Source organism: Rhea pennata, chromosome 8 (assembly GCF_028389875.1).
Source record: "Rhea pennata isolate bPtePen1 chromosome 8, bPtePen1.pri, whole genome shotgun sequence".
NCBI classification, from domain to species: domain Eukaryota; kingdom Metazoa; phylum Chordata; class Aves; order Rheiformes; family Rheidae; genus Rhea; species Rhea pennata.
In genome coordinates this window covers 1,965,806-2,036,209 of record NC_084670.1, presented here as the reverse complement: position 1 = coordinate 2,036,209, position 70,404 = coordinate 1,965,806, and the positions used below count along the sequence as shown (strand labels likewise).

The window sequence follows — 70,404 nt, the reverse complement described above, 5'->3', positions numbered from 1 at the left end:
AGAAGACTTCTGGGAAAATAGAGAGTTTTACAGCATTGCCTGAAGTCATTAATATCTTGGCTTCAGGGAGCTACTGATGTCTACAAGAGAGAAAATAGGCTTCAGTTGTTTTTCAGTTAACTTCAAGACAGATTTAGCTCTATGAACAATCACAGATGGAGTTCCACTGACAGACTGTCTGTGAGATATAATCTGATATCTTGCAATGAAGTCTGAGATTTTAGTTGCTAATAGAGATACAGCAAATTAACCGAACTTAATTCAGATGGTCAAACAATGGTTCCACCTGTTTTGCTGTGGTCTTGCCATCTGCCACCCCTCCACCTGATGCAAAAGAGGCTTTCCTCCTTTCTCTTGATGCAATACATTTTGTTAAGTCATGTCATGTCTCATCATTTCTGAAATGACAGGATGACAGGCAGTGAGAGCTGAACTCGGGAAACGTGCAAACTTTGGAAGCTTTCTTTGTACCCTCCAAAGCAACTGAATGTCTACTTACACCACCCTCTATGTTATGCTGTGGAAAACAGTTTCATATCCAGATCTTACTTTCCAAATGTTAAATTAAGAGATTCTATGACCAGCATGCCCAACAACTCTTTACATCACTCAGCTTTATGCTTTACAGTTAGTCCGTTCCACAAGCACACTGCAGTACAGTTAAACAAACATTATTTTGGAAAATTGATATTGCCGTTTACAAGCAGAAGAAAAATGCCAATGCAAACAAACCTTTGAAACACACTCTTGCCAAAATCTCTATAATGGACTACAACGGGTCACATCTTCAGGATATGTAAAACAGCAGTGGTCTGGTGAAGTCTGTGGGACTGTGCCAGTTTACACCTCAGATTGGGCAAGCGCTTTTGTAATTGCACAACGAATTCAGGCCTTCCAGAAGCAGGAGGGCTGCCTCCAGATACAACAGCTGACAAAGCATGATCTTTGACACAGCTCCGACTGTAAGAAGCGCTCCCCTGGAGGTCTTACAGGCTGAGATGGGCCATATGGCAGCAAAAGCAAGTTCAAAGAGAAACCCCAGTTAAATCCTGTGCTTGGAAATCCTGTTGAGGGTGGCTGCATCATGTGAAGATGCTGTCTGCCCCCTGAAAAAACAGCTCGCCTGGCTGTCCACAGGAGGGGATGGGTTTCTTCTGCGGGGCTCTGAAACACTGAAGTTTCATGTAACTCAGTGCTAGAGGACGAAGCCTGAGCACCTAGATGCAGCACAGTCTTACAGCACTGATACACATAAAATGTTGCTTCACCATAGCAGGAGAGGAGAGGAGTCTACTACAACTCCCCCCATCAGAGATAACTGCAACAGGAAGCAACCACAGGTGACTTTTACAGCAGGGCTGCCACCAGCAAGGCAACACACACACACTCTCGTACAGGAACCTCACTCCAGACAGTCTGACAAACCTTGCACAGCCTGGTGTGCTGGTGACTTTGATAAAATACCTTTGTCCCAGGCACTGCTGTCTATTATAGGCTTCAGACCACAGCCAAGAAAGGTATTTCTTACAAGTAATAACACAAGCTGTAATGCCTGTGACTCATGGGAAAATTACAGTGCGGCTTAACAAAAGCCGAACTGGAGAGAGGGAATCGCTTCTCCCACCAGAAAGATACATGAAGAGCTTTAGCTGTCAGGAAGCACCAGCCATGCTCCAGAGCTACACTGCTACACTATTTACATCTGAAAAGACTATCAGTCACTGAGCTGATACTACTGCACTTACCAACCAGAAAATGGTCCACAAACCTTCCACCCGTGTGGCCATGTATAGCCACCTTGGACTGTTCCCTACTCATCTGCAGGAGTTACCTGCCTATGACGAAGTGGCACCCAACAGCTGGGTGTAACTGTTACTGCATTCAAGACCCAACGTTGCTTCAAGCAACTGGACGCAGCACTGGTCTGAACGGCGGTGGAGCATGAAGCAGAGCACGTGCTGTGCTGGCCAGAGCTAATGAGACAGAGGCCCAAGCCATTCCGCCTGGCAGGGAACCCACCCCTTTCCGCATGGGCTCCACCACCCAAATGGAGCTTGAAGGACTGCAAAGCAGACGGATGAACGACTAGAGAGGAAAGGCTTTGATTCCACTCAACGTTTTCAGAGGTTGTTTGAAACCTCTTCTGTCTCCTCTCCACTCCTAGAGAGGATGGTGGTAGCTGAAGCACAGCCTGAGCTTCCCCTTCGCTCGCTATCGATGTTCCAGCATGTGGGGTGGATCATCCAGGCTTGCCTTAAATGAGCCAGCGTGGGCACTGCTAACAGCATGACTGCAGCACCTGCAGCCTCAGCCTGCACTGGCCCCCAGAACATTGACCTGGGTCCCTCACGGCTCTCCAGGCTGCCTTCCCTGTTGATAGCACTCGCCTCACCAGCTCAAGTGTGTCTGCAGGCAGGTAGAGCTCTGGCTTCAGAAAAAATACACTTGTGACCAATGGGGTTTTCCAGCCCCCAAAGCTACAGGTGCTTGGAACTACTGCAGCATAAGCAGAACAACACACCTGTCTGAAAAGCAGAGAAGTCGCTCATTTTGATCCGCCTTTTGCCTCTTGCTGCCCGGGGCAGAACCTCCGTGGTGTAGCCCTGGTGTAAGAGTTTGAGACGAGAGTTCCTGAAGCTCTCACTGAAGCCTGTGGTATTTCTCAATATGCCATGTCACCTTTCCTTAGCAGCAAGGCTAGAACTGAAACTACAGTGTCTACTAGAAACAAAGCACATATTTAAGATTCTGTTGCCTTATTTAACCTCCATTCGGTCTCACACTGATAACTAGCAAAATGTCCCAAATAGTACAATAAGCAGTAGTACATCCTGCAAGGTAGATGTCTAGGCATAGCCTCCATTTCAGGGCAGGAATCTGGCATGTACCCAGAATTTCTGGTAAAAAGGTCTCATCGAGCTTGTGACTTTTCTTATGCAGGAAAAGCAGGAGGTAATTCAAAACCAACAAAAGACGTCACAACACGTACAGATCAGAAAACATGTCCCAAGATACACTGCAGACGTGAAAGTTGGAGCTTGTTCTGAAAAAAAAAAAAACAAAACTGAAACCCGAAGGAAGACTCCCGAGTTCCTGGAAGGATGGTAACATGCACAGGACATTAACCTCAGCACTTGCGTACCCAAGATCTCAGACTGTTTCCAAGGTTGGGGGTTAGGTCATATTGTGCAACTCAAGACAGACGCTATCTGCAGTACATAGTTCCCACCCATCTTCCTCAATTTACTCTTGGCACTTTATAAATGCAGCTACAGCTATATTATTATACACTGTAAAATGCTCTTTTAATGAAATTAAGCCGAATGACTGCTTTATCACATTCTTACTGAAAACCACAAGTCAAAATATTGTTTGCTTTCACTATTGCCAATGCTAAAGACTGTCCTAGATATTGCACAATATTTGTGCTTAGGTTTTAAAGAGCTTGGGAGGTTATTTCCTGAGTGTCCTGGCTTTCATTTAAAGGGGAATCATAAGGATGCAATCTTTATGCTTAAAGGAAAAAAGAAAAAAAAACCCTTCACTTTAACTGTGAATTTGAAGCCCTTCGTGTGAGCTATCATGTCTAACACATGACAGTGCCTGAATGCTCCTAAAAATGTGCTGATCCAGAAAGCCAGGCAGTTTTCCTAGAACAAATTCTGCTTTCGAATACAGAATAGAAAGACAGAGCGAGACTCACGACTTGTGCAGTACGGGCGTACCCGACCACAAGTCAAACACTACCGGCATATTCCCACGACTTCTGTCCAAGGGAGCAGATCACGCTGGCAGCTGCTGCCTCCCAGCTATCGCTGCCGATCAGCCACGTCTGGAACGCCGACGCACGCAGCGGAAACGCTGGAAAACGAAGCACCTGGGCCGAAGGAGACGCAGGCAAACCCCGGGCCGCTCGGAGCTTTACTGGCCGCCAGCCTGCCTTTGCATCTCGGGTCCGTGCGCCCCCCGAGCCCGCGGCTGGGGGCCCAACCAGCGCCGACGAGCTCCACCTTGGGGCGCTCCCTGCCCGTCTCAGTCTAGGCACAGAGTTTTCTCGTTTCTGCTGCGTGAATCAGCATTTCCTACATCAATCATTTACTTTAGCGAACGGGAACTTTAGCAGGAGACTCGGTGTCTGGAAGAGGGCGAGCGAAGGGGCAGGTGCCGCTCGGGCCGTGAAGAACGCTCCGGGGCGATTTATCCGCGCGCGCTTTGTACTGTGGTTCTCAGCTGCCAGGTCGGAGCTACCGCTTCGCCTCCGGTCACCGCTCTTTTCCTCCGGAAAGCAGGTTTTTGAAGTGCTGGGTGGCGCACGGGGAGACCGGTGCTCCGGCCAGGCGCCCTGCCTCCAGGCGAGAGAGCAGCCGTCGCGCTCCCCCGGCCCAGCCGCGGCGAGCCGTGCCGGCAGCCCGAGGTTTCGCGGACGGCGCTGCGCCCGCCGCACCCGCTTTGGCAGGATTTCTCCCATTTTTAGCTGCGTTTCCCCGTGCTCTGTCGCCCGGAAGCGGCAGCGCCCCGGTAACACAGGCGTTACCGTTCGACGCCGCCCGACCGCAGGGCCGCGCGCCGCTCTCCCGCTCTCCCCGGGGTCGGCGCCACAGGCCCGCGGGGGTCGGCGCCACGGCCCCCTCAGGGACCGGTGTCACGGCCCCCACGGGGACCGGTGTCATGGCCCCCACGGGGCTCAGCGTCACGGGCCCACAGGGACTGGTGTCACGGCCCCCACGGGGCTCGGTGCCACGGCCCCCACGGGGCTCGGCGTCTCGGCCCCCACAGGGGGTCGGCGTCACGGGCCCACGGGGACTGGTGTCACGGTCCCCACGGGGGTCGGCGTCACGGGCCCCCACTGTCCCCACACGCCGCCCGCTCGCGCCCCCCCCCCGCCGCGCGCAGCAACAGGCAGCCCCGCCCCGCGCTCGCCGTGACGCGCCGCAGCGGCTGACGGCGCGCGCGGCGGGGGCGGGGCGGAGGCTATTTGCATGGGCCAATGGGGGCCGAGCATGCTAATGTGCCCGCCGCGGATTGGCCGGGCGCGGGCAGAGTGCGGCGCGCGGGGCAGAGGCAGAGGCGCGGGGCGGCCGCGCGCACCATGACGCTGGAGGAGCTGCCGGGGGAGCGCGGCGCCGCCGGCAGGTAGGGCCGGGCCGGGCCGGGCCGGGCCGGGCCGGGCGGCGGGGCCGGGCCGGGCCGGGCCTGAGCGCGGCTGTCTCGGCAGGATGGAGGCGGTGGGCGACGCGCTGGAGGAGGTGCTCAGCAAGGCGCTGAGCCAGCGCAGCATCACCATCGGCGTCTACGAGGCGGCCAAGCTGCTCAACGTGTGAGTGCGGCGGGGCGGGAGGGCGGCGGGGAGGGGGCGGCGGGGCGGGGGGCGGCCGGGCCGGGCCGGGCCGCGGCGGGCCCGCGGCGCGTCGCCTCCCGCCCCGTCCCGTCCCGTCCCCGCAGGGCGGCCGACAGCGTGGTGCTGTGCCTGCTGGCGGCCGACGAGGAGGACGGCCGCGACGTGGCCCTGCAGATCCACTTCACGCTGCTCCAGGCCTTCTGCTGCGAGAACGACATCAACATCCTGCGCGTGAGCAACCCGGCGCGCCTGGCGCAGCTGCTGCGCGCCGCCGGGCCGCCCGCCGACCTCCACTGCGTCCTGGTCACGGTGAGCGGCCCCGGAGGCCCCGCGCCCTCGGCCGAGCCGGCGGGCGCGCCGCGGGTCCTGCGCGCGCCGTCCTCGGCGCTTGCCCGATCGGCCGCCCGAGGCGCGCCCGGCTAACGCGGCGCGGTCTCCCCTGCCCCTGCCCCGCAGCACCCCCATGCCTCGCAGTGCAAGGACCCGGCGCTGAGCCAGCTGATGTGCTTCTGCCGCGAGAGCCGCTACATGGACCAGTGGGTCCCCGTGATCCACCTTCCCGAGCGGTGATAGCAGCCCGGCGGAGACTCGCGGAACACAATTGCACTGAAGTTTTGAAATGCTTTAGCGGTTGCTCAGGAAGTAACTTCCTACCCTGACACAAGGATTACCGGAGGAAAAATAAATAAATAAATAAATTGAAGTCAAGTGGGGTAGACTGAAGTCAACTACATGTTGTGTGGGTCTGAAGAAAAGTGACTCCGCAGCTGGGAATGAACACAGAAGCGAAGCTAAACAAGCAGCCTCTGTGCCGCGAAAGGAATTAAAACCTGCCGGAAGAGCTGAGACACACTGTGGCTGAGTTACTTAAAACACCCAACACCCTTAACAGTTTTTAAAGTGCAACTTACAGTTTCTGGTTTAAGTACCTTAAATATGAAAGTGCAAAGAGGTTAATCAAAACATTTTTACACACAATTTTATTGTATTTTGGGATGTTAATTCTCAAGTTTATATTCTAAGATATATAATAAGTTATTTTATGATATTGATGCAAAACTTATTTATGCTACAAGCTTTTGGAACCAGAATACCCTTAAGCAGTTGGTCTACAACCACACCACTTGGTTTAATACTCAGATGTTTAAAGACATCTACATTAATACAATTGTTTGAAATTGGATAGTGTTTTTGGATCTTTTTTTTTTTTTTTTTTTTGAAATAAAAAGTTTAACCTCAATTCTGCTGTATTAAGTTTTAATTTCTTGCCACATTCAGTAGTGTGCATTTGAAAAGGCTCAGCTGGTGACTGTGGTTTCTCATCAGGGATGAGTGCTGCATGTTGAGAGCTTGTTGTGTAGGACCTGAAATGGCATGTGGATTTTATTCTTGGCCCCTCCCTCATAATTAAAGAGCAGCTGGTATTACTTTACAGGAACTGTTATTTAAAATTTTTCTTGACTACTGCCACTTACAGCAGATTAAAAGAATAAGAGGAAACTATTTTAGAGGCTCCAGCACTACTATACTGCCTGAATCCTATTGAACGTTGGGGAAACCTGACTCCCTTTTACTAGCAAAATTTTCCTCACTGTCTCCCTTTTGGAAAAGCTGTTAATCTGGTTGTCTGACACGTATTACACCATATACCCAGTGCGAACCCTTCTGCCCTTTCCTGAATTTGATCTCTGTGTAGTTTCTGCTTACTCTTCAAAGCAAAGCATGGGAGGAAGGAATGCTGGCTCGGGAGGGTGCAACGATTGCAGTCGGTGTGGGCACCCAGTTCATCCCAGGAAAAGCTGCTTTGTTCCCCTTGCCCCAGGTCTCTCGCTGCTTCTCCAGATGCGGTTGCCTTTGGCCTATTCCCTTTTTCAGAGACTCTGGCCCTCTCGGTGGGACTGCCACTGCTTCTGTGGAGCCCCTGTCTCCCACACAGCTGCTCTCCCTTCCCAAGCTGCTTTCCAGCAGCAGTAGAACAAGTCTGCAGTCACTTTTCTCTCCAGGAGCTTTGAAACTGCTGTCACATGTACCAGCGTGGCTATTAGTTTGCTCAGCCTTGTGCTTCAGCTGGCTTTAAGGGCTTCAGTGCTACTTTCCTCTGTAACACTGTGCCTGCTCCCCTGCAGCCACCGGGGTTATGAGGCTTCTGTGCTAGGAGTTAGATCCTGCCTCGAGCTAGGCGGGTGGGAGAGTTCAGGGACAACCGCCAACTCGTTGCCTCTTTTATTGTACATGTACATGCGCACACCATAATCCCTGCGGCAGAAATCTCTCTCTTGTCCCCCCAAAAGAGAAGGAAAATAGGCTCCATCGCACCCACACCACTTGCTGAGTGCAAGACAGCCGCCTCCCACGCGCCCCGGAGCCTCACCGCAGAAGGAAGGGCGAGTCGGGGAGGCTCCATGGACGCAGGTGACCTACATAGTGGCTCAGGTAATGCCATGTTTTCCGTGTCCCGCGTGCACGCTGCCTCGTGGCGCTCCTCACCTGCAGGGTGGCCGCCGCTCCGCCGAGCCCAGCCTGCATGGGAGCTACGCTCCTCCTGAAGCCGTGCATTTCCACGGCACACGCTTAGTACGAGACCATAGCTGAAATTCATTTCAGAAAGTTTTGTTTATCTTAGGGCGGAAGGATCTTGTGAATTACCTGCTTTAGCTGACTGCAAAGCTGGGCTCTGTTCACCTGCGGTTAAGGTTGACGCGACTCCTGGGAGCAGGATTATGCAGGAGCAACGTGCACTGGGACAGAGGTGCAGCACTGGGCCGCGGAGGCTGTCGCCTCTGACTGACGCCTTCCGCAGGAGCGTCCCTCAGGTCCCCTGCAGCACGCAACAAGGACGGCGCGATCAAAGAAAACATCCTGCAACGCCCTTGTTTAAAACCCGTCCACATCGGGACCCAGCCACCGACCCCGAATGCAGCTGGACTGCTGCACCGCAGGGAGACTGCAGCTGCTTCTTCCTGCACCCCAGCTCTCCTCCCCAAAACTATTAGAAATGCCAGAAATTTCTCCTGGACTCAGGTTTGAACATCCTCTTAGACTGTTGCCAGTCACATACTTTACAGTGAAAAACAAGTGGGCCGGAGGAGCTGCACAAGCCAGCAGGCGGGCTGAGCAACTAGATCAGCTCAAACTTTGGACGCTGTAGCTACACAAAAAGGGAATTTTTGGAACGTATTTTTAACTTGCCATTAGCCCTCTGAATTTTGATCAGCTTCATTATTCTGGCATGTAAGTTTGGTATCAGCACTGCAAAAGCCAATACTCCTCAACAGAGTTAATTCGCTGGCTATTACCTCAGTTCACACTTACTTAAAAATCCTTCCTCTTGTGTGGTCAGTATTTTAGAGGCAAAAATGTCAGCCCTTACAGAAAAAACTCAAACAAGTCAGAATGTAAATACATGCAAACATAACTCTGTAGATCTTTTATCTTCTTTTGCCCTTATACACCAGACTTGGCCTCCACTGTTGCTCACTCCAAAGTCTATAAAGGAGACAGATTAATTACTTTTTGGAATTAAAGTTGACTGCAAGCATTGGCTAGTTTGTGCTGGAAACACACCCGAAACTTTTGGAACGGCTGGATGCTCACGGCCTTTCCTGTGGCCTATGGCAGGGAAGCAGCGACCACAGCAGCCCCCGACATTACACCCACAGAGACACGTATACATGTAATTAAAAGTTTTTGGCTTGGGGGAAAAAAAAACTCCTTTTCTGGGCTTGTAACAAACACCAGACCATTAACTCAGAACCAAAAAATGATCATAAAAAGAATTGTAAATTTTCAAGTGAAATAGGATTATTTTTGGCAAGGTCGCAAGAAAGTAGAGCGCAGGGAGAGAAGCAACACTGAGGATTAACCACCCTACTAACTGCGGCGCTAACGTGCAGCGCTAGATCAGCCTTAAACAAACAAACAAACCACCTGTAATTTAACTTAATTGAAACCTTTTACGTCTCAATATTCAATATCCCTTTCCTGTGTCAGTTGGAGCTTTTTACGGGGTCTCTGTATAGGAACAAACCCTTCCCGAGCTTCCCCTGGAGAGGGAGGCGAGCAGCTCTGCGCACAGGTGCAGGCGGACTGTTTTACAACAGGAAGGATCCAAAAAGTAATACAAAAGGGGAGAAAACAAGCAAAAAACCTTCCCCTGCCCGATTAAGGCTTTACCAAGGATTTTTAAAGTAAAACATGTAACAGCAGCAAAATCAGGACACTTCAAGATTGTGCCACCGGTGCGGGGCTGATGCAACCTGGGGATTTCGCTTGTGCTGCCACGCTCTCTCCGAATAAAACCTCCACAACGTATAGCCCAGACCTACGAGGGGACGGCAGACCTCCCTCCTCCCGGCAGAGGAGTGTGCCATTGGGAATAAAGGCAATAGCCCCATCTGTCTGAAAGAAACCGGTCTTAAGTGAAAGGCCCTGGTGGGCAGAGATAAAATTTAAACATAATTAGCAAATATATGCAAGGATATGCATTGGGGTTTCCTTGCAGTCATGTCTGTGACCTGCAGAAGACACAACCAGCGCTATGGGCAACTATATCCAGACTACAGCAGAATTCTTCACGCTGAGATGAAAAAAACCAAGACATGTAAAGACATGAGCTGACACCGGAGGCAGAGCCCCGGCTGGATGCACCCCCTACATGACCAAAATTTTCTTTAATGCAACACAGTCAGAGTTTTCTTTCCTTTTCCCGGATTTTGCCTTCCTAGGCGTGCAGCACACCACACCAGTCAGGTACTGCCGTAGGTTCCCACTCCTCCCTCTCCCAGATCTGCACCTTGGAGATGGATAATCTGGCCTACAAAACCTGCAGAAATTTTTACTATGTACTCTCCTCAGAATTACTTGCATCCTTGCCAGGATTGGACCCCACCGTGCTGGGCGGTGACATACTACTTGGCTGGCTGACACAGATGGCGCAGACTTGGGCAGTCGGATCAGAGAGGCTCCGCACACCAGCGTGAGGAAAGCAAAGTAAAATAAACTGCAATGATAAGCTGAAACAATAGAAAAAGCAGTAATACTTTAATGAAGAGTTTCAGAGACCCGAGGCGGTGACAATGCCAGCTGTGAGGGCCAAGCAGACAGCCTTTTCTTTCATTGCCACAAGACGCATTTCCAACAACCAAAACGTGTAGGTTCAAGAAGAGGCCTGCTCCCAACTGGTAGAAAGTGCATTAGGTAAAAACACAAGTTGTTCACAAAGCCTACTGTCAGTCGAAGGCGAATCACACCGATACAATTCAGGTGTACCTTAGGATACAAAGACAATATAATATAACATAGTATTAAAGAGTCAAATTAGAAAATCCAGAGAAAAACACAAACAGTAAGCTGGCTTCTTAGTTTATGGTGAAAAAAAAGTACAAATACACATTCTGGAGTAGTATCAGATTCACTTTACATAACACAAAGATTAGAGGCACCTGTCAGAAGAGCACCGGTTGCAGCACTGCAGTATAGCTATTCTGGGCATTTGGCCTGGCCGAGAACCACCTTGAAAACATGAATCCCTTAATTTCTGAAGCTTGCAACACCCATGAGTTTAAACGGTTTCACTTTTCTAATTAAAGAGTCTATATTTCTTCAAAATTTTTCCAATTCCTTTTCTTTCCTTCGATTATTTATACCAAAAGAGCAACGCTTATGTACAAACATAACTGCTTGAGCTTCCATGCACCCCTATAGATTGCATTTAAAAATACATTGTTTACCTGAAAATCTATGCAACAAAAGTCATGAGAAGTAGTCACTTCCATGTTATCATTTTAGCTGTTCTACCTAAAAGTGAGAAAGCATCTGAAAGAAAATTGGCACAATCTTTTTAAACCTATGTCTATGATTAAAGATGCAACCAAGTCCTTCTGTTGCTCAAATGTATGAGAACCAACAAAACAGATGCTGATAAAATTCTGCACGAAAAAGTAGAAAAATACACTTAACAGTAAATAGGTATAGGAGAATAATCATCAGGTTTTCCTTTAAAAATAGGCATACGTTGCAGCACAGCTCTAACGGATCATGAGCTCAGTACATTAACCATCTCGTGAGAGGTCTGGTGTCCGCTGAAGTCCTCGGCAGAAATAACGTGAGATTGCAAAGCTCCAATTTAGGGGAAAAGTGTCAGCCAGACCAGTGTTATATAGCTGGATCATAAATCAGCACCTATACCTCACTTTATTTAGGGGCAAACAATAGAGAAAAAAAATACATATTCCAATCATGTGTTTGTATCTACATAGGTTATCCTTTTTTTGGAGCTCTAAATAAATAAAAATGCTGATTACCTTGGAGATAACAGATTCATGGTAGAATGATATTAGGGCAACGATCTGAAGTTAATTAACCTTCCTCTGGCCCATAGACCCATTTTGATACTTTAGGAACCAGTGAGATTTCTCCAAATGGTTATTCTTTCATATCCAGATGAAGTTAATTACTATTTTTAACATGATGCATCATGAAATGAAAGATTCAAACACAGAAAATAAAATCAGTGTGAATCTACATTATTGTTTTGAAATTGTCACTAGAAAAATAGTCTAATTATAAAAATAATTTGAATGTCAGCACTGAATAAGCAGTACAATTTTCTTACTGTCAGTCTTGTATTTAGATTTTTGAGCTGTCTGTTAGTGGCTTGTTAAAGAAAATATATAATTTCTCAATATATTATCAACAGTGTGTATATAATTTAATATAGAATAGACAAATATGCAACATGAGACAGTAAATTAAAAGTGATTAATAAATTCTGTAAATACTATTACAGAAACACACAGTTATGGCAGATCACAATTTCAACTTTGAATCACTGGCTACAGAGAAAGATGAAATACATTTGTAGCCACCTGAAGTCAGTATTATTTTCTCTCCCCACAAAGTTTTCTGTTAATATGCAATGTTTGTATAAATATTCCATTGAAGTTTATATATATATACACACACATGCGCAAACTAAGACTTTTTAATATGCGTATGTATAAGATCACTTACTTGATGGAAAGGCCCGCCAATTATATCTGCATAACCACAATCTGGATACAATTTGGCATTTTTCACCTTTAAAAAGGAACTTAAAAGAGCCAAATTCTGAATTCCTGCACAAAATATAAATGGGACTTAGAGTGACAGAACCATACCTCTACGTTAGCCACAGAGCAAGCGAAACACTAGCTTGCAGCCTTTAATTCGTTCAGTATTTTTATATTAACACAGATTCCAATTAGAGAAGAAAATTTAAAGAAGAAAACTTGAAGTTGAAAATTTTGCTTTTTCAACCCCTCTTAAAAAAGAGAAATAAATAATCAGATATCTAATGCTTGACAACTTAGGTTTTACATTTAGAAAACCCCACCATGAGAAGCAAACAAATATAACCAAAGATGGAGGCATGAATCTCTGGAGTTTGCCCATAGTTGATACAACCATTTTCAAGGTAGCTTTTGCTAGATAATTCACTTCAAAATGTGCATGTGCATAAATACACGTAAGTGCACTAGCAATACAGGTACACACTCCCTTCGCCACATACAAGGATAATTAAAAACAAAACCAAAAGATGTTTAATCGGGATTCCAAACCTCTGACTTCCTGTCAGCAAAGCTCAGGCAACTTTGGTCTTGTTTGTGTAACTTAAAAACTTAAACTCAAACATATTCTTCCAGAAACACAGAGCCCATCTCGCCATACTCCTCCTCACCACGTAAGAGCCAGCACAGTAAAATCACTGGCTTTGTCCCAGACACCCCATTCCACTTGACAAGAAAGAAGTTAAATCAGTTTGAAATCTTGCTTCCTAATAAAGATATGGAACAGAAGAACTGCTTTAAAAAACTTAAGAAATCATTTATACACATGGTAAAAGAACAGCTGTTTTACACAGTTAATACCGGGTACCTTACAGATTATTTCTCTACACATCTGCCTGCAGCTTGTTTTGCTCAGCAGAGCCATGGAGGTGCTACTGCTCTCTTATAATATAATGCATGTTTTCTTGTCCTTGAAAGGATTTTCAGAAGCAGGGATGCCCATTAGCAAAGGATCCTTCTTGGCATGTTCTTCACAATAGAGCATTAGGTCTGCTGATGCTTTTGACACCTGCAGAAGATAGAGGGAAAAAAACAAAAAAGTAAAATAACCAAGTTTTTCCCCATAACTAGTACTACGATCAAATCAACTCAGGGCTATCTGCAGACACAAGGATTTTGTGCATGTAGGGAGAGATGCCAGGAAATCAACATGTTACTTGGGCCAGACTGGTTTTCCCACAAAAGACAAAATTTCAGAGGCTCTGTCCAAGAGCTGGCTTTATCCATGGAGAAGGGAAAAAAAAGGCGGGGGGAGGGGGAGAAAAGATGAATCCGAGTGCCCTGTTCTTTAAAGTACTCTGGGGTTAGTGTGCGACGCAAGGCGAGGGTAACGTTCACCTCTGTTATGGCTTTGACAGAAGACTAAAAATAAACAGGAGATTTCTAGTAAGAGCTTTTCAATCTCTAAAATTGGGGTTAATATACCTTATTCTCAGTATTCCCCAGTATTCTCAGCTGATTCAATTTCTAGCACACTAAATAAGCTCTTTCTGCTGCATGACACTGACCCTAATTGTAAGTACCTGCACCTAAGAAAAGGTGCCTTTGCTGTATGACTTTGTAACTTTGTTTTGATGGACTTCAGAAAGGGCTGGACAACAATTTAAGGAGCCAAACAAATATAATCTGAGCAAGCGATATTACCAACACACCCAATTTCTTAGCTCTACTAGATAGAAAAAAAAATTTGGCTTCTTTTCTGTCAGAAGTTAAAGGAATCCGGTTTCAACTATCTTCTTCTTCTATCTTCCTTTTTCAAAAAGCCCATAAATGTTCAAATTCCTTGCATATACAAATTTTAGCCATCCAAACACAATCATGTAAACAACGTAATATGCACAAATCTTGAAGCTCATACATGCTTTTCATTTCATACATTTGATTTGCACTTTGCATTTTACTTTGGTTCTGCAAGTCCAAAAGATACCTAACTACTTGAGGATACTTCTTTTAAGTAACCAAAAGAATTAGTTTCATCTAGACACACAGTCGTGCAACAGAACTGCCAAGTTCCAAGAAAACCCATCTGATGTGAAAATGTTTAAATGTGCATGCATGCACGTGCACATACACACTCCCCTACTGTAACGTGCCATAGCTGGGGGGAGGGAGGGAAAGGAAAGACGCAGAAGAGCATGTTCTCACCTTTATTCTCTCTATTGAGGCTTCTATTCTCAGCTGCTGAACAGTCCGTCGGGCCTGCGCTATATTATTGGTCGTGTTAGCCGTTTTGCCAGACATTTTCAATTAAATCTTGAAGCTCTGTTATGAAAGACAATTGGTTACTTTTCTAAAAGTGGCACAGCATGTTAAACTTTTTTACGTAAAGAGGCAACAGTAATACACTGTAAAAAGTGCTTTTTGTTATTTTACCTAACAAGAGTGGTTAGCTCAGAATCAGCTTGATAACTGAGAGCTTGCAATCCAAACACTCTCCAGAAAAACTGTATCAAGCTATTATGTATTTTTTTTCTCCTCAATCCTCCAAACATTAATATGCAATATACATTTATCTACTTGCAGGGTTCCCCAAGGGCGCTTTATGACTGTTTCTCTGACAGCTGCAGCGCGCTCACAGATTCGGGGCCGCTCGCCGCAGCACGGGAGGTCGGCACCGTGGCTCTGGCGCCCTGCAGGAACCACCCCGCTGGCACCCAGCGCGCTCCCGCTGGCTCCCCCATGCAGGCTGGGGAGCATTTTACAGCCTAATTACAGCAACCTTTGCCCAACCAGTTGTACCAAGAGGAGAAGGAAGGGCAGAGACGCAGGCCGCCCACTGTGGGAACTATCAGCTTCCCCTGCCCGCACCGGCGAGGTTACGCTCCACTTCTCCAGCGGCGGAGGAGCAGCTGTACAACATGTGGGAGGAGAAAAAAAGGGGAGGAAGAAAAAGAACAGCCAAAGTTCAGAGAGAGAGACTCTCAGCTGCTGTCTTCTCCCATATGGCCATATATGGTGGCATAGCAAAAAAACAAGCAACAGGGACTTTCCTTCTCAGGGTAAAAATTCAAAGCACAGCAGCGTTTTCGCAGCGCAGGATCTGGAGGCAGCGCAGCGAGGAGCAGTACACCCTCCCTCGCGCCCAGCCGACGGCCTTCTGCAAGGCGCCTGCAGCGCCTCCCGAGCGGCTGCGCCTCGGCCCCCCGGCTCGCAGCAAGCCCTGCAAGAGCGCGCACGCAATCCGGGGCCGCGCTCGCTCGCAGACGGCTGAAGGCTGCGGCTGAGCCCCTGCCAGGACACCACGGGTTCTGCTGGAAGTCAGGCGCACAGAGGCGCGTTCCCAGCCCCGAGAAACAAGCAGTGAACAAAGATCATCTGTGAGGGGCCATATCCAGACAAGCGAGACAGCCAAGCTGCCCCAAAGCCACGTCTGACTCAGTCATACGGCCAAGAGGACCTCTCCCCAAAGTCCGCAGCACACGTAAATAATTAAACGTCGCTTTTGCTCATACTGGCACTTTTATCCCTCAGCAGCTTTGCTGCCCTCTCTGCAGCAAAGTCCTGAATCCGGTGCCTCAGTCACGTCCACCAAAGCACGTGCAGCTGCACGCCTGTAACTCAGCGTTCATACACGCAAGCCTGGGAGGTCTGTCACCGAACGTGCACTGACAGCTATCCCGAAGTTCAAAGAGCAGCTGGCTGGGACCCTTCTGCTTTTTGAGACTGTTACCTCTGCGCCAGTCTCTGCCGCAGGATCCGCACAGGACTATGCACGGACTCTGCTGTTTATTTTCACGCAGGTCCTTGGCAGCACCTGGCTACGCTCTGCTGTGCTTAAACCATTCGCTGCACTACAGCGACTCAAGTCAAACACAGCCAAACGCCACCTCTCCAGGCCCTGCCGACAGCAGCTCCTGGCAGGCTTTGCAATTCCCACGCCGTGGCGCGGGGAGCGGCGCAGCTCCCCCAGCGGCTCCCGGGCTGCCCAGGCAGCGGAGCGCAGCAGGGCTTCGCACGGGGCCTGCCTCCGCGCACGCTGCAGGGCGGCGGGCTCGGTCCCCGGCCCGGGCTCCATCGTGTCGCCACCGGCTCTGCACAGCTCTCCTCAGACAGCAACGCGAGTAACCAGCGATCTCTGTTAACTGAGAACGTTATCTAATCAGCACCAAGCACCCTCCACACCAGCATCCTGCAGCACTTAATTATAAATAATCCCTTGCATCACCCTTCAGCCACGCATGGTGTCTGCGCTGCTTTCTTTGCGCCCGAGCTGCTGCTCATCACCAGCTCGAGTCAGCAACGCCCCGAGCACGGAGGGATCGGGGGCCCAGGCGGCTACCTGACTGCTCCCTCCGATTTCACAGAGCCCGCTGCCCGTCGCAGGCTGCGGGACCCACTCCAGCAGCCGGCACGTTGCCCACAAAGCGGCTGCAAACCCCAGCGACTCACGGAAATCGGGACACTCTGCCGTGGAGCTCGCGGCCGCGCAGGGGTTCAGTAGTCGCGCTGCTCTCTTGGGGGGATTCGGTGCCTCTGAAGCCCCCGTGCTCCTTTCAGCTGAACTCAGAAAACTTTTCAGATTGGGAGCAGGCTGTTGCCTGAGCAAACAGTCTTGGCAGGCACCAATTACCCTACAGTATATCTAAACAGATGAAAAAGAGAGTTTATACTCAGAAAAAGAGTTTGTATTGCTTCTGTGACAATACTGGCTTATTTGAAGAAAATACTATTTCAATCTCATAGTCATTAAAATCATCTTTAAATGAGAATTTGATCTAATACAGCCTCTCAAACAGTAAAATGCTTCACCTATTATGAACTTTGCACAGAGACACTGCAAGAGGGTTACAGTTCCCGAGCGCCCTTGGTGCCCTGATTCTTTAATCATACTGTAATCCCTGATTCTGGTATAACTGCAGTGTCCTGTAATTATCTAAACCATTCATATTTATTCTTCTCAGAGTGACCTGTCTTAGTGCCATTTACAATGTTACATAAAATACAGGCTGCTTCCTGGTGCAGGTTTTAACCCCTAAGCCGCCGTGAGCCTCCGGGGACGGACGACTTGCATTCGGTTCACTTACAGAAGCTCCGCAGCAGCCTTTGCTCCAGGAAAGCTGCAGCATGTTCCCCACCGGAGGCAGAGCACAGACTTGAGGGACCAGAAGCCTACTCACTTCTGACATGGAAAAGCTGGGCAGATCGCTTCGCCGCCCGCTGCCTCAATTTCCTCATCTATAAAGTGGGGACAACAACAAACACCTTTTTGTTCATCACCTTGTGAGAGCTGTTACCAGCAATGCCACATGCAGTGCAAGTATTTCATGCCTTTACGACTCATAGCTAATGTCCATTACTCTTACAAAGTCACCGTGGTGAATCACCACCAGTGGAAGCTGCTGTCTTTCCCCATCAGAGTAGCAGCGATCCCGCGCTGCAGCGAGAGCGGGGCGAGGCTGCCGACGCGGCCCGCGCAGCGAGGAGCGGGGCGCCGGGACGACCGCAGCCGGGAAACGAGCCACGAAACGCTGGGAAAGAGCCGCCGCAGAGCAGGGGAGCGCTCCCGGTACGCTGCCCCTCACAAGGAGCTGGGTCAGGGCGACCGGAAAGCGCCAAGCAATGCCTCCTGCTCAGGAGCAGGTAGGAGGGACATTAATAATTGATATTAGGCATCGTTTGAAACTCATTTCCTGGAACAGATTTTAAAAACAGACTCATGAATCTCTCTAATCTTGATGGATCTGAGTGGCCGTTTAACAGTCACCCCGGTGACTGCTGAGCATTTAGCTCGGTGTCCTACTTTTCCAGGGTGCTTGTAATCGCATCCGAGAGGAGGAGGAGAAAAGAACGACACACGGAGCTCATTTTAATGCAACGATGCAACAGCCCAAACAACCGATTTCTGCACAAAAGACAGAAGTTCTTTTATAATTTTTGAATCTTAAAGCTTGTGTTGGTCAGAAGATTACAACCCTGAGCGAGCGTCCTGCAGCAGACGATGCATTTTGGGCATTTCAGGAATATGCTGTATTTAAAGCAAGTACTGTCCACTCCACCAACCGTTTCTGCCAAAGGCTTCTGCCTGCAGTTGCCACGAACAAAGCTGAAGCAAAGCAAGTGAAATCGGAACAGAAAGGAGCTCTGCAGCACCGAGGTCTAGAAGACGGGGCTGACTAATAACACTGCTATGTTAGAGAGCAAAACTTGGCCCGACGGACAACGTCTGGCAGCAATGTTTGCTCTGAGCCCAGACACGTGGTCCATGAAAAGTCCAGGCTGCAACATGCAGTGCGCTGCTACAAGAGAACGAGAGGGAACAGAAACCAATTTCAGGGCACAGCATAGTAAGACTGTGAAAAAGATTTATGTGCTTGTTTCAATCCTGCTGTCGGCGCGAGCTTGGGTCCTGTCCAGGCTGCTCCTGAAAGGCCGGCACCCGGGGCTGCTGCCTCCGCCAGGCCCGCCTGCACGCTCGCAGTGCGGCAAGCGCACCCCTCCCACACAAACAGGTTTCCAGAAAATCCCCACTCTGGCCCAGCGCGGTCAGCTACGGCCTGCCGGGCACACTATTCAGTGTTTAGATCCCGTGGAAGGGAGCCAACACAAAAGCAAAAAGGGGGAAAAAAAACGAGTCAACAGGATTTTTGCCCTGCAAAGCAGTTTCCACTGTTCCCTGTGTGACGCCACCTCAAACGAGCACCCAGTGATTCCCCTCCGCTTGATAAATGTTGACCCTTTCCCTGCCGCTCGGGATAAAGAGAGCTGAAAATCAGTGCAGCCTGCCGACCAGGAGGAAGGGAGCCAGGAAGGACTAGCTGCACGAACGTGGCTCATCCTCCAGCACTGCGAGCCTGCGCTCCAGCCGGAAGCCAAGCCACGCACGAGAAAGCCGCAGGGAACAGCGCCAAGCCGTGAGTCACCGCAGCACCGCTGGCGCTGCCGGCCGGCACTGCAACGCGCCCGCAGAAACGCGCAGAGAAGCCCGCGCCGCCTGGCGAGCCGAGCCGAGCCGCCGCTCTCGGACACGGGCACGAGCTGCGCCGGCTGCCCCGGGCCGGCACGGCGACGGCTGACGTGTCCCGGGAGCAGCAGCTGCTCTGGGAGCTGCGAAGTCCGCGCGCACTTCGGCTGCGGAGAGGAGAGGCGAAGACGCACGAGGGCCTGACACATCACGGGCACCGACATCATGAGACGGTGGCTCATTAGCAAACTGCCTAATGTCATTTGCTCATGCAGAGTTACATTATTCATATTTTGGGGAATTTAACCTGATAATTTGGTGAACTTAATTATTGCAGAGCTAACTTAATTCTCAAATACTAATCTACTATCCAGCATGTGTAATTTAGTCATGTGATTGCAAATCATGGAGATATAACATCCCATAGCAAGCACACAGGGCACACACCCCATTTGCTAGCATTTGTATTACCCAGATATGAAAATGCATTTTGATGGGATGTTTAGCGATTCAATCTGCAAACTACTCAAGAGAAGCAGGAAAGCTGACTGACATAGAACAAACACATTTATCTGGAAATAGCCATAAACCTGTTTATAAAGAACAAATATACGGACATTCAGCTTTATCGCTGGGGCAGGGTAAGTTGAAGCACATTGCTCGTTGTAAGCGTTGATGGGAGGTATACAGGAAATGCATTTTGTAGTATTTGTAAAATACAATCAAAGTGAAAGCACTCCATGGAATTCAAGTCAAAAGATGTAAACTAGCCATCTCTTAGGCAAGCCCCTAAGTAGCGTGAGCCAGCGAAGCAGGCCTGTGTGAAGGCACGGCCGCGACAGGCAGCTCTGCGCACAGGGAGGCTCACACGACCTCGGGCAATCTAGGGACACATCACGCGCTTCCCCACTAACAGGAGAATTTTATGAAACGAGGAGACTTAGCCCACATCGCGAGACAGCAGGTGGGCAGGGTCCCACAGTAGGCGACCTGAATTTGCAAGGCCAGACCTACACGAGAGCATCGCGCACCGGCTGGTGGCAGGAGCCGAAGCTTCCTCGTGCGGCGGCGCGCGCCAGTGCTCCGCAGCGGCCACAGGAGCCCCGGCCTTCGAGTGCCTGTGCGCCGGCACCGAGCGGCTCAGCCTCTCCCGCACGATTCGCTGACGCTGCTGCCTGGTGACTGAGCCGAGAGACCTGCACATCCAAAACACGAGCTCAGCGCACAGAGGCAAGGACTAGCGACAAGCAGGCTGCGCTCCACAGCACTGCTGGCTTACTTAAAACAGCAGTTAGAGGCACAGTAGGAGACTTCTGCTACTGAACTCTTACAAAATATGTTACAAATGATACTATTGATTTTGGGGGCATTTAACCTGATAATTTGGTGAACTTAATTACTGCAAAGCTAATTGTCAAACTACAGTTCCTACAAAGGAAGTCTAACAGCATATGGCTTTCGCCTTTTCTGTTCAGTGCTTCCTGCATTTACTGCCATGACATTAGAGCTGAACAGAGAACAACTGGTTTGCTGCAACAGCCTCCTTCCACCACACAAAAACTGTAACTGCATCCTATCCTGCTCAAGTTCATTAATGCATTCAAGTCCAAATTTCAATAAAGTATTGATACTCCTTCCCACTGAAAGCATTTGATTGCAGTGGGAAACCAGAAGCCCAAACACTTTGTTGGATCTGCTTTTCCTTGCTTAATCCTGGCCCTTGCTTAGGCAAGATGGCAACAGAGTCCTGCTTAACATACAAATGCCTGAGTTGGACTCTCATTTATATGACTATTTCCATATTTAATGGAAGAAAAACTGCCCTTAAGCCACTCACTCCGTGTAGTTTTGTAGTTTTATTAACAGCAACAGAATTGTTCTTCCAGGTAGCACTGCAGTCAGAGCTACCTAATCCCACTGCTTCCTGGGGCCTCTCTCTGGTCTAAGCAGCTGTTGTTCCTCTTTGGTAAAGCAGCTGCCAGTGAGCGCCTCGGCGCGGGTGCAGGGCACATCTTCCAGGGAGGGGGACACGCACGCCTACGTCCTCAGGCAACGCAGAAACGATGGCCTCCCACCCCAGGACACGGTGCCGTACCTCCTTCGGAAGAGCTGAGAGCATCCTCTCCTGCCACGGTCTGGAAGATGAGGTAACTCCTGCTCCCTCTGGAAAAAACAGCTTTGGTGGCCACTGCAGGAGATGGCTCTGGGCTGATGAGAGCACCTCAGTGCAGAGCAGCATGAGGCACCTGACTCCCTGCAGGCAGTCGCAACTAAAATATTCCTCTCCCTCCTCTCATCTAGCTCTAGGAGCTCCTTCTGCCAGACCACCCCCAGCACGCCCCATAGAAACACTCCCACCGGAAGAGACAGCTCTGGAAAACTCGCTGCAGCCAAAGTGAGGGCTGTGGATACGTGTTTCTGAAGGAGAGTCTTGCAATCCTCAACTGCAATTCCTCTCTTTAAAAGCAGCACTCTAGCACCACAGAGAAGCCACAAGCAACAGAGAAAAACGACCCTGTTCCTGGTGCAAAGCAAGTTCACGTGCAGCAAGTGGGAGATCTGCAGACATGAAACAGGTCATTTATTACCTGGAATTGAAATAGTAAGAGAGGTAACTCTCATTCAAAAATAATTCTTTTTATGTTTACATAGTACCATTAAGAAAAGATAACAGATATGAGACTGTTGGCCACTTTTGAAAGTTTGCTCTGCAAAGAACATAAGAAATAGGAAGAAGCTACCTTCTGGGGAGTTAATTTTCATCAGAACAGACATACAAACAGACAGAACTCAGGAAAGGAGCACTGCACCTGCTCTGTTCTCCCTTCTCCTTCCAACACAGCACAAAAGTTATCTATGTCAGAAAAGTCTTTCCATATCTGTCAGGGATAGACTGGAAGTGCTGGATCCTGCTTTCACACACAGAGTTAAACCAGCTGATCTACACCTCATCGCTGTATTTCTGTCCTTCAGGTGGTCATTTGAAAAAGACGGTGTTTCAAGAGATGTAGGTTAAGACCAATACTGTCATTGCAAGAACTGGATTCTCAATGTACAGATCCAAAAAATGAAAGACAAATACAGCTTGCGGATTCTTTGCAGAGCTATTCCAAGTAACTCAGTTTGACAACAGCGACACCTCCAGCATTTCAAATCTGAGCCTGAGACTTTGAAGAAAGCTGTAGAGCAAGCAGATGAATTACGAACAACAGTCCCCAGAACCAGAAGACACCTGGCCGCACGTCCTGCAGGACCTCTGGCCCGAGCTGGCTGCCCGATGCACAGAAACAGGCCACACTGCAACCCACAGCGTCGCTGGAGAGCTGTCAAGGAACGTTTGAACGCACCTTGCTTTTACACACGAGCAGCCCCTCGGAGGTGTTACAAGCGACAGGAAAATTCTTCTGTATTTAAACGTGATTCCTTGGATGAATTCCTTAGCTCTAACTGGCTTGCTTCTTGCTTCTGAGGCTGCCGTGTTTCAAATGCCTAGAGGCAGCCCGGCTAAGACATAAGCTGTGTGGGTCAGGGGATTCATTACTGGCGCTGCAGAAGCGCCTCAGAGTTTCTGCCATCAGCCATTGAGCTAGGCATGGTCTGGAGGACAAGAAAAAAGCAGCCACTAGTGACAAAAGCTTCCCTGGACACAACAGGCTCATGTTTTACCTAGATGGTGAGACTTCCAACGAAGACCTCGTCGTGTCCTGCCAGATATGACAAACAGCACAGCTGCTGAATCCAATCATGCATTCGTCAACAGTCATCAAGAACACAGCACTGATTGCAAACGTTTCAAAAATAACCATTTTTGGAATTGCAGAGCTGTCTCATGTGGATATGAGAAAGAAATATTGGTCCGCCACAAACTGAACCTAGAATTCGACTTCTGACTCCACAGTTTTCACTTATTATATTAGAAAACTATGGAGCAAGGGGAAAAATATTTTTATACAGTAATGCACTCCTTTCTAAGCAGTGTGTTCAACTTTTCCTGATGCATTTAATTTTAGCATTTTACTTTTCTTTAAAACATTAGGTTAACAGACAAAGTATTCTCCTCTTATTTCACTGGGCTAAGTCCAGACCGACTTCCCTGAACCTTCCTCCTCCTCCATCCCTCTCCAAGCCTGAAAAACCTTTTGCCACCGCAGTGATTTGAGTCACTCTGGAGCCCTTTGCCGTACTAAATGAATGACCTTGTTAAGAAAGTTTCACTGCTTACTTTCCCAACTGGTTAGGTTTGTTAATAATTTATACATTCCCAAAAAAAAAAAAAAAAAAAAAGTCAAATTGCCAAGTTTCCTCATCTTCAAACAAACATAAGAAGCATTACTTTAATAGTCCTCCTAAGAGTACTAAATCTCTTCTACAGAGAGATTTACGAACAACTAGGTCATCACCCAATAATCCTGCTTTCCCTTCGAGCTCCTGGCAAACTACCCTATATGAAATAAGCTGCTATAAACATTTCAAACTGCAGAATTTCTTGTAGGTTACATTTGATTCTAGACAACAGCAACAAGCTGAATAAAATCTGCAGATTTGTAACTGCAGGGTACGAAACTCTGAAGAACCTGGCTTTTTGTGTGCTCAAAGGCCTGGGGCAGTTTCCTTAACAGCGGGCTGCAAAGCGGCGGCGCCTGCCACGGGAGGCAGGTCACGCTTCAAGGGAACGGCCGCTCGGCCCGGGAGGCCGCGCTCTGCTCTCTAGGAAACACGCCTTCCGGCACGCACCTCTCGACACGCAGCGCGGAGCTGAGGTCCACGTCTTCCTGTGCCTTTCCTCAGCAGGAGCCTTCGTTTCCCCTGCGATCTATAGTCGCTGCCGGTTGTGCCCAGCTCCACCCTCGCCACGAGGGTTAGGCCGCACTTCCCGTGCGTGCCCAAACCCCTGCGGCACGCTGGCGTGATCAGCACGCAGCGATGCTGCCGGGGAATATGCAGAAGTTTGCTCCACTGCAGTGCTGCTGGAGCGCACGCGGTGCTTCACGTACCAAAGCGGCCAGGGCAGTGGCGTTATGAAACATTTGCATGGATCTGTAAAATTATAGGGCATTTCATGGGAACAAGGGAATATGCATTCCTCCACAGTAATCCATCCTAACCATTATTTTCTCTATTAAATGCATCAAGGACAAAGGTCCATAAAGTTTTTCAATATCCCATCTGAATTACACAAGTGAATACCAAATATTGCTACTGTTATTTCACATTGCCCCGTGGCAGCATCCAGACACGCAGCATAGCACATAGGAGTCACTGCTTGCTGCTGTACAGCATGCAGCAGGTGACAACTCGCATCTCCCAAAAAGTCTACAGGTTGTAACACCGAAAGCCATCGATGCTAGGCAGGATGCAGGTTAAAGAGGATAGACATTCCCCATCTGCACCGTAGCTGCAGTCGTGGCCAGAGCACTCACTCGTCTCTGACTCACAAGCTAAAAAAGACAAAATAATCAGTTCTATCAACAACTGTTTCTGGCAACCATGCCCAAGACAAAGCATTTCCACAGCAAGTGCGCTGAAGACATGAAGCTACATCTGCAAACGGAGTATATTTTCCAGCTGTACTAGTTGGTCTAGTAACAAGAGCAAGCTTTCATGCCTGTACTTCATGTCTGCTGAAGAAGGCCTTATGTGCATGAAGATTTGTCTACCTTTTCCAGCTACATGACCTCCTCACAAACCTTACCTTAAGTCTCTCTCAGCTACCACACTACTACTGAAGGCATCACATTTGCTGTGCAGCCTGGAGATGATCTCTTCCCTGTTTTCAGTCTTCAACACCACACAGTTCTGACTCCTTTTTAATACAAGGATGTTACAGGAGCAGAAAGGCACAGAGAAGAGCAGGAAGGATTACTGGAAGAATGGACACTTCCCACTCCAGAAACAACTAAATATGCCGTGATTCTTGAGCTTGGCACACACGTGGTTAACGTGAAAAACAAAAACACTCCATAGAGTCATAAGTGGTCTCACAAACGTGCATTGGAAAAAGTAATTTACTGTTCACAATGTGAGAACTAGCTGCTAGGAGGTGAAATTTGGGCCGTGGTGTTGAAGTGCAGTGGAAGGAAGCCCACACATAACACATCAAGTCGGGGAAGGAAGTGATTCTTTGGAGATCAGAAGTATAAGTAATTTGATAAATCTGGAAAAGGAGATACATCTCAGAGGCTTCAGGTTGAAGCGAGAGCCCCCGTTCATCCTGCCTGCGGGCCGGGCGACTTGCAGCGCTCGCTAACGTGCCCCCGGTGCACCCGGGCTCTGCCCAGCTCAGCCCAAGGCACCGCTGCGCATTCACGGTCACCTTCTGCCCTTTCCCATCACTGCCTCTACCCCCTGCTTGGTATTTTATTGCTTCTCCCACTCCTCCTTTGTGACAAGGTAGAATTAGCTACCCCAGGAAAACACGATTACAGTAAATGCTCTCCTCCAAAGCAACAAGCCCCCAGGCGCCCAAGGTACAGAAATGTTAAAAACTCTTTTGACCATGCAGTGAGTGTGTGGGCTCTGGCATGGACATAATGAGAGATCCCTACAGAAAAGCTGGTCACAGCCACTTCTTACACGCTCTTTGCTTCCTGTTTCAGGACATGGGCTGAGCCCAGGCAGCAGTGGGCAACAGTTCCCACCTGCACTATGACTTTCAGCAGCATGAATCAGGCCTCTTCCATCACAGAGAACCTTGCAGTGGCTAAATAAAACAAAAAATAATTCTTTTCAAAAGTTACGAGAAGTGAAACAAATTATTATTGGAAAGGTGCTAATATCAGAAACTAGCAAAACTGCTTGTCCTCTCCAGGTATTTCACACTTGCAGAAGCACATGCTGAGCTAGGACTCTTTAATTAACAGCAGAGTTAACAAATGAATGGAGCAAACCAAACAAGCCAGTGGGAAGGTGTGACGGTGCTTCTGCGACAGAACATACTTTTTTCCATAGAAAACGGAGGACCTAGCTTTGCTTTAATAATGACCTTTAAAAGAGGATGCTTGCCAGCTGCACTTTACTAGGGAAAGGTTTAACTACCAAGAGAAAGAAAAAATATGAAATTTCTAATGTATATATCATGCAAAATGTACACTTGCTTTTCTTCCCCCCTCAAAAAAAAAAAAAAAATCTATAAACAGGTGGAGCTTCCTCTATTCCCTAAAAGAACCCTACAGACTGTTTTTAATACCCTGCCTTATGTCTTCCTGCAGCTTTAAGTAACAAGGTTAAAATGCTGCAAGTATTTAGAACAGCAGCCTCAGCAGGTACATGGCTGGGTATTAAAGCTGACCTCCAACCGGGATAATTAAAGACCAATCTATCTTTTTTACTCTTTCAGATCTAGGACTTATGAGCCACCTGCTGAGTGAAATGTAATTAAATCACTACTGTTAAAAGTACACATGGGAATCGCACAGTGGCACTGCAAACAGTTTGCTATTCACTCCAGTTATGTAAAGTCAGTTCACACTATAGTTTCAAACTGCAACTAAGAGCTGAATAAAGGTTCAAACTAGTATCTTGTTACCACGTCTTTTGAAAGAAAATAGCTTTTAAGTTGAATAACTCAAAACTACAGAATGCTAAAGCAGACTGAACATAGCATAAAATGACAAAGCTAAAAATTAATGGCATTTAAAAGCATACAAAATGTGCATAGCCCTAATGCCACTGTTCTGCTCCTGCGCCTGCAGAGATGAATCCCCCCTTGGCACATGCCAGCAGAGAAGAGCAAATTTAACTGAGAAATTATTTTGATGCTACAGAATTGATGCTGCCACCTATTTGATACCACTAGAAACATCACACAAACAAACATCCTTACGTGAATTATTTTGCACTTCTTTGAAGCACAGTGGTAGAAATTCAAAGCCAGAAACCCCCAGACACTTCATTTGCTGTTCTAAGGAAGAAACAAACCCCTTCACTGGGGCCCAAAAGCCAATAAATAAGTTTAACCAAAGGCTCAGGCGCACAGCTGGGCCGCTGCAAACCACCAGCTGTCCACAGGGCTGGGATAGCTCAGCAACGTGCCGTCGGCAGAGGAGGTTTAAGCTGGTGCCTGGACTTTTGACCACATAGATACATTATAAAAAGTGGTCACCTACAGCGGTGAAATGGTGAAGAGCTGGGTGGGGGAGAGCAGGAAGGAGTGGACCTGTTATGCACCGGGGCATTTTATAAAAGCAAACTGGCATCTTATTTCCCAAACGGCACAACCGAGGCCGGTCCTCAGAGGAGTGCGGACAAGCGGCAGCAAAGGCCATCGGAGACGGCAGGGTTAGGGGAAGAGCTGATGTCAGAGCACGGACATGTCACCCGCACGGCCGCCGGCCCACAGCACCGCTCAGTGCCAGGGCTCTGGGCGTCACGGTTTCTGCCGTGCTGGGAACGCTCCCACGCTTGCTCTTTTCTCAGGTGCTCGTGGGAGCAGGGAAGTTGCAGGCTTGGTCGGGACTTGAAAGAGGCCTTATTTGAATGTTGCTTGTTGCTCTTCCTACGGGGAAGTCATGACTCTTCTGAACCAGGTTTGTTGCGACTTGCACAGTCTAAAAAAGCAAGAGCCCACGCCAAGAAACCTGAAGCTTGCGTTTCAGGCCATAGCTGCGTGCCGAAATAAACACCCAACTGCATGGGCACACCACATAGCACAACAAAGTATGTCAGCATATAGAAACACTGCTGCACGCAACAGGTAAAAAAACCCTGATATTTCACAGCCTTGATTTTTCAATTTTTAGGTCCCTGAGGGAAGAATCTATTGAAGGACTCACCTAAAACTCTTGGCACTGCCACCAGTCAAGCTGCTTGGCTCTTTGCATTTGAGCATGCCTTGAGGGGAATGCTGTTTCTTTTAGAGCACTCAGAATCTAAATGAACCCATATATATGCTTCCAGTATCTGGCAAGTCTGGTCACGAAGCAATGAATTTCCATCGCTAGCACGTGAACGGGATGTGCCTTCTCTGTGGCTGGCCAGGCAAATTCATTTTCTCTTCTTCGCTGCCCTTGAGGCTCAGAGCCACCATGACGGACTGAAACGCTGGCTTCTCAGGTCACTCCTGCTGTCCCGGCACCGAGCGGCCAGGGATCCAGGCACACTTTCCCCGGGACGATCTCCTCTTCACCGTGCAGTGGGACCGAGGGTTCGGAGACCAGACTTTCTGCTTCTGCTCGGTTCCTTGGAAGTGATTCGTGAGGGTGGAGAGAGAGTCAGGACAGGCACAAGGTTTCCTCACAGCAGCAGGGGGAAGGAACAACACATCCAAAGGATGTCTCTGCCCACCTACAACCCGATCTATCCTCTGGGGGTGCCTCTTCTTCACCTGACACTGACCTTAAGGAATCTAAGTGCCTGGAATTGGAAAAGTAGACAGCAGACCCAACGACTTTCTAAAGTAAAGGGATGTACATGCAGGATGTACATCCAGCACGGAAAAAGACAGGCAAACTTCCTCAATGTGGAGGAAGTACAGAGTGAACATCCCTAATCTGTCCGAGTCCACCGGACACAGTCCAGTCCTTGCTGATTTCTGTATTTCATGCATCTATCTAGCCACTTATCAGGTAGGAAAATCCATCATATCCACACTGCAAAGTAAATAGTACAAAAGTTATCTACGGTGATCTTTAGAAAATAAGAACCCCGCTGTCCCAGGTGCAACCTCCTAATGAGAAACTAATTGATTAAGAATGGCAAATTCAACACTCCTCCAACTGGTTGCTTCCACTCAGCAGAGGAAAACAACTCCCTCAATAAAATATCCCTTTTTCAGCTAACAAACCTGTTGCACCTGCCTACAGAAATATCTGACCTTCCCAGAGCAGAACGTCAGCCTGGAGTCTTGCTCAGCGGTTATCAGCTAACCCAGTTTCCAGTCCTGGGTGCAGCCAAAGCAAAAGCCTTGGCGCGACAGCGCAGGGCTGTGCTGCCGGCAGGGTCCGGCTCCTTCCACCTGCGCAGCCCCGTGCACGGGGCCACAGTGACACCCAGTGGAAAGCGCTGAGAGGGAAACGCTGCAGCTTCACAGGGGTTTCCAATAATGCGAAATAAAAATCTAGCTATCAGGAGACCATCAGAAAACAGAACATAAGCGGTAAAATAAAATATGAATTAAGATAAAAATGACCAGAAGGCATTTTTATGATACTTATAGCATACCTGACACATCAGAAAGGAGAAATGAGGCTCTGCAATGTGCCAGAACTTACCAGGAAGGAACGGGACTAAGAGACACCTGTGCACCTGCAATACTGAGCCTGGCATCCGCGACAGGAAGTTCCCAGAAAAAATGAAGATTGATTGTCAACTCCCTGCCAGCTGGTGCTGGGGACACTGCAACGGGCTGCATGGAGCACCCCGCTCCCTCGCCTCCCCTCACATCGCCCCTCGGCCAAGGCCCAAAACGCCTTCCAGCAGCCCGGCTGCAGCCGTCAGCTGCAGAGCCTGCATCGACCCGCGGAGGGTCTTGCCTCCTGCCTTCCGCTGCTACTATCAACCAAATGACTTGCAACAACGACGACAGCAGCGATGGCAGCTGCTTCCTGGTGGTGACGAGGAGTTGATTTTTGAGCACTTATCATGCAAGATTTACAGTAACAGAATAGATCATTTTATATATCCTAGAAAAAGTTTGGTAAAAAAAAAAAAGAGAAAAGAAAAGAAAAGAAAATCTCCCCAAACAGTAACAACTGCTTTGACTGTGTATTCATGGATCACATTATTATTATATGTGCAGAAAAAACAAAATATCCGTAAACTACAGTACTTAGCACATCCTGTTATTAGTACAAATACCTCAATTCCTTGACATTTACCCTGCACATTACTAGTACTTGAAGGGATCAAGGTAACTCAGGTGCCTCAGAAGACCCAGACTTTTTTCCTTTTGCTATGTTGCACAAAATGCCTTGGCATAAAAGCTTCTATTCTGTGCAAAGCTGGCTGCTCTTTTTATAGGTGTCAAGGTACAGATTTTATAAGTACTGGTGTAAGGGCAGGACTTTAATGCCTCAGCTCTATTCAGTCTGTTTTGCCTCTTGTATGGATTGTGCTATATATTAACAAAAAAGATTATATAGCATATATTATTAATATATAATTACGTTATAGACAGATAGATAGTATATATTCAAAAACCACTTTTATAGCAATAGAAATACAGCAACAACAAACACATTTTTGATGCTTGCTTCTTTAGAGAATTTACAGTTGAGAATATATGTTTTGTAAATTACAAGCAATACTGCCCATGTCTTTTAATTAGTCTGTGTTTCAGAAATGCATAAAAATCCCCAATAATGTGAAATGAAAAAAAATAGACAACTGCCAGGATCTTCAGTTGGACTTAGTGTTCTGAGTGCATATTTAAGGATGTGTTCCTTCATAAGCTCCAGCTCAAGAACAGCACAAAGAAATCTTGCTGATTGAAACTGGGGCTATAAGCTATGTTTGATTTTCAAAGTCAGCCTCTCCTGAGTATTTCTCAGGGATAAGCAGCAGATGTGACTTAGTCAAACAAAATTTACTGGTGGTGAAAGGCATATTGGAAAAACTCAACATTTATTTTCCTTCCCATTTTTAGTGATTATCTTTTTATATCTTCAGTATAAATGCAACGCATGAAAGCTGACTTCTAGATCAGTTACTCTGAAAAAGTTCTAAGAAGTCTTAATAGACATCAGCCTGAAGTCATTAGCAAAGACAAATTTGTACCCCTAACAAACTGTGGTGCAATTTCTCCAGAGAAAGTACCTGTTTCTTTCCACGTGGTACTACCAAACTTACTCACAACAGGAAAGACAAACAAACTACAGAGAGAGATTTACAGAGAGACCTTTGGTTGTATCAAAATCAGTTCATCTTACAGCATGAAAAGCAGGAACGGTCCGTGATTAAAGCACAAGACTGGGCGTCACGAGATCCAGCTTGGCCTCAGGTTACGTGACCTTCAGCAAATTCTTTAGTCTGAAAGAGAGATAAAACTGAGAAAGCTGAAGAGAGATACTTTTAAAGAGCTCTACGGTTCTCAGGTCAAAATCACTAAGAGTGTAAAATATTACACAAACTTCTTGGTTTCATGAATTTACTGAAATATTTATTTTAAGAAAGGACCAAACATGGGAGGAAGAATTTGCATTCTCAGATGCTCAAACAAAATACATGTAACTGAATAGACCCAGAAATTACAAAGGCCTCCTTGTTAGCCGCTGTAGCAAACAAGCAAAAGCCTAACTTCTGCAGGAGACGAAGCCCATTCAGAGCATTCAGAGCACAGCAGCCCATGCAAGTCTCTGAAAAGTGATTACCAAGATCAAACAGCATTTCTGCCTCCTTATATTAGACACTGGACTGATCAGCTAGTTATAAGGGAGGGGAACTAGTGTCAGCAACCACTGCTGCTAACATTTTGGACAACTTGCAAAAGGAAGCGGGTGTGTGCCAGAAACTCACCTACATAGGCAGGCTCGCTGCTTGTCCGGCTCGCTCGGATTTAATCAGTGTGAAGATTCTGAAACAGAACAAAATAAAAATCAGTAAGTACCTTACAGTGCAAGAAAGCCAAACCTAAGAGGGATTCGCATTTGTGGCTTAATTCTAATCACAGACACTACAGTATTTTGAGATCTTTCTCCCAGAAAGGGTACCTCAAACCTTTCTTACACACAGCTCCCGTGTTCCCCTTCTGCAGGAGAAGGCCACGAACGGCCAGTTCCCTTTGGTCACCTCCTGACTGTGAGCGAAGGCAAACGTGATTACTACAAGTGCTAAGAGGAATCTCTACATACCTCATCTCAAGGCCAATTCTTACACGTGTGCTGAAAATCACTGGAGACTTACTGCAAGAACAAAGCTAGTTCCTAATGAAATAAGTGAAAATGTCACCCTCTGTACAATGCATCTTTTCTGGATAAAAAACTATATGAAAAACATGTCTGGCATGCTACAGTAGTCATAAAATCAGAAGTCTGCATGAGGCCCATAGGAACATCCAACTAACCACTTTCCCTCTCAGATTCTCAAATATTTCACGTGGTCTGCTCACTTCCACTATGGTATAATTAAAAAGCGGGGGGGGGGAGAAAATTAAGACTTTTGGCTGCAAGATTTATATATAGGTTAACAGAAAGAAATAGGATTAATATACCACTGCAGCAAAGTTTATTCTATATTTTTTTAAAAAAAATAAAAACATCAGAAATAGCAGTTTTGTTACTACATGGGTCTTGCAACAAACCACTAAAAATAATTTACTTGTGTTATAACAGGAGAGCAGACGGAGCTGTGTGCACAAGCAGTGGGAGAGGAAATACCAGTTTCAGGAAACCTGGAGATGATCATAATCACAGCTGGAGAAGCATGATTTCAGTACCTGCAAAAAACAGCTTGCTTTGCAAGTCAACTGCCCATAATTTCTGGGTTTATCAGAGGATAACAAAGCAGTCTGCATACAGAACTTCTGTCACTGTAACTTCAAAGTGATGCTACAGGCAAATTACCAACCCACCCCTTTTAAGATGGAAGAATAGTCTTTGATTTGTTTCAAGGAAATAAAATTACAGCTTCATAAGGGTATCATCCTTCTGAAGCCTCCTGTTCCCAAAGCAAAGGTTTTAACACGACTTGTTGTAGACTAGAATTTAAAGGTTTTCCTTTTAGAAAAGCTACTGACATTAAATTGTGTTAAAACAGTCAGGGGTTAAACATTAACAGATTTACATTAAACTTTAGTGCATTAAACTTCTTAATCACACTGCATTGATTCTGCCTGAACTCTGAGGATGGGCATGCTCAGTACTTTTCTAGCAATAAACATTTAAAGTTCTAAAAATAGACTGCAATAATCTAACATAAACTAGTAATTAATACGCTAACCTTTTCTATCATTTATAACGCAAGTTTATATGGTGTAAAACACAGATTATACACACTAGGCATTTATTAAATCAACAATGAAGATGGGAAACAGAAGACTCATTAACCAAGACGTGACAGGATCACCACTGAAATTTTTGGAAGAAAAACAGCTACTATTTGCCAGTGGCCAGTGGAGAGCTGGAGCAGAGCCCTGGCTCAGTTTGGCTCAGTTCTGACAAATTAATGCAATTAGTGACAAGACTCCCGAGTCCTGGTATGCACAAAACGTGAAACAAGCTCCTGACATGCTGGGAACAGAGCGGCGCACAAGTGGTAAAACGATGATAACAAAAACCAGCAGGAAGAAGTTATGTGTCGGTGGGCTTTACCCAAAGTGGTGAACACAAGTGCACGGGAAAGGTGCCACGGAGGAGAGGCCGTCCGTCGCCTCGCAGCCCCTCTCCCTCGGTCCTGCTGACGTGCCGGACCCTCTGCACCATGTGAGGGGCAGCAGTGGCATCGCAGTGGCTCTGCAGCTTTGCACAGAGAGTCAGAGGGCTGCATCTGTGGGGAGCAACAGCTTTGGAGCAGAAATCCTCCCAGGACAGCCTTCACTGCGGCAGAGCGGCCGAGGCTTTGAGGAAGGGATGAGGCTCTGCAGGCGCTCTGCAGAAACCAAGAAATCCTGCTCCCAGGAGGAACCTTCCCTGTGTAGCACGTGCAAAACCCTGCAGCGTCCCAGGGACTTCACTGCTGCCACTTGGTATCTGCTAGGTGCCAACTGCCACGTGTCATCAGCAAAGCACAAAGTCCCAGTAACAAATCCCACACTGTTTCCCAGGCTGAAAATACCAACAAAATTCAAACAGCTACTTTTAAAATCATTGTATGGGGTAGAAAAATGAAATAAAGAAAAGAGATGACCCAACTGCAGTCAGTCATTGTAGTCCTAGTTCTAAACTCAGGCTTTTCACATTTAGCAAAGAAATAAAAATAAATGCAATGCGTAACCCTCCTTTAAATATATATGATAGCAGTGCTGCACAAAAAGTTTTTACAAAAGTTCTGTTTTGCTGAGCTATTCAATTTCTAACTCTAGTTAGACCTTACCTGAAAATTTTGAAGGAAAGTTAAGGAAAATGTTATCTATCAACATCTTCTGCTTCCTGATGCAGACCAAAATACATTGTCAAAACAATCTTTAAACGCATCTAAAAGGTAAACAGGGCTCACGAATCATTGGCCACTTTTCACCTCAAAGCCGTCAAGATTCAATATTCCTACTCAATCAAAGCTCCTGTCAAGTTAGTCATAGAGACAAACCCAACATTACTATCACGGCTATGAGACCAGTGTAACACCCCCCTCCAAAATGCTCCTTACACCTTACTCAGTTGGACTGCAAGTTTGCAGAGGTCAGACCATGCTTGGGAAGGAATAAGCTGGAGAATGGCAGGTGGGAGAAAGAGATGAGGAAATCCTGTTTTACAACAGCTCCCAGAGCCTCTCATCTCAAGGGCTTGACAGAAAGCAACCCGGGTGGGTCCTCCTGCACCGCGGCAATGCAGGGAACTAGCTGTCCACATCCTCGGCCGCCTCTTGTCCTGCGGTTACACGAATACTTCAAACGAGAGCAAATCTGAAAGGGCATCTCTGTGCCGGCTCCAGAGCTGCTGGTGCGGGAGTCTCGTGATGCCACCACGACCAACAGAGTCAGAGCTATAGACAGAGTCAGGCTGTAGGTTTATACAGATCCACAGCAAATCCTCCTACAAAAAGGAAATTCTAACAGTTTCTCCCTCCTCCTCTTTTTCCTCCCAACCCTTCAGGACAGATGCCCTTAATGGCAGTTCCCTTCATCCATAGGAGCAGAGAGGATGTAACTACTAAAGACTATCACATAAGCATGTTATGCTATGGCCACATAAAAGATGTGTGGCTCAAGCTTGAGGCAAAATTAGGATACAGAAAATGAACAAGAAGAGAAGTTATCTTTCCTCTTAGAAATTTCTCTGAAATGAAGAAGGGTGTGAATTTAAAATCTGAATATCTATTCCGCAGTAATGCCACGCACAGGCTTTCCTGCTCCAGAGCAAGTGTTCACGGCCAGTCTTCCTCCAGAAAACCTCATGTTAGGCATCCCTAGGGGACTGGGCAGTGAAACACGTGTGGCTGAACGAAAGGCTCCAACTGCAATAGTTTACAGTGTGGCATCGTACGGTTACGGCCCATTTGGTCTGGAACGGCTTCAAAAGCAGCTCCAACATCTGTGCAGCTGGACAGGCAAGGAAGCAGGTGAGGGGGTCGTGTTAACTACTGCCAAGCTGAACTATCCCTGCTTTTCAGCCAGGGCCCTAATTTAGCATAAATCCCTGCAAGTTTTACAGTAACATAAACCAAATTCAGCTGCAAAGAAAGTGGTGAGTCTTCCAAAACTGTCAGTGCTACTTTCCACTTATTCCAGCTCTCAGCTTGGACCTAAAAGCCTGACTTCCTTGGCCTGAGTCTAAAAACAAAACTGAAAATATATTTTAGGATCTGTTCAACCTTAATCACAGTGATGACCAACAAAATGCAGAGTATTTCACTTACACCAGCATGAACTTTTACATTTTTAGTAAGCAATGACCTGGGTAGTTTAAAATATGTCCTAGATAGATGGTTTTTGACTTTATACATTCTTAAAGGGCTGGCTTCTCCCATGAGACTCCCCTGCCCTGACACCACGCAGTTTGTGACGGGTTTCTCCCCTCGGAAACAGCTGTGGATTCATTCATTCCTGCAGCAGATTTTCTACTAGCACACCAGCCCTAGCATAGCCTAGTTTTCTAGAGAGGACAGTTTCTTCCCAACTGTGAAAATGTTATGTTTTGGTTTTTTTTTTCAAATGAAGAGAACAGCTAACAAGTGGGATCAACAAGTGAGAGGGAGACAGAGCAATTATATATGTACTTTAAACGAACTGACATAAATAATTGATTGACATATACTTTTCAGGATGTGCATTTTTCTTCCTTCTGAGGCCTAATTTTCAAGGTACTAGATACTGGAGATATTTTTACACATTAAGCGCTGTAATAAATCAAGTTTATACAGAAACACAATTTGATACACTTTTGTGACACATTAAACCATTGAAACAATACTTATCTAAATTCAGTATTCTATTACCTTATAATTTAAAAAAAAGAAAACCAGGTAGCTCTATTTCAGTGATCTTATGCTATAAACATTGCATCTGTAGCAGTCTCTCTAAAATTCTTGTTTCTTGAGATGCAGTAACAACAACTAGTGACGGTTTTAGTACCAAAACCAAGGCAGCTGCAACACATACCAAACATATCTCTATACGGTCCAAGTAGGTAACATTTATGCCACTAGGCAGGTCATCTGAAGACAACAGAAACAGCTACCTACAGCACATCCCCCGAATAACAATGTCCAGAATAGGCCATTGTTTCTCTTGCATATAAATAAACTTGTAGCAGAGACACTATGGCACTCGGATAATTCTTCATAGCACTGCTAGACTAGCCATATATTCAAAAAGAAATGAAAAACATAGTTGGCATTCAATCTATTTTTAAATAAAATTTTACTCGTGAAACAGTTGAATAGCAGAATGTTCCAGTTTAGGTCAAGTTCTGTAAATAAACTATTGATTCTGTATCTTACCAGCAGCTAAGAGAGATAGAAAGTGGTAACACCTTTTGAGGATGACAGCGTGTGCCATCTTCCCATCCATGGAAGCTTTCTGAAAACACACAGGAAGTTACATGATCCCACTGCAGAAGATCTTCCACGAGAACTCAATTTTTCTTATGCAAACTATAATGAGCCACTCTGGGAGAGAATTTCTTGTGCTTGTGAATGCCTTTCATATCCACTTGATTTTATTTTTAAAAACAGAAAGGATATTTTCTTCTGGAAATACTCTGGCTGTTCATTGAAATGATATAACAAATGATATAAAAAAAACTTTTTTGTTATCTTAAAAGATACACACAGATATTTCAAGTATCTTAGAACTGCAGACTGAACCAATCGTTAAGAAAAATTAAGCAAAGACCTAACAATGCAGGAGAGAAATCTAAACATATCCAATTAGAGATAAATAGCTCAGGAAAAGCCTCTCTGGAGACTTCCTACGTTATGATCAATTTTAAATTAAAGGCTAGCTTTATAAACAATTAAAATGACTTTGTTTGTGCAAAATACACCTGTGTAATATATGTCAAATACCTGCTTGTCTATTTTAAAAAGTGAAGGTATTGCCAATACCTTTAATCAGTTGCGAGGATCCTGTTTTGACTATCAAGTCAGAGTTTTGCAGAAGTATTTAAAACAAACAAGCGTGATGGATACTTTTGTACAACTTGGTCTAGAGCTGGTCCAGTCACTGACCTTGGACAAATCACTTCATCCTTGCATAACATGCTAGGTAAGAGTAACAGCTTCACTGCAGTACTCAGCACAGAAAACTGGACAAGCTTCTGGGGTGACCAGCATCCAAAGAATTTTTTTGATAATAAAAGAGTTTGTATTTTAGAAATACAAAGTTACTGAAAGCACCAAATGTTTTCGCGCCACAAAACTTCCCAGCTTACCATCTGTGTCATTCAAAAAAAATACATGAGGAAGAAAATAATACTGAAGATATTGACACACCTTGAGTATAAAAATAACTTACAGGTCAGGCTGAATTAAGGCTGGTCAGGGCTCTTTGCGAGGCAGCTACAACTCGGCACGGGAGGAAGCCCCAGCCGGGTGCACTTCTGCACTGCCCCAGCCCAGCTGGAGTTAGAGGAGATACAACTGCACAAATCAAGTCGTGGCAACAGCCTAGATCATTTCTGGCTTTTATACCTCCTGTCAATACAGAGTTATGGCTTACAAAATTTTCCAACCCTCACTGCCAGTGTCATCGCAGCAGTTCCTGCTCTGCAAACCAAGGGGCTGCTCCTCCCCATAACAGGCTCCACAGTCACAACATTTTTCCTGATCCTCAGCCTGCATTTTCCTTTTCTAAAGGGAAACATTTTCCCAGTTTTAACACCCTGAACCATCTAAATTTGGCTGGCTGCTTACAGTGCATATACCTATACCCTGCACTCCCCTGCAAGGCCAGGCTCTGATATATTTTGCAGTATTTAATGTCAGGTCCTATGCTCATTTAACAATAGCTTTTTGGCGGTAAGGTAGATTGCCCAGCCCTTGCCTCAACAGGGAAAAGAAGTTACTCTAAGTATCAGTTTCTGCAGCATCTTTCACATGAAGATTAACTATCATTTAAAAAGCAAGCAGAACTTTCCCGCGGTGTTACACCTTCCACTCCGCAGGAGAGCTCACAAAGCAAAGCAAAGGCTCGACAGAGACCCGGCAATGTAGGTTTTTGCAGATTTTCTACACTACCCATCAAAAGAAATACCAGCTTTGCCTCCCTCAAATGCATAGGAGGACCGATATCCAGGGATATCCACCTCCGCTCAGAGCAGCGGCTTTGGCCAAATGCTGTGTGTCAGAGAGCACGGGGGAAGCGATCACACCTAGCGCACGCTAATGACTGAAAGCAAAGCCAGCGTGCACCACAGAAAGTCAACTGTGGCTGCAAAGACACAGGAGAAGGAACAGGAAGAAAAACAGTGTGAACAAATACAAGGACAAGCTTGATTTCTGTTTCAAGTTTGGCTGATTATTTCAATAAGGGCAAAACTCTGAGCTGGGCAAGTCCTGCGCCAGCGCATGCTCCCGAAGACCTGGTGCTGCGACAGCGGCCCCTTCCCAGCCCCTCCGGGTGCCGGCTCCCCCTCCCACGCGAAGGCACGCGCCGCAGGACTGCGCCACGAACACAGCACTGACTTCAGTTCTGGGCACTATCACAAGTACTGTAATATGAATCATCATTGTCATTTTTTTCCTTCTTTTTACTAACTCTGTCAGATGCCACTGATACAGACACAGGAAGCCAAATATAAACACTTTGCTGCTTTATCGAACATTCAGAGAAATGAAACAAAACAAAAAATACGCATTTGTGTCTCAGAAGCTCTCTCAAAATTACTATCACATACGTTTTAATAGGCCAAGCTGTTTTATCACTTTTAGGAACTCTAGAGCATCCAAAGCAGATGTGTGGGTATGCTGTCCCTACGCATATCAGTGTATTTTCATTCCTGTTCTGATTTTGGCTGCATCTTACACCAATAAAGGAGCATGCAGAGTATATATATTGGCCATTTACAGGCCAATTGAGCAATACTCTGAGAAGCAGCAGAATAGCAGTGAGCACTACACTGCGAAGATAACGCAAAGCCAGCAAGTCTGTTGACAACAGTGATTAAGGATGAGATTATAAAGACTAAGCACTAAGTTTCGTGCAACATACCTGAGAGCAAAGGTGAGGTTTTCCATGGAGAGAGGGCAAGGAGGCACAGACTAATATTTCTATGACCACCATATTTCAGTCAAGAAAAAACAAAAAAGAAAAAAAAGAAATAATCTCACTGCCTATCCCCCAAAATAGGCAGAGACAGCAAAAGCGGTTTATAAGCACCTATATGCCACTTTATCTGGAGGGCAATTAGCTAAATCTGCCTTTTCGTAGCCTGCTGTGCCCCAGGACACTGTCACTTGTTCACATTTGGACACAGAAACTACATGTTCCCTCTATTAACTCCTCTATTTACCGATCTCTAGAATAACCTACGGACAATGCTACTGCAACCTCAGCTCACTCTGCAGATTGCTTGCTTTACCTCTTTGCTCTCTGCTATTTGTAAATCCTTGTAAAATAGAGAGTAGAAACCTTTTCACTCACCACAGTAGTATTTTCTTTTCTCCTCCCTTCTATACCCCTCTCTAGCTTAATGTTGAGAACAGAAAAAAAAAGTGGTTTCAGATGAGACCATGGTGATAAACGCAGTATAAACATTCAGATTTAGAAAAATAAGGTCTAGCTGTGTGCTATTACAAAATTCAGAAAATAGCTGCATGGTTCCAGCAGTGATTAATTTGGACCAAGTCCCAAGAGCCATCAAACATCTGCAGCTTCAGTTTCCCCAAGAAACGTCAAGTTCTCGGCTACTTTCAAGATCTGCAGAACTTGCTTGCTGCTTTCAGTAAAGTTAATGAAAGCTTTACTAGTGATTTCTATCGCAGCAAGATAAGGCCATTCACGTGCTAGAACACGAGACCCGAGAGCCGCACTTGCTTGTGTATCTTTTGTAAATGCAGATGATAATCTAAATTACAGAAATAAAATCCTTCTGTGCATAGTGCTAAATAACTTGCCTCATTCTGTGCGGTTTCTCAAGCTAAATTTCACATTGGCTCAGAAGTAGTTCTTACTGTTCTGGTGAAGTTTGATGTCATCTCTGCCCTGCCACCAGGGGACAATGTAAAAGGGCTGATGGTGACGATTTATGGGGCTGTACCATGAACATCTGGAATAACTTGAATCTGCTTTCGCTGCCTATACCTCCAACATCTGAGCACTACAGAGGAATTTTTCATAACTCAAGTATACCGAGTCTTCTAAGGAACAGGGCCTAGGAAACTGAAAAAAGAAAAAAACCTTTCAGTATTTGTATAAAATCTATAAAGTCAGTCATTAAACAGCCACAAACAACCTTGGGTTTTTTTCACAATGTGAATCTGAAAACTCAGTATTTGAAATAAAACGAGACATCGGGGATGGTTGGCAATGATTATAATCAGAGCGTTCGCTATTTGGGAGCCCTCAGCAACTTCGCAAAACAGCGTGGGCGTTTCGGGGCGAGATCCGCACGGTTTCGCAAGCCGCCTGCGAGCAAGGAAAGCACCGGGTCGACTTGCCGCTTCGGCGCCCAGTTGGAGAGATCCGGAATTACTGCAGTACGTCCAGCGCAAGGACGGAATACGGGACTTAGAAGTCATTAACCGCATACTAATCCCTTGATCTCATTTAGTGGCACGGGAATAGCATAAAACAACTACTGCCATCCCGTTCTCGTTATTTACTCACAGGATTTCGTTTCTAAACCCCTTCCCAGTGCAGACAGGCGGCTTGTTACCGTCACTATTAGGTTTAAGCTAATCAAAACGCTGGCTAATACGCTGACAAGTCGCTCTCGATTCAATCTGACGTGTACACCGCGCTAATCAAACCGTCGGCAGTAACGACGCGCGGTGCCCGACGCGCGCGGTCTCGTCCCCGAAACCCTGCCGGGCGGCGGCCCAAACCGGTCGCGGGTCCCCGCCACGACAGCTCTCTAAAACCTGGGAGATTTCTGGAAAACGGGCGCTAGCGGTTAGCGACGCAGGCCGGGAGCGCGGCGAGGGCGGCCGGGCGGCCGCGGAAACAACGCAGAAAGTCGAATTCCTCGCCCCAACTTGCTGCGCTGGCGGCGGGTCGACGCGTCGACGCGGCCCCGTCGGGAAGGCCGCGCTCGGCGGCGGGGGCGAAGCGGCGGCGGCAGGCGGGACCTGTGGGGCGACCCGCGGAGCGGCCCCCGAGCCGCTCCCGAAGATTTGAGGCCGCAATTGCTCGGGTGGAATCGGGGGGGGGGGGGAGGGGGGAGGATTCACCAAAAACAGAAAAATTCCTCACAGAAAATTCCCCATAGAAAATTTCTCACAGAAAATTCCTCACAGAAAATTCCCCACAGAAAATTCCCCACAGAAATCCCAGCTGCTTTGGCCCCCGACACGCGCCCGTCGCCGCCGAAGGAGGGAAGAAGCGCAGGGCGCGATGAGGGGCCGAGGCGAAGCTGAGGCGGCGGCGGGGGGGAGGCTGGGGCCGCTGGCGGCGCCGAGGCCGGGCCGACATGGCGGGACACGGCGCGACATGGCGGGACACGGCGGGGCGCGTCCCGGCAGCGCCCGCCCCGCGCGCTGCCTCAGCCCCGCGGCGGGAAGCGGCCACCGGGGGGGGGGAGGGGGGGGAGCGGCCGCCGCGTCCCGCCGCCGCCGCCGCCGCCGCCGCCGCGCACTCACCGCCGCCGCCGCTGCCTGCTTCCTCTCCCCGCGGCGCGTCTCGGCGGCCGGGCCGGGCCGCGCCGGGCAGGGCCGCGCCGCGCCGCCCGCGCTCCGCCCGCCCCTTTGCCCCGGCTCCTCCCGGCCGCCTCGCCCTGAGGGGCCCGCGGGCAGCTCCGCCCGCCGCCGCCGCCGCCGCCGCGGCCCCTCATCGCGCCGCGCCGTTTTCCCCCAAACGCGCCCGCCGTCGCGCACGGCCCCGCGGCGCGGGAAACCCCCGCGCTTCCCCGACACGGGCCGCGGCCGCCGCTTAAACCGCTCCGCGACCGCGGACCCGGGCGCGTCGCGTGTCTGCCTCGGCGAGCTCGAGCCGCGGATTTACCTGCTCTCAGAAAAATAGGTATTTCCATGACGGGGAAAAAAAAAAAAAAAGGGTTTGCCGCTCTTTTTTTGTACGGCGCAGTTCATTGCTGGGGTGACGCTGCGGCGTAAAGATGAACTGCGCTACATCGCATCAGGGAGTTTATGGCAGAGGAAAGGCTGCTTCCCTAAATTTCCACGTTTTAGGTGTTTCTGCGGGGAAGGGGAGCGCCCCGACCTCCTCGGTGCCGGCGCCGGCCGTGCAGAGCTGCCCCAGACCGCAGGACCGCGCTGCCGTGCTCCCGGGGAGCGCCCTCGGGGAGCGCCCCAGAAACGCCGCGCGCCGCGGCCGGATCGTCCCTGCGGAGGCGAAGGCCGAGGCGGAGGAAGTTCAGCAGGAGCTGCATCGGCGCGAGGCTTCCCCTCCGCTCCTGCCGTTTCCTCCGGGCCCGCCGCGGCCTCGCTCGCGGCCGGCCCGGGCGCTGGCGTAGCAGAGAGGGGCCTTCCCAGCACCTCCGTGACTCCAAAGCCCCCAAACTCTTCTCCTCGGTATAGTCAAGTCTTTACAGATGACGTCACCTCGTCTCAGCAGCGGGTATTTACAGCCGAGGAGCCGTATCTCTGTTTTATGTCGCCTTTTTATCATGCAGCTCCTACGTTACACCCGCAGGGTTTCAGGGCTATAAAACAAGCATCGCCCCGCCGCGTGCCACAGTAACGCGGCAAAAGCGCGGCTCTGCCCCAAAACGCTGCTTGTGTCCACAGAGAAAAAGCAGCAGCTGTCAAGGAAGTTGCTGCCTGATTTTCCATTTTCACTTCCAGGAGTGATCACGTCCTTCCCTGCGGCAGCGGGGCAAAAGTCCTTCAGCTCCTCAAGGAAGCAGGCACAGAGAGGTGGCCAACAATTTCCACCACTCCCCCCAAACATACTTGTGCTGAAATTGGTCTTTTCACCCAAGGTAAACTTCCACTGAATTTCTAGCAGTATTTTTCATTGTCGTTGCAGTTTTCCAAACTTTTGACAATGACAAGAAACCCGATTTGCTTTTCCAAATGTTTTCAAGGACTAGTTTTTCCCAAATTAGCATAAAGCATAATGCTTTTGTTTTAAGGCAGATAGCTTTTAAAACAGCTGTTTGAATTCTGATGCAAAAAGAAAGCTAGAAGGGAAAAAAAAACACCTTAGGAAAGTATCGAAAGAGAAGAAATTCCGTATGCAATTTCTCATTAAAAAATAGGCAGTTTTCCCCAGGCTCAGCAGCAGGCCAGCTGGGGCCTGCAAAGCGATGCCCTCTCGTGGGCTAAAGCAGCAGGTATTGGTAACGCATTTATTGCCGAGTGCTTCATTCATGGTGATTTTCTGTGGGTTTCCTGGGCAGAGCAGCTGCCAGATGCTGCAGCCAGGTCTGTGCAGCTCCACATGAGCGAGAGCTTCTGCTGCACTGGAAGTGCCTGTTGGAGGCACTGGGAATGCGCTGGGTGCACTGGGAGAGCACGCACTGGGGATCAAGCAGGGATGGGCTCCGGCATTAAACCCCGTCCTGCCTCATCTCTGTTCCTGCTCCATCCACCAAGGGGTGGCAAGGCCACTTTAACCAAACCAGGCTTTAGCCAGTTCTTTATTTAATGTCAGTGCGAGGGGACAAGCCCTGACCCTCCCTTCAGGATGTGCTGCTTGTGCTGGAAAGGCTTCGGGTGCCGCTTCTGGCTGATACCCCCCCACCACTTGCCTGCATACTAAATACTACCCCTGAGATGTGGTAGGAAATGCCAAAGGTTAAATGGCATTTTTGTATTATTTATGAATGAACATGATGCTATGATAATTGCCAGATTGTTTCATGGGCTGTTGAGTCTCTCCTGGTCATAGGCAGCTCTGTGGGGGTCTTCGTTCACCTTTGAGCCTGTCATCTTCAGCAGGAGTGAAAAACATTGCCAGCAAACGCTTCTGATGTATTTGTGTTTTTTTGACCTTCTAGATTAAATAAGGCTGTTTAAACGCTGTGTCAGTCTGATAGCCGAGCCCCTGCCACTGCACCAGGTGCCTCAGAGGAGAAATAAGGCAGCCCGAGTGTTGGGGGAATTTTTTGGTTTCCACCTTCTGAATTTGCCCCTCTTTTTCTTGCAACATTTCCTGGAGCTTAGAGATAATGGGATTTCCACATCACGTTCGTCGTTCTGTTTCTCTGCTCGGAAGCCCCCGGTTGGGGTGCATCCAGCCACGTCTCGGGCAGGACGATGCTCCTGTTGATAATATTCTCACCAACTTGCCTTTTTTATTTTTTCCCCTCCTTTTTTTTTCAGATAAGCGCAGTCTCCCTCCATGGTGCAGAGATTCAGGTCGTTTTGCACGCGAGACCTCGCTGTCACAGCGTTGGCCATAGCTGCAGCTCACCGCCCCGCTCGCGCCCGCGGCTCTGCGTCAGGCCCGTCCGCCCGGATTCCAGATCACGAACGTAAGCTCTGTCCAAATATGGGATAAACGCAGCCGGCAGAGAGGAGGGATTTTTTTCCCCTCTTAACCTCTGGCAGTTGGATTGCAACATATAAACCAGAACCTCTCTGACAGCCAACATTACATATAGGAGAGCATTAGAAAGGAGAAAAATGACCTAATTTCCATTTCCAGACAGACTGAAAAACCTCCTTGGCGCAAGTGTCAGCAAGGTTTTGAAAACCATTGTCTAAGTACGATCTTACAGGACTACGCAAATATTTCAGTTACTTACCAATAAAATTATGGTTCCTGGGCAGCAGAACAATGCATTTGATAAACACTATGATTTGTTGTGCCAACCATTTTTGTAGTGATTAATGAGTTCTGTTTTGTTACGCGTTTTTTACTTTAAAAAGGCCTTTTATATGCCATTCACAACAATTTTTGCAACTGTTAAATAGCAATCAGATGTCTGAAAAAATTACTATTATTGATATCAAGCTAGCAATAATAAACAGCATAGTTACAGAAATGTTAATGTTTAAACCATTTAAAACAAAATAGGCCAGCATGTACTTTGGTGAATCCTTCTTCTTTTTAATGTGCTGACGGAGCTGTCCAAGGATGGGCTGTGAGACTCTGATGCAGCTTTGTGAGACTAATTACAGCTTTGGGTGCGGTACTATAAACATCAGTACCAGTGTTAATTACCCCAAGGAGATAATACCAGCTGGATCCCAGAGTGATTGTTTATGCATCTCACTACTACAAATATCCAAAGCTTGTGATTTTAGTAAGGAACGGGGTAATTCCAGATTAATGAATTCTTGGCAGTCAGCACCGTGCAGAAGTCAGTCACATAAGGGAGCTGGGCCGGGCAAGCACGTGCTAAGTGGTGACAAAATCAGCGGAGGAGATGTGGAAATAATGTTGGCGAGCTGTGAAGCGTGTCGCCCGCAGAGGCGCAGACGGACGCGCAGAGCACGGGGCAGTGCCGCGGTGCAGGCTACGCCGCTGCAGCCTGCCGAGACCGGGAGCCGCCTGCCGCGGTCCCTGGGGTCCTTCGGCATGTCCTTCACTCTCCGGGCACGAGGAATTTTACTGTACATGTGCATAAAGTCAGACCTGTTCTCCTCTGCTAGGGCAAATCGAATACCTTCAAAGTAAGAGTTGCATAAAATTGTCATGCACGCAACTAATCTTATAGCTCTGACTCAAAGCAGCAAAGCCTGTGAAATTTAAAGGGAGCCTGAGCTTTGCATTTCCTCTATTAAACTTGTATTCTCCTTTCCACAGGGGTGTGAATAAAGACTCAGCATGAGGAGATGTTCTTGGCTTTATGTTCCTCAGGTTTATGATGGTCGATTTTTTCTTAGAGTCACTTTAAAGAGGGAGAGACATGGGAAGATGAAATGATTTTCACAAGGACACAAAATACATCCGTGGCAGCAACTGACTCAAAGAAAACTGCACAAAGGTGCCTGCAGCCAGGCCCGTGGTGCAGTGCTCCTCACCTCGTTACCCGTCTGTCTTAGCTCTTTAAGGATGCTTCTGACCACTTCCCTGCGGCACCAACATCCTTGGGGAAAATTACAAAGCAAAGCAATGGCTTGTTTTTGCAGCTTGATTTCAACATGTATTACAACTGTATTTCAATTAATGCTATTATAAAGATTTTTTTTGTTGTTATTTTAATTCTTATATTTTGCTCTCCTCAACTTATGGCAAAGTGCATGAACTCTGCTTTGAATGTGAAGTATTAGTGCTGGCGGGTGTTTCTTGATTCAGCGCAGGACGCAGAGCGTAATCCTCCGCCACCATCACTCGGCTTTGCTGAACTCTTCTTGTTTCAGAGTTCAGCCTAGGGACATACAGCAATAAAGCAAACCTGGAAGACACCCGGTCTGGTCCCAGCATGCATTCTGGCCATGCCAGCATGGAACAAGATTTCTTCTGTGTGTGCTGCACAGCACCTCCTTTCCGTCACGGGTGCATTTTGTCCTGTTCCATTAATGACTAATAAGATGTTCCTTCCCAGGAAGTGCTGGAAACCAGGATGCCCGATTCCCACATGGCCTGTATAGACGAGACACCTACCTTTTTGTCCGGAAGTTGCTCCTTGTGTCCTGTGGCATGTCCCTGGCGCTAAGAGGTGCTGAACAGCAAAGACAGCAGAGGATGCTCGCAGCACCTTGTGGCATTTATGTCGAAAAATAATTGCATATTGAGCATGTGGCGGCACAACTATCTGAGCAAGAGAAAAAGAAGGAGCCGCGTAAATCTCTTCTCAAAGGCAATTAATGGATCTACTATTGGCTGGAGCAGGAACACGCAAAGAGCAAGGCATGCCCATCTCCTGAATAATTGAGCAGTGGAGATGAGCGTGTTGCCTTTCACTGTTGAGGAGCAAGACCCAGCGCTTCGTTCAATACAGAGGCAGCAGTCTTCGAAATGAGGAGCAGTGAGTGGCTGCAAGGAGCTACTCAATTCTCTGGTGCTTGGAAATGCTGCCATCAGTGCTGCAGTCCAGGTGGGGAACCGCAGCTCGTAGCAGCATCGTGGAAAGTCAACATCGGCCTCGAGCTCGACGCTCCGGAGGAGCCGTGCCTCTGGTGGTCCCCCGGCAAGCGTCTTACCCTGCTGGAGGGCGGCACAAAGAGCGAGTGATTTCCTCCATCTATTTTGGAAAAAGACAACCCCAAAACAGGTTTTCAGGCAAAACAAACTCACACTTTGAGATGGCTTCCGTTCTCCAAATGCCTGTGGAGGTTGACAACAAGATTTACCAACAGACTCCCAAAGACATTTTTGCCTAGTCTCCCAAGCACGTCCATAGTCGCCGTATGTCCCAGCTCAAGCCCTCCGGAGCACATTCCCTCCCTCAGGATGTCAACAACGATTGCTGGCTTGTGAAATACTTCAAGTTTTCCTGATTTTTTTTTCCTCTTTATCCTTGATCCTGGTATGCAAGTATAAAATATATTAAGGAAATAGTATAAGGAAATCTGCTTTGCATTTCAATCTCAAGTCGTTTGCGTTGCAAGCACAAGGACAGCACTTTCTGCTGCACGGCCCCAGCTAGAAGTGAGGGAGCCGGATGACCCACAACAGTAGCTCCAACCACGTTTGTTGGAGCAGCTTGCAGTTGACCACGCACCTTGCTGCTGCTTTCAGCTTTCAAGGAGCGTATGGTGCGTCCTTCTATAGCTTGGCAGCCGTGGTTTCTGCTGTCTTGAACCAAGATGCTCTGATCCGTCTCCAGCGTACTATGGACTTCTTCAGCCTGGCTAACCTCTGAGGGGATCGCTGACTGCCACGGCATCTTCGTGCCTGTTTCGAGCTGGCCAAGCTGTTCTAGACCACACTGCCCTTCCTTTGCTCCCACTTCTCGTCGTGATTCTGGGGGTGTTGCCCCAGAAGTTCTGTGGGTTTAGTTCACTGAGCACAGTCTGGAGCAGTGAGGAGAGAAAGGTACTTTATAAATGAATAAAATAAATGCCCACAGCCAGCAGTCAAGCAAGGTTTTCTCTGAAGCAGAGCAGTAATTAAATTCTGCTTAGACATCCAGGGCAGCAGAACCGGAGGCACAGCAGACAGCGAAATAAGATTTGCAGTGAGCCGTCACTCACTCTTGCGCGCTGAAGTTGGAGGCCGTGCCTGTGACTCCGGCCCCGGTGCGGAAGCACCCGTAGGTGTGCGTACGCAGAAATCGCCCTCGGCACCGTGCGACCTCACGGCCCCGGCCCTGCGGAGCAGCCACAGCCCACCAGCGAGGCCACCTTCGCTTCTGGCTCACAGTGCTGCCGTGCCGGGGCAGGACAGCAGAGCTGTCCCGACCCAAACGCGGCAGCCGGCCGCTGCGCTTTCCCGACGGCAGAAACGCCGGGAGGGCGTCAGAGAGCACGAACGAACGGGGAGCTGCGGCGTCTGCGTGGCCGACTCGAGGCTTGCAGTACCCAAGGTGATTGCAGGGCAGCGAAGAGTTACGGCAGCGAGCTTTGGGGCCGGGCAAAGCCCCCGCTGCGGGGGAGCCCGGCCAGGGCGCGAGCAGCCGGCGCGGCCGCAGAGCGGCGGGGCTGCGCTTGGCGCCGTTCCTAGCGCGGTCAAGGGGATCCCCTGCAATTCGGAGGCGGAGATCACCTGGGAGCACCGCTGCTCCACAGCAAGCTCCCTGCTTAAAATAGCAGCACTGCTCCCTCTCCACCCCTAGCCGTGAGGCTCGCTGGCTGCGGGGCGGCCTCCACCCCTGCAGAGGGGCTTGTTGGCCTGCTCCTGCAGTCACAGGTGTTCAAAGCCTGAATTAATGAGCCCAAAAAAAAAATCAATATCTTGGTTGTTTTGTTGAATGCTGAGTAGATTCTGCTAAAGAAGAAAGAACAGCAGAGAAAGGCAGAGGGAGAGGGAAGCAGGGAGCATTAGTGCTGCTGTTCACTGCTCCATGCTAACCCACAGCCAGGAAACAGCAAGGGTTTAAGGTCAGGGAACAGCCCAGGTGGGGCCAGCCGCGTGGAGGTGTCACGGAGAGACCCCGCGATGGCTGGAAGCACACCGCAGGGAAGGGCTGCTCCCAGCCTGGGCACAAGCCTCACGGATCCTCCATGAAGCAGGAGGCGGCGGCTTCCTCTGGTCCCCTGCCGCAGCCCAGAACGTACGGAGGAGGCAAGAGCACCTGGCCAGCTACAGCAGCTTCAGAGGAGGAATTAAAGGCCACTCTCCCCCAGCAGAGCTCCCTGCATGCAGAGCACCTTGTGCAGAGGGGAGAGGGAAGCTCTGGAAATCACGGCCCTGGAGAGGCAGCTTTGCACGTGGCAGGGAACAGCCACCCCTACTCTCTGGCCTGACGTCGGACACGTGAACGCAGTTTAAAGCGGTCAGGTTGCATCTTTCCGGCTGTATGAAGACAGGCAAGATGGTGAATACGTTGCTGCTCTTTTCAGCAACCACGGCTCCAAGCTGGTTCAGGGGAACGTCTGCTAACTGTCCTAGGCCAGGCTGCAGAGGAGGACTTAGGCTACAAACGTTACAATGAGATGATGAAAACTTCCTTTAGCTATAGGGTTGTTTTGTTTTAATTAGGAAGTGGGGGCACTGGGAGCTTGCCTTCTTCACTGGCACACAGAGTGACAGTCACAGGGCTGAGAGGGGACCTGCACCTCCAGGTCACTGCCCTTGACCAAGTATGTCCTTTTTTGATTTTGGCTAAGACTTCCTCTAATGTTGTTGCAATGGTAATGAATGCAACAAGAAACATTAAACAGTAATATCTTCCTCCATTACGTATTACTCATTTTTTTGCGGAGCAACACCGGCCACATTTTTAGCATCCTCTTTGTTGTGCATAAAGACTATTTTAACCTAAAAAAAATATCTGGAATTCCATCTGTGGAATTTATTATTATTATTATTTTAAACAGCCAACAAATACTTTCCACTTTTGTGCCACATTCTGGCTTGTCTTCCTAAAGAATTACTAAATCAGTCCATCTCCTTGTTCATACTTAGCAAGTTGGTAAAGTATCTGACAACAATAGCTGAAACAACTTGAGCACAAAAATAAACTCTTTACCCATTAGTTTATCCTTTCCTTCTCGTAGATTTTTTCCCTGCAGGTCTGAAATCCAGGACTGCAGAGGAACAGCTCCACGGCGCCTCGCTCCCCTGTACCGGCCCTTAGAGCCGGAGGGCTTGTTCCATCCCCTCGCCAGAGGCAGGAGGCAGGTCTCTACCGACCCCAGACCAGCTCCTTCCCTCGTGGACTGCAGAGCCTTTCCAGCGCAGACCTCTCGCCAGGACCAAGTGCTCCGGGCATTTCAGCAAACCTTCCCCTGAAGCAGACTGCCATTCAAGCTCCACGAGTGTATGGTTGATTTCTAGACAAAATGCACCTCTGCAGTCCTGTGTTAGTTGCTGCTTTGACCAACCAAAGGATCAAAGTACTTAGAAGCTTGAAAAGCAGATATGTTAAGGAGACTGCAGCAAACACAATGAGCAAAGAGTATAGATCCTTGCAGATCTGGGGTTATTTATTCTTGCCATCCTGGGCAAATCTCCACTAGCCAATTAGCAGAAAGTACCAATGAATCTTAACACTTATCACATTTTTGGTGAGAAGAATTTGGATGCTATCCACACCACGAAGGAACAGTGCATTTTTTTCTAGTTCCTGTTCTGTCCTTGTTCTCTGTTCTTACCTTAAATGACAGTGAGGTCCAGATTTTCTCTTGTTTTACTAGCAAACACTGGATCACACAGAAAAGGATGTATGCAGTGTCCCAAATCTTTCACCTTGGACTTAGTTGGCTAACGCTTCAGGAAGGGGATGGTCTCCAAGGCCACATCCCAGAACAGATGATTTAAATGTTTTATGAGAATATAAAATATACATATTATAGTATGGATGCGTGTGTGAATCCGTTATATACATGATATTGTATCTTCACAAAGTGGCTCAGCTGAGCCCTTCAGTTTTCCAGAACACTAATCAATATTCCTGTTCTGGGTTTTGGCAGGCCACCTAATGAGCCCCGCAGTTCCGTGTGGTGACTAAGCCTCAGCAGGTTGGGTTTATCACGCTCCTTTGTCTTGTGTGATTTGTTCTCCCCAATCCTGGGCAAGCTAGAACCAAAAGCACTGAAAGGTATATCAAATGGAAAGCCTCATTTCCTCCTGAAAACAGTAAAAATAAGAATACTTTTGGTACTGAGATTTTAAAATGATGATTTCTGTGCCATTTCTAATTTTCTGGCCTATTGCCCCTTTCCCTTTGCAGTCTCTATCCGTAACAGGCTTGAATGTAGATTCCAGAGGAGGATGTTTTTCCCTCTTCCTCCTCTCTCCCTGTAGCATTTGCATGCAGGATGTGGGAAGGAAGAAACGTGGCTGGATTATAAACTCACTGCAACAGAGGTTGCATTTGTTCTAATATAACCTCTAGCTCTTGATTAGGGCTCCCAAGCAACTTGCTGAGATGATCACACAAAGGTCTTTTGATGTTTTTCCTCATGGTGCTATCGTAGAGCAGCCTCCCACTTAGCTGGGGTACAAACACCCAAATACCCTGACCAGCAGACACCAGTGCAGCCTTTGGCAGCATTCAGAGTAAGCCTGCCGAGGCGAGGTTAACACAGAGGGGACGCTGGGCTGCACACACTCTTGTAACAATGCAAAAAAATATATACATATATATATATATATATATATATATATATATACATATATTCTGCTTTGGAGGGTACAAAAGCCAAGCATTGGGAAAAGAAGTCCCCTGCCATAGCTTCAAGAAGCCTCGATAGTGCCATCCCTTGCCCAGACTATAATCAGTGCACGACATTCTGATGAACCTGGTACCGGACGTGCAGAGGAGGACACGTCCCAGCCTGTTTGAGGACGGCTGCATCCAGGTGTAACGAGCTGTGCCAGGAGCTGTGGCAGCCAGCGGCCACAACACAGCCCGGCAGGAGTGAGCCGGTGCATTGCCGGTGTTCGAGAGGGGACTGTATTTGTGCAGGCTGCTCCTGCGGGGAGCGTCACAGGCAGTCTGAGCAATGGGCACCTGCTCTGAGGACAAGGCGAGCTGCTCTGGAGCAGAGGGCTTACCTCAGCGATGCTGGCTCCGGCCTTGGAGATGCGCCTGCAGCCCCGGTGCAAGATCTCACACTACTTCCCGCACGTGGGCATTTGCTTTCTGGCCAGAGAGCTGCGCCAGGGAGGTGTGGGAGAGCCCCAGCATTCACATCTTACTGGTGTCCCTGGTCCGTACGAGGTGCCAGTCTGATGAAGCACAGCCTGAGACTTCACGCCTCCTGCAGATTAGCTGCCCAAGTGGTTCAGCGCAGCAGGCCCAGGCGCTGGCCTGCAAATGCAGAGGGGAGCATCGCTGGGCACTGGCACTCAGCTTTAGCACAGGAGGCGGCCTCCTGGGCTCCTCGCCGCCGCCCCGTGTCACTGCCCTTAGCTGTGTAAACCACCGTGGGCTGAGAGTGCAAACAAGCCCCTTTGCATGGCTAATGGGATGGAGGGGGACAAAAATGCGTAGGAGCAGGAGAAAAATGACAGTGTTGACAGCTCAGTTGGCCGGAAGAGCACAAAAGAGGGGAGCCTTTACATCTCCTTCCTTACATATTTTTAATCTGAAAAAACATAAATGCATCACTGAGATATAAAAAGAAAAGTTCCCCTCTCCTTCCTGGAGATTTCCTAAACATGTTCTGCCCACTTCCCACTCCCCCGTTAGAGGCTTTTGCTATGTGCAGAGTAGGAACAAAGGACTCTTAGGGGTAAAATGAAGCTAAGCTAGGAAAAGAACAGCCCACATGGACATGATCTGCCTGCACCAACGCACCAGCACAGATGTCTCTGTTCAGGGAGAAACAGCAGATGATCCTTCTGGGGGAAGCACACTGCAGGAACAGCCCAGCTGCTGGTGACTGCGGCAAACAGTGGCATATTCAACCATTGCAGTCCCTGCAGGCAGGAGAAACCTTGCATTTACACGTGGGCACAATACAGAGTACACACAAACTTTTCACGTATCAGTCCTTAAAAACCGCTATCACTAAATGGAAATTCATTCTTCAGCTGGGGAAAAAAGGCACCCAGCTCTCACGGCGTGGTGCTACGGCCCCAGGACACGGCTGGGGAAGCCAATACCTATGCACAGTGCAATGCAGTGACTGGTGCCAAGCCCTATTAAACACTCTTAAAAATCCTGTCTCCATCCTGTTGCTTGCTGTGAACCACATCTCCAGCCAGGATGTTACTGAGCCTCACAGCACTGTGCAGCCAGCAGTTATATTGGGCCAAAACATGGAACTTCCTGCAGAGCTTCATGTGCTTCCTGCATGCATCTGCTCTGCTTTTATCTTTCAGTGATTGATTAGTCAGCTACAGGGAACCCAACTCCATCCATGACAGACAGAAGCCAAAAACCAGAATGCAATAGAAAATTTACTAAATTCCATGTTCTTTTCTCCTGGAAAAGCTTCATCTAAACACAAGGAAAGTCTAGGCCACAGCTCTCTTCTACAAAGCAGGAATGTGGACAAACTGAAGCCAAAACTACCCAGCATACATCAGTCACATATGATTGAATTCCTCTTACCTAGAACTGAGTGAAAAACAGGATGCATTTTTAGGAGGAGTGTCTTCATCAAGGTACAGATACCATACTTGTTCGTGCTGTTATTCATGAGAGGTAAGGAGCAGCTCTTCCTGTTCCCCACTGAAAGGACTTTGATCTCTCCTGCCCAGCTCTCCCTATTCAGCAGGGCTACCTCTTGGTGTCAACAGCAGCAGATGCAGCCATGTGATGGTGCTGTGTCACACCACGGCCTGTTCTGGACATGTCCTACCTTCGCATCCTATTTAAAAGGGGCTGCGGGAAGTGTTTATGACTACTTACAGCCTGCTCCTGTACTCCTGCTCTGCTGCAGACTCAGTGCCAAGAGGAATGGCCTGGGAAAAGCTCACCCAAAATGTTTGCTGAGCAGCTGATGTTTACTAGACAAGTTCTGTGTATTTATGATTGACAAACTGTAAAGGCAACATTCATGACTCTCCTAGGAACACCAAATGCCACTGTAAACTCTGATTGCTTGGCCTTGGCTATTGTAACGATATTGAATCATTTTATTTCAGTCCCGCTTCTAGATACAAAAGGCTTCAGCTCTGCAGTGCCCTTCCAGACAGGGAGAGGTAAAGGGACTGGGCTACTGCTGATGTTCAAAATGCATGGCTTTCGCTTCTCGGGGCAGGCCAGATGCTCTAGTGCCATGGCAACGTTTACAGGCGTTTGAAAACAACCTGCCTGTAGCTGGAGCCACGGAAATCACGGGCACAGTTGGTGGGTTACAGTGATCTCGTCATGGCTGTGTTAATAATATGTCATTATCAGTAAAATGTTTTAAATTGCAGTCATTAAAAATAGGTCTGATACCTTCAGGATAGCAGGAGCGCTTTTAACCTGGAATAAACATGTACTTTGTTCTGGAGTTAGCATTTTGTTTACTCACATCAGTAACGAAGTTACCTCTGTCCACAGCTACTCTCTTAGAGGATCAACTATCTATTCATTGATTCATTCTAGATCTACATCCAATTTCTTAAAAACTAAATAGCTCAGACAGAAAATATGCACAGCTGCATGATTCGGTACCATTTACCCAGTGCCACACTAAACCCCAGCAGAGGTCTGGTGAGGGATCGCAGAGGACCTGCCTTACAGCTAGTAAACTGCGCTTGACATCTCCTCAAATCAAGGAAGGGGTGTGAGTTCTTCAACCCAGGATACAGCAAAGTGATGGGCCGTGGTGATACCTCCCCCCTTCCCACCTTTTCCACACGGCTAAGGACAGAGGGGGCCATGAAAGAGCCACAGGAGCCATTAGTGATGGCTGGGTTGGAAAACTCCCGTTCTGCACTAAGCCAGGGAAAGTCAGGAATACAAAATCACTTTGTCCCATTCCTTTCCCCTCTAAATTTCAGATCTTCTAAACACCTAAAGATATAGACTGCAAAAAGAAAAATTAAGACACAAATGTCTCATTTCAGCACTGACCTGGGTGGGGAGCCTTCACTGGGACAAAATGGAAGCAGCCCAAGGCAACAGGGAGTATCAGTGTCCTGTCACTTGTCCTTACTGCATGGCATGTGCTGCAGAGACACAACTACAACTTTTTGTCCTGGCAGGGGCAGCAAATCAGACAGGACAAAGCAGACAATAAGCTCTGCTGCTGTGCCAACAGGGCTTGGATCTGCTCCTGTGGCATGTTCTTTATCTTGCCCAGAAAATCAGCAATGCCAAGGCACTGCCAGTGTTTGCATCTTTACCTCCTTTCTGCACTCCTCCTGTTCTTTTGTGTTACTAAATATATGTTCAAAGGGGAAAAGAAAATAAAATGATTAGGCATGGCAATGCCAGTCTAGCATTCAGCAAAATGTATCAAAAAGGAGGTTGCTATGCTGCAATTAGTTTTAAGCAGTCTTTACTGTTTTCATTAGCTCGTGAATGCTTTTGAGATAATTACTCACGCCACAGGCAGATTGTAGAAGATGGCAGAAGATGATTGAGATGTGTTTTTACTCCTCTAGAGCACTCCAGGTACCTTGCAGCTATGGAACAGGCATATAAAACTATTGCTTAGTATTCAGAACTGTTTGATACATTAATCATGTGCTTACTTTACTCTGTGAAGAAGAATTAGAATATAGCAGCAATATTCTGGCTGCTTACTTTTAAAATATTCATGTGGGTGGACACTCACACTACCGCTCACATTTTCTTTTGCAGGCTGCAGAAGCACTGTTTGGTAGCCTCCTCATTGGTATTTTCTCTTGTCGCTAACTCTGTTGCCCAGGTTCAGGAAGGAAGCTGCCTCAAGCCAGGCTATAAGTGCTGCATGGAAATAAGTACTACTAATAGAGGAATGTTCAAATTTCTGGGTGGCAGAGAAAAAACCTTGGAATTCCCTTAAAATGAAAGCTCCCACAATCTTTTTTTTTCTTCAGCAAAAAATCAAAAGGCCTGCAGTGCTATTATCCTTGTCCATAAAAACATTTCCAGTCTGACACCTCTAGTCTGAATGTTGGTTAGTGTGGTATTAGGGATGAACTTCAGAGCTGTTGTGAGAACTTTCTGAAAGTTATGACCTCTACAGCAGTAGAAAGTAAGGAACCAGTTAAGAGTAACATGTAAGCAAAGCTTTAAGCAAGTTTGATACTGAGATTCAGGTGTGAGGAAATGTTGTACTAATGCACCACACATTCCCCACTGCTTCCAACATCAAACAGCTGCTGGGAGACCCCCAGTAGTCCCCAGGACAAGTGGTAGGTCTGTGGCTTTCCTGTGCAAGTAGGAGACAGCCCAGGTGTTTTGTCACCTCACCGGTGTTGAATGAAGCTCTGGCAACAGTAGATTCAAATGCTTCAGCCTGTTACTCCTGGTCCGGACATTAGCAGTTCTGGCACAGGAAAAAATCTTTTCAGTGCTCCTTTCCCAGCTAAGGAAATACTCTGCAGAGTAACAGCTACTAACTAGGCTTTAAAGGCATAATTTACTGGGGAGCTGCACACTTTGGAGTAACATTCCTGTTACTTCTGTGACACTTCTCCAGGGCAAGAGAGGTGCTTGACTGGTAGAAGCTCCTTTCAGCTGAAACATAGCTACTTTTAGTGCAAATTCTATGATCTCAGAGGGCGACAGGCCAATATAACCACAGGCAGACAGGTAATGTACTTTGTCTAGTAATCCATGATCTGTCTCTTGTCCCATAATACTGAAAATGAGTTTATTTGCTCAGGCAGCTAGCGCACATTTGTAGGACCAGATAAAACTGACCTGTGATCAGGATCCGGCTCCTGGGCTCCCAGTAAGCTATCCCAGATGTGGCAGACAAGCCAAGGAATGAGCAGAAACAAGGCTTGGGTTCTCCCATCAGCTCTGCGAGTGCCTTGCTATAGGAATAAAGATTGCCAGTGTGTTGGTGGAGAAACTGAAGGACACAGGGCTAAATTGGTGATAGAAATACATACCTATCTGGTCAAAGCTTTCAACTGCCAATCCTTATCAAGTGCTCCAAGATAAAGGGTAGTGAGTAAAAGCAGGAAGTTGCTTTGACAGAAATGTTTCAGTGCGACAGCCTTCATCCAACCACTCTAGATACGGATGTGTCTCATGCTTCATCTGAGACTTGGATGTAGTCTCATCGTGTCTGTAACCTGTAGATTGAAGGTTTTTTGTCTGTTTGTCAACAGTATTCACCTGTTGATCCTGGAAAGAAGTTATGAGACATTACTAGCAATGCATGAAGGTGTAGTAGCTCCTTCTCTGACTTCATCTCACCACATCTGAGTTCATGAGGAACAGTTCAGAAGCTAGCAAGTTTTGACACTGGCAGGATGAATGAAAACATAGGAAAAACAACCTACTTAAGACATAGCGAGCAATTGTCCTGATTGTCAGATACGAACACAGGCCTCCAGACTGCAGAGTTCGGAGGATATATAAATAGAAACTGTTCTGTGACTGTAGAAAACATGTCATTGCCTCATAAAAAACATACTGTTGGCAATCAGTATTCAAGGACAAAGCCTATAATGTATTATGTGAAGTATACCAGACATCAGAACTGTTCACTTCAGACATGTTTTCCAGATGTCTTTCATCAAAATTTTTTAAACAAATCTGTTCACTTTTTAAACTGCACTTATTCAAGTGAGACTAAACTATTTACTTAAAACTTGCACTCCTTTCACTGCAAACCCCAAATCCTTAAAGCCCATTATTCCTCTAATTGAGCAAAATGTTCCTATGTGGGGGGAGGGGAAAACTTAAGTATGCACATAATATTCCTCCCTCCCACCCCATCAAATGCCATCTGTAACAGATGCATAGTACTTACTCTGGTTTTAGCAAAACCTTTACCCCTTAATTCCTAAAAAACCTCAGATATTTTCCAACAGAATTTTTCTGTAACAATCATAATTCTGCACTATATCATTATTCCAAAATAGGAACAGTAGCCCAAGATTACCTGCTATAGCAGTATAAGACCCGCAGTAACAAGCGTCTAGGTACACCAGCCGACCAGATCTTGATTCCAGGGAAGACAGCTTCAAATATAAGACTTGCAAAATAACTTTAATATCAAAGTGGAATATTGCCATTGTTTTGTAACTATTAACTAGGGTTTCCAAAGCAATATTACATTTTTTTCATTCTATCTAGTCATTTTGAGGTTGTTCCCCGGTAAGCTGTAGAGATATTACCTTCCAATTTAGATTTTTGTGGAAGTTTTAATAGCCATTGTCTAAGGAGAAATCAGTTCAATACAAACAAATGTCCCTTTTTATATGAATAGCACATTACACACAAAATCAAACTGGCTCAGTTTATATAGAAACCATACTTTACGTAATTGACTTAATACAACTAAAATGCACATTTACAAAGCATTATAGGTAGCCACACCAGCTATCATTCATATCAGGCCTGCTCTAGGCTCCTTGCCTGGAGCTCGACATGCTGATGCCTGACATCACCATCCCCCACTGCCCGGAGCAGGAGCATCTCCATCAGACTCCCCAGTCAGTCACGTGGGCTCCTCATCTCATAGTCAAGGCCAGCTTGGCAGACCTGCCAATGATTCTGCCAGGTGCACGAGGGACTGAGCTTGTTTTCGTTAACATCAGTTGTACCTTGCACTCTGGCCCCATCATCCTCAGTGATCCCCATACCACATACAGGGAAGACGCCACAGTGATTACACAGCACTCCACGTGAATAACTGCTGTGCCTTCACACAGACATCTCCGTGAAGGCAGTGGGAGTTGTAAAGACATTATTAGGCCTTACAACTTTTCAGAAAGTCTTAAACATAAAATAGGCTGAATTTTAGCAAGTTGAAATGGAACTGAAATAATCTTTGCAAATATTGTTGTCAGATGTTGAAAGAGAAGCATTGCATAATTGTCTGGGAACGAAAGAACAAAGATATCAAAAGTCACGTACAAAATTAAAGAGGGGGGGGGAAAGCAAGAGCAACTCCATTACCAAACAAAAGCATTATGTTTTCTTGCATGGCCACTCTCTGGTCTGACTCTCCCCAACTTCAGTGGAAATGTTACACATAGCGCTGGCAGAGAGGACTAAAAATAGCATCATAGTTTCAGCATAGGAAGTTCAAGGACCTGTAGGAGATCATCTCCTATTAGAAAAACAGGTGCAGAGCCTTGTATCAACCTGGCAAATCCACACATTATTTTGACAAGTAGTTTTAAGTACATATGAATCAGGAGAGAAAAATGTAGAATATTTAAGTCTGCATAGAACATTCATGCAGGACTTGCTTGGGTTTTGAAATCATAAGTGATTTTTTTTTTGCTGTTGAATCAATGGCATGAAAAGTGCCAGCTCTAAATGAGGCAAATTTCCTTGGCACACAGCACAAACAGAGCAAACTGTCCCCTTCGATTTGAGTAAGGAGACTGATTTACCTTTTAGGCCTCTTCTGGAGGTATGGCCGGTGTGCCATACAGAGCACAGAACATTAGCCCTGTTAAAGCTTACAAGGAAAAAATAGCTGCCTTTTTCTATCTGCTGTCCAGGCTACAAGAAGATCCAAAAGTCCTGAAGATGCTTTACACGTTACAGCATTGACACTAGCATCAATGAATAGAGGTGAGAAAAGATAAAAGGAAAACCAAAGGCCAACTCAATGTGAATTAGAAAGATGACTTGTTGGCCAGTGAGATAAGAGTAAACAGCCCGAATACATGCAAGTATAGCTTTAATCATTCACAGAACTGCAGAAGTCTCTGGAGCTGCATAACACACAGGCAACCTTAACTTCTATCATTAAAAAAAAAATGTATTTGGTAGACAAGTCAGCCTTTCTCCCCAAGATGTAAGTGCCTGAAGAGTCACATGTATGTTCACTTGCAGTGCAGATCCCTAGCTTTGTTAAAGATTTGCTCTTGTCCACATATTTCTCAAAATATTTGAATGCATACATATAGGCAACATATGATTTGTTTTGGGGTAACACAATCTGAAGATACTTAAGAACTAGTATGTACTTGTAGAAACAAAGATAACTTTCTAAAACTGACTTTTTTTTTTGTAAAGTTTTTGATTTAAAAACTTGTAATCACCTGTAATGGCTAACACTGAATGTTTATTTTTAAAACAACAAAACATGCAGAAAGCCTTCTCTTTAAAACCAGCACAAAATGACCCAACTGATGTTTTACAGAAAATTGGTAACACTAAGACATGGAGTCTTCTGAAGCTTCTAGCAAATATTTTCTGTTAAGAGTCCATGCTCTGGTTACACCACGCAGCGGTGCAAGTCCAGCCATTCAAAGCCAATCACATAACAGAGCACTTGCCTTTCAGTTTATCTTTCTTCTGCTGCTGCTTGGATTTCTTTCCATCCACTTGAAGACTGACAGTTCTTCTCTTCTCAAGATTCAAGAGCTCCTGGAAGAGCTCCTGTACATTGTAGTTCATTTTGGCTGATGTCTCCATGAAGGAACACTTCCACCTGTTAGCTAATGCCTCCCCCTCAATGGCATCTAGCTCCCTCTGGCTCTCATCACTTTTGTTACCAACTAACATTATGGGGATTTTTTGGATATCCCCTTTAATCTGACATATCTGTTCATAGATCGGCTGAAGTTCTTCCATGGACTGCCTGCTGGTGACAGAGTACACCAAGATGAAAGCATGTCCTTTGGATATAGACAGTCTCTGCATAGCAGGGAACTGATGGCTTCCTGTGGTGTCGGTAATCTGAAGGGTGCAGACGCTCTTATCACAACTGATTACCTGCCGGTAGGTATCTTCAATTGTGGGGATGTAGGCTTCCCTGAAAGTTCCCCTTACAAAACGAACGACTAGGGAGCTTTTGCCAACCCCTGCTGCTCCAAACACAACCACCCTGTAATCATTGCTTTGTTCAGGCATGTTTGTTGTGCTGTGACACAAGTGAAGATTGGAACTGAAAATGCCCAAGTTTGAGTTTACACACCCCTATACAGAGATGGCCTGTGGGGAAGGGAGGGGACAAAAGGGAAGAGGAGGTGAGGGGGGAGGTGAAGAGGAAGAAAGAGAGAGGAAAAAAAAGAAGTCATTCACTAATTTCACAACATGCTATTTGAATAGCCAATTAAATAAGTGACTCCCCACCCATCCTTTTCTCTTGCATTAAAGAGAAATAAAAACATTACCCCGTTCAGGCATACATCCCATATGCAGCAAATGCTATTAGGAGTAAAAACTACTTCACCTGTAGCCACCAGCTTCCATATCTGATGCAGTGAGACGAAATTCGCCCGTGAGCAGTGATGTGCAGCAGCCTGGCTCCCGGCAGCTGCCTGGTGCCAGGTCAGGCACTTGCAGCGCCTCGCTGCCCACAGCCAGCGCGCCAGCTCCCCGGGGCCGCCAGCGCTGCTCTCCCTGCCTGCCACCTTCGGGCAAACACCAATCCCAGGATTGCTCATTTTCTCCCTCCTGCTATATATTCCATCCACCCACTCCCCGTGGGTCCCGAAGAGCAACAGGAATTACTAATGCAGAAATCCCTAGAACTGCAGTGTCCCTAATGATGGATGTGAGCTATTGCACCAGGCTGTACCATCTTCCCACAGAAGCAACTGCGGCTCCACAGAGGCAAGAAGGGCAAGTATCACAAGCAGGGTAGGGCTGCACCCTTTCAGGAAAAGAAGAACATTCCTGGAGCTTTTGCAATGTTTTCATTGGAGTCTCTCATCTACCTCAGCCTTCAGAGATCTTACCTGTCGCTATGCCTTTCCCTCCAAGTGCTCCTTAAAATCTGAAAACTCAACACACAGAAAAAGTCTCTGAATCCAGTGCTTGAGCCTTTTGGATCCAAGCAACTTTTGGTTCTCCAGCCTTCAAATTCCATGAACAAATAGAGAATAAATAAGTCTCTTGTACTCCATCTCCCCCCCACACACACACACACCCTGCAGGTGCTTTCACCCAGGTTGGCAAGTTCTCAGCTCACCTTGAAGGCAAGTTTTATTTCAAGGGAACCACTTAAAGTGACAGGGATGATCTGTGACATTTAAGAACCTCAGCAGCCTCCCCTCAGCTCCAAAACAAGCTACAGACTCTTTTAAAGATCACTAAGATCTGCTTCTTTGATTTATCCTGGGAAATAAAGCTTAGCTACTTAGGGAAGAAAAAAATCTGCATTCCACAGCTTGTGACTTCCCATTTACAGGAAGACTTGTAAAAACACCACCCCTTCACAAATTCTCGTTGAAGACAACAAAGTGATTACACAGCACCCTGTATACTTCACGATGCCTTACAGGAGAATGCCCTTTTGCCTCAGTTTCCCCATCTCTGGAAAGGCACAGGGCATCCAATCCCCTGCTTTTGAACTCTCTGGGTAAAAGCTGCACGGAGCGCTATGCCCTGCCCGCGCTTTCGTGGCAGTGCTGCTGCCGCAGCAGGGCAGGGATGGCGCACACCGCAGCAGACGGCGGAGAGCTGCCCCCACCTCACTTATGATGAAATGGGGGGGCGCCTCCAAGATAACCCGCGGCCAACGGACACGGGACCAGAGCAGAGACTCGGCCCGGGAGGAACCGCGCAGGCACCGGAGGTGGGAACGGTCCAGCTGTTACCGCCCCGCAGCGCCGCGGGACCCGCCCCCAACCGACCGTTACCGCCCCCACGACCGACCGTTACCGCCCCGCAGCGCCGCGGGACCCGCCCCCAACCGACCGTTACCGCCCCCCCCGACCGACCGTTACCGCCCCGCAGCGCCGCGGGACCCGCCCCCAACCGACCGTTACCGCCCCCCAACCGACCGTTACCGCCCCGCAGCGCCGCGGGACCCGCCCCCAACCGACCGTTACTGCCCCCCGACCGACCGTTACCGCCCCGCAGCGCCGCGGGACCCGCCCCCAACCGGCCGTTACCGCCCCTCGACCGACCGTTACCGCCCCGCAGCGCCGCGGGACCCGCCCCCAACCGACCGTTACCGCCCCCCCCGACCGACCGTTACCGCCCCGCAGCGCCGCGGGACCCGCCCCCAACCGGCCGTTACCGCCCCCCAACCGACCGTTACCGCCCCGCAGCGCCGCGGGACCCGCCCCCAACCGACCGTTACTGCCCCCCGACCGACCGTTACCGCCCCGCAGCGCCGCGGGACCCGCCCCCAACCGACCGTTACCGCCCCCCCCGACCGACCGTTACCGCCCCCCAGCGCCGCGGGACCCGCCCCCCACCGACCGTTACTGCCCCCCCGACCGACCGTTACCGCCCCGCAGCGCCGCGGGACCCGCCCCCAACCGACCGTTACTGCCCCTCCCCCCCGACCGTTACCGCCCCGCAGCGCCGCGGGACCCGCCCCCCACCGACCGTTACTGCCCCTCCCCCCCCCGACCGCTACCGCCCCGCAGCGGCCGGGCAGCTCCGCGCCCCGCTGTGGCGGCCGGCCACATCTAGAGCATCGCACGCTCGGCCCTGCCGACCCCTGGCCGGAGGGAAGCGCCGGTCGGCGGCGGGGCAGCGGTATTCAGAGCTGCCGAGGCAGCTGCCCTATGCCGAGCGCAGCCTCATTTCGCGGTGAGGCCGCTGGTTCCAACACTGCTTCCCATGGAGGGCTCAGCCAGGGCCCGTGCGCGGCAGCCCAGACCCCACCAAGGTGTCAGCACCTGGGCAGGGAGGAACGGAAGGCAGGAACGGAAGGCAGGCGGGCCGGCCGGCCGGCCAGCAGCCCTGGGCTCCTGGGGCTCTCCTGGCAGGGGCCATGCTCTAGACTCTCCTTGTATTTGCTATCCTCACCTGCCAGAGCCCCAGCACTGCACTCACCGTCTCTCCACTGGCACAGGAGCAATGCCAGCCTCATTAGCGGGCTAATATGTGTGTGCTAATTGGCCAGCTGGCTGCTACAAATAGGTAAATAAGCACAGCTTAGCTCTCTTCTCCTAAACTTTTGTGGGTACCCTGCTGCAAATTTGCTTTTCTCCTTAGTTTATGGTTACAGACTGGTAAGGTCTCGGTAACCTTTCTGTCTGGGGGAAGTTCTAAATTTATCAGCCTAATCAATGCAATTTATTTACCTTAGATTTTGGGGGGGGGGGGGGGGGAGAAGAGCTTTTATTCTTATTATGTCCTGTACAGAGCATAAAATATTCTTGCATGTTGTTTTGTTTCTTGCATATTACTTGTATTCTTGCTTGATTAGGGATTTCTTGATTCCTTAAAAGGTAGTCAAAAGATTTTTTTTGTTTGTTTTTTTTTGTTTGTTTGTTTGTTTTTAAAGGGCTGTGTGGAGTGTTGTAGAGATCAGGTATAAGGTTAGAGTAGAAAAATGAAGACTTTTATGTTAATACCTCTTGTGCTGCCCATAGGGGAGGAAGCTGTTGCAGAGTTTACTCCTTGAAGCTGTGAAAAGCAAGAAAGTATCTTGCTTCTGGTCAAACTGCAGTGAAGCATATGTGGTGAGATTTGTTAGGAGACCTATCAGAATACATCTTCTATTGAGATGGTCTAAAAAAGTGAAACTAGGCTCAGTGCTAACAGCAACATTTCATGCTGTGATGATTTAAACTCTCTCCATATGCTTTGCTGACTGGCCAAGAAGGGAGTATTGTATTGCTTTGATGAGTTTTTTTTTTTTTTTTTTTTTTTTTTTTTTTTTTTTTTTTTTTTTTAAGAATAGGAGTTTCTAAGCATAACCTCCAGCCTGGACCAGAACTTCTCATCTGGAAGTCTGCAAAAATCACAAGGTGTCTGGGAGGACTGGAGAAGGTATCAGGGAATCATCAACCCTGAACTGCTTTTCCTTAGGAGAAACAGGGTTACAGCTAGAGCAAGAGTGCTTGCCAGCACTCTTGGAATAAGTCAAATGCTGGAAAAACTGCAGTGAAGGGTGGGAACCAACAAAAATAAAGATGATAAAGGGCATTTCTGGTACTTCACTGCCAGATGAGTACAAGGGAGACAAAAGCTCCTATTGAGAGCTCAGCTTAGACTTGGAGACTTATGACGGAGCTGTCCTTGGCTAGGGACTGTCTTTAGAATTTGGCTATTTGTTAAAGTCTGTAACTGCCATGTGTTGCCTAAGAGTAAGACAAGCGCATTTAAGCAGCTCTTTTGCAAAACTTTCCTCTATATTGCTGTTGTCAGGCAGTCCCAGCATAGTCAAATTACAGCAGTCCTGGGGGCTGCTACTTCTGCTGGAGGCCCTTCCTTTACTTCTGTCCTCAGGGAATTACAATCCAAGGCTCTTCCCTGTCACCTCCCACCTTTGATATTGCTGACCTCTTTCTGCAGAAGCTGCTGCTAGCTGCATGCAACCCATGGAGGAGGAAGCTTTGAGCCATTTAGGTTGCAGTCTCTACTTGAACAACTCTGCCTGCCTCTTTCAAGGGAAGAAGTGTCAGATGATATTTTATAAGGTGGATTTGGCTTGGAGAACATTAGCTGGACTGCAGTGAACTATATCTCTCAAATAGCAGGTACAGCCACTAAACTAGCAAAGAAAAGGTTTTCTTAACAAATGTAACTAGTGGTTTGTAAAACAGTAATGTTCGCTAAGGCTTTGAATCACTGAGTGCCAACATGTTAGATCAATTGACCCAAGGTTTATTGCAGCCTGCTAATTTTCTTGTAAAAATTATAATTGAAAACATGGTTAAAGATGGTGCCACAGATATTTCCTGTTGTTCTGTGGACCACAGGCCATAGAACACAGTTTTTGGAGTAACAGCTCTAAACAGAACAAACAAATTACTGTTAAAAGACTAAGAACATGATTATCCACAGCTGCTTCTACACAGCATTTGCCATGGCATGGCCTCCCTCTGTCTTCTCCTAACCATACTTGATAGCACACCTTGGGAGAGCAAACTTCCTCATTTCTCCCCCCTCCAGCTCTTATTCATTTCCCTGCTGGCCTTCCTCTAGGCTGGGAGTGACTCCCTTTTTCATAGGCAAAACTCACTGATGGTACTAACAAGTTAGTTGCTCACTTCCATGTGCAGTAGAGGGGGTGTTTAATACCTAATGCTTTTGAAAGCCATAATTACATTCTAGTCACAGGAGGGTGATGCTGCTGCTCACTGTATGCAAGATTCCAGCTCAGGCTACCTCAAGTCTATGAGCTGAAGAGTTAACTCTTTGGGGAGGCATTTGTCACAGCTATTTCTAGAAAGCTTGGAGCCAGTGAAGTGAAGGATCACTCTCTAATGGGACTTTCCTATGTCACATTTACACTAACAGATCCTGAACAGCCTGAAGCAGCTGTAAATGTCAGGGAAAGGAGTTTTAAGGTAGTCTATGAAAGTCCTGGGTTTGAATCCTGTTGATGATGAACAGACTCTTGAAATTAATTCAAGAACTAATAGGAAAAGGACATACAAGCCCTGCAGACTGATTCAGGTGGAAGAGAACAAAATTGAGATAGCTGATACAGGAAAAAAGACTAGGAGTTTGCAGTAAGTGCCTGGTGAATGGGGAAGCTGATCCAGTGTCACACCAGAGTCTGAAAGTGTGTGTGTGCGCGCAGGGCTTCTCACAGAGGTTGCCCCTGCAAGGATTTCAGGCTACAAGTCATAATGATGGGCACCTAATTTCAGTGGAGAAGCTGGGCTATGGTTAGTGTGGTGCTTGGGTTCATACTATGGACTTGAGTGTGGCTAATTTAGTTATTTTGATGATTTAAGTGACAGCTGTTTGGACAGTCAGCATCATTTTGTAGAAAATACTGTGTTTTAACATTTTCAATGTGCTGCTTACAGCTTGCAAATATCTAGCTGTGACAGAAAAATACTGCTCCTAAGCCTACAGACACTGACATAACCTCCCTTGCATCTATAATGTATGCTGGCATGCTGCTGACTGCCATAATCTGTAGGAGAATTTGGCTCCAGCCTGTGCATGTAGAGTCTGGTCCAGCAGCTGTGGGAACCCATTTCCACCAGCAGGGATGTAAGCAAAGTGCTGTGCTGTTCCCAGCTCAGACAAAAGGGAAGCAGCATTTGTCAAAGGCCAAGGCAGGGCTGGTGGTTCTAATAGGACTTGTTCTCTTGGCTGTCCCCCAGCACTTTCCCCTGACGCTTGCTCCTTCCCCAGCAGCCTTTCCAGCTCCTCTGTTCCCCTTTGGGGCAGGTAGCCGCAGGGTTGTACTGCACCCAGTATGATGGCAGAGAGAGGAAAGCTCTCCCTGATGGTGGGTGGCTTTGGGAATGTGATTTGCAGGTGCCTGGTAAAGTGAGTGCTATGAATCTCCTGCTTGAACTGGTACAGGTGCTGGAGAGCAATAAGCCTACAGATGGTCTCAGACGAGCTCTGAAACAGAGGGAACATACCAAAAAAAAGGGGGGGGGGAGAAAAATCTCATTAAAAGGACAATTTCCACCTTTTAAAATTGCTATTCCTTCTTCCCTAAAATTCAGTTTCTGTAAGCATCTAAAACTTGACCTACTAGCCTCCAGCTTTGGCTCTGCCATGGAGAGCAGACCAAGCAAAACACCTTTTGGTGTTGTGGGAGTTATGAACCAATTGGTTTTGCTTAGGGCCAACTGGCTGTGCAAAAACCTCTTTAAGGCAATATCCCACCTTTTTCCCTCCACAGAAATCTCACCCTACTCCTGTGTTCACTGTAGTTAGTGGACTTCTGCTAGCTTACACTTGTTGAGGGTCTGGCCTTAAAGTCTTGAACCTCACTTATTGGAGAGTAGAAAACAGACTTTAACATCTTGGCACGAGTGAGAAGCTGGCAGGAGCTTGGATCATGGATGCCAATGCATTTAGAAGAACTTGAATGTTTCCTGGAGCTAACTCCTCTGCTTGCATGCAGGGCAGCAACTGTTACCAGCGTTTGCACCACCCCACACCAGAATTACTGTGTGCTAAAGCAACATTGGCAGTTGTTCACTTGCATCATTCAAAAGACTGAATCATGTCCTCCAGCCCTGTGTTCCTTCAGTCCTACACAAATCCGTTCCAACTGCTGGCTCCTTAGTGGAGCTTTGGGAGTTTAATATGGTGGTAACCATCCAGTGCTCCTACTTCCTCTAGTGACTTTGCCGTGCTTACACAGTTTTATTGTGTCACTGAAAGATGTTGGAAGCTGTGGTTCCTCACCTGCTTCCTTTTCTGAACTACCTCTAGAAAAGTAACCCAGAACTGGAGGTGGTTTCTGTTCAAGATAAAAACAAATGTTGGTAGCTATGCCCACTCAAAGCGTGTGGGCAGCTATTTTATACTGTGTCTCGTGGAAGCCAGTGGAACTGCACAAGGGTCTGTGCAGCCACAGCGAGACAGTTGTGACCCAAAAGCCAATGCTCAGGAAAGAGGGGTCCCTCAGCACAGACTGTGAGATAGGGATGGTGTGGCTGTGCTGGGGTGGTGGTTAGTGGTTCTGCCATGGGGAGTTGATTACTGGAGGGACAGAGATAGGACAGCTGATTGAGGAACAGACCTTTAAGGGAGAAATGGTTTCAAGCAAGGAGCTAGAGTATTTTCTGTGGCTGCTCTACCGGCTTCAGAGTCTGGCTGGTTCTGCCTGGCAGACTTTCCAGTCAGCCAAATGCTGGGTGGATGGAAACAGGGAACGGGAGCAGCCAGTTTGGAGGCTATGGGCAGGTTTCATTTTGGTACCCAGTCCCAGGTAGCAAGCAGGCTGTGCCACACGGAGGAGCCAGGCTCCAGCGCCGGAGGCGAGCAGGGCTGGGCCGGGCCTGGGCTGGCCCACCCCTGCGTGTGAGGGCGGAGGGGATTGTGCAGCAGGGCTCACCACTTTCTCTAGGGCTGTGAACGGGATTTCTATCTGTAGCTAAATATCCCTTTGGGAGGCACAGCAGCCCCTAAAGTGTGAGCAGATGCTTGTGGAGGAAACACTTTTCAGGCCTTCCCCAAGTTTATGCTTCCTAAACCATCTGTGGTTTTCTGTTATTGCTTCTTGTATCTTCACTGCTTGCTGCATCACTGAGCCCTTGGTATTCTCCCATCTATTTCACATCCATTCCTACCCTTCCTGAACAGCCTTTTAACACCTTCCTCTTATCCCAGAGCAAAAAAAAAAAAAAAAAAAAAAAAAAAAAAAAAAAAAAAAAGGGGGGGTGGGGTGGGGACTTTGGACCTGCTTTATACTGGTCTGGATTTTTATCTAATGTAAAAAGCCCAGAGGCTTTTTCTCAAGGAGCTGTAATCCTAACATTAGGCTCTTTCAAATGCTGTCATCATTCACTGCATTATTTATATAGGGAAAATTAATAAGCAGATGCTAAACTTCTGGGCCAGCTGTTTTAGAAGCAGAAGTAAACTGCCTCAAAATCAGCTGCTGGTAAAGATGAGGGTTGATTCTGATCTAAGCTGCACAATATGTAAGCACAATTTTTGCAAAATCCAGCCAAAAGGAAGGAGAACTATAACTGACACCATTAAAAAAAACAAAAAAAAAACAAAAAAAAACCAAAAAAATCTCTTAACACCAGTAAGGTGCCCAATTACACTGAGCTGCTTTGAGAGTTTGTTTAAATAATAATGAAAACAGGGCAACAAAATTAATCTATTTAATAATACACCAATCAATATTGCTTCATACTTAATACAAAGGAATGGAAACCAATTCTATTAAACTGTACTTCTATTACAATAGAGACTTATTAGTGCTATAATCACTTTTGCTGGATCACAACTATCTGAATTCAGAGTTTGTTATTCAGGACATTTTCTCCTGTTATTAATTAGACATCCCAAAAGCCTGTTCTCAGCTCACTAGGTTTAACCACAGAGTTGAATGCAGAGTAACCATATAAGAGGTGTGTGTTAGACTATGAGCAAAATAAAATGCCTCGTGGAGTTGAACATCAGAAGGGGCATTGCTGTGGTGACCAGGCTCGCAGAACAACTGCGCAGCGTAAGCGGCATTAAAGGCATTCTGGCTATGCTGACTTTGTATTTACTCTACTC

General features: G+C 47.6%; 3 protein-coding genes and 1 long non-coding RNA gene across 10 annotated transcripts; 2 read left to right on the top strand and 2 right to left on the bottom strand.

Moving 5' to 3' along the window:
• Nucleotides 1-5,026: 5,026 nt before the first annotated feature.
• GADD45A (growth arrest and DNA damage inducible alpha) lies at nucleotides 5,027-6,557 on the top strand. The gene is made up of 4 exons (XM_062581374.1): nucleotides 5,027-5,133; nucleotides 5,216-5,317; nucleotides 5,443-5,647; nucleotides 5,795-6,557. The coding sequence occupies exons 1-4, from the start codon at nucleotides 5,090-5,092 to the stop codon at nucleotides 5,906-5,908; spliced, it is 465 nt and encodes a 154-aa protein (XP_062437358.1). The 5' UTR covers nucleotides 5,027-5,089; the 3' UTR covers nucleotides 5,909-6,557.
• A 3,799-nt stretch (nucleotides 6,558-10,356) lies between these two features.
• Nucleotides 10,357-42,254, bottom strand: GNG12 (G protein subunit gamma 12). 5 transcript variants are annotated; one of them, XM_062581720.1, is made up of 6 exons: nucleotides 42,173-42,218; nucleotides 40,547-40,754; nucleotides 31,796-31,853; nucleotides 31,210-31,309; nucleotides 14,590-14,706; nucleotides 10,357-13,453 (listed from the first exon to the last, which is right to left on the bottom strand). In XM_062581720.1, exons 5-6 carry the CDS (start codon nucleotides 14,683-14,685, stop codon nucleotides 13,328-13,330), a joined length of 222 nt encoding a protein of 73 aa, XP_062437704.1. In that variant the 5' UTR covers nucleotides 14,686-14,706; nucleotides 31,210-31,309; nucleotides 31,796-31,853; nucleotides 40,547-40,754; nucleotides 42,173-42,218; the 3' UTR covers nucleotides 10,357-13,327. The 5 variants fall into 5 exon arrangements, with proteins under 5 accessions (XP_062437704.1, XP_062437703.1, XP_062437705.1 ...); XM_062581719.1 differs by lacking the exon at nucleotides 40,547-40,754 and having other exon boundaries at nucleotides 42,173-42,254; XM_062581721.1 differs by lacking the exons at nucleotides 40,547-40,754; nucleotides 42,173-42,218 and adding an exon at nucleotides 39,585-39,604.
• Nucleotides 42,255-42,377: 123 nt separating this feature from the next.
• On the top strand, nucleotides 42,378-51,344 carry LOC134143677 (uncharacterized). 3 transcript variants are annotated; one of them, XR_009959157.1, is made up of 3 exons: nucleotides 43,267-43,470; nucleotides 44,816-44,967; nucleotides 46,245-51,344. It is a non-coding gene; the product is annotated as an uncharacterized LOC134143677 (long non-coding RNA). The 3 variants fall into 3 exon arrangements; XR_009959158.1 differs by lacking the exon at nucleotides 43,267-43,470 and adding an exon at nucleotides 42,378-42,551 and having other exon boundaries at nucleotides 44,816-51,344; XR_009959156.1 differs by having other exon boundaries at nucleotides 44,816-51,344.
• Nucleotides 51,345-60,813: 9,469 nt separating this feature from the next.
• On the bottom strand, nucleotides 60,814-61,410 carry DIRAS3 (DIRAS family GTPase 3). The gene has a single exon (XM_062581450.1). The coding sequence runs from the start codon at nucleotides 61,408-61,410 to the stop codon at nucleotides 60,814-60,816; it is 597 nt and encodes a 198-aa protein (XP_062437434.1).
• Between the last annotated feature and the right edge of the window lie 8,994 nt (nucleotides 61,411-70,404).

Bases quoted from the DNA above. Each gene is read 5' to 3' on its own strand.
- GADD45A (XM_062581374.1), top strand. From the start codon at position 5,090: ATGACGCTGGAGGAGCTGCCGGGGGAGCGCGGCGCCGCCGGCAG. The intron at 5,318-5,442 runs GTGAGTGCGGCG...CCGTCCCCGCAG, and splicing joins GCGGCCAAGCTGCTCAACGT to GGCGGCCGACAGCGTGGTGC. The intron at 5,648-5,794 runs GTGAGCGGCCCC...CCTGCCCCGCAG, and splicing joins TCCACTGCGTCCTGGTCACG to CACCCCCATGCCTCGCAGTG.
- GNG12 (XM_062581719.1), bottom strand. From the start codon at position 14,685: ATGTCTGGCAAAACGGCTAACACGACCAATAATATAGCGCAGGCCCGA. The intron at 13,454-14,589 runs GTGAGAACATGC...TATCTTCTGCAG, and splicing joins CCTCAATAGAGAGAATAAAG to GTGTCAAAAGCATCAGCAGA.
- DIRAS3 (XM_062581450.1), bottom strand. From the start codon at position 61,410: ATGCCTGAACAAAGCAATGATTACAGGGTGGTTGTGTTTGGAGCAGCA.